Source organism: Nyctibius grandis, chromosome 7 (genome assembly GCF_013368605.1).
Source record: "Nyctibius grandis isolate bNycGra1 chromosome 7, bNycGra1.pri, whole genome shotgun sequence".
Taxonomy (NCBI): domain Eukaryota; kingdom Metazoa; phylum Chordata; class Aves; order Nyctibiiformes; family Nyctibiidae; genus Nyctibius; species Nyctibius grandis.
The window spans coordinates 2,518,669-2,584,703 of NC_090664.1; the positions used below are offsets into that span (position 1 = coordinate 2,518,669).

At 43.1% G+C, this 66,035-nt stretch overlaps 2 protein-coding genes across 2 annotated transcripts; one reads left to right on the forward strand and one right to left on the reverse strand.

Annotated features, from left to right (window-relative positions):
- Positions 1-15,882: 15,882 nt before the first annotated feature.
- EPDR1 (ependymin related 1) lies at positions 15,883-48,346 on the reverse strand. Its single transcript, XM_068405127.1, has 4 exons — positions 48,343-48,346; positions 47,330-47,714; positions 21,963-22,171; positions 15,883-18,542 (listed from the first exon to the last, which is right to left on the reverse strand). Exons 1-4 carry the CDS (start codon positions 48,344-48,346, stop codon positions 18,352-18,354), a joined length of 789 nt encoding a protein of 262 aa, XP_068261228.1. The 3' UTR covers positions 15,883-18,351.
- Positions 48,347-49,446: 1,100 nt separating this feature from the next.
- Positions 49,447-59,783, forward strand: SFRP4 (secreted frizzled related protein 4). Its single transcript, XM_068404381.1, has 6 exons — positions 49,447-50,046; positions 50,190-50,270; positions 50,365-50,430; positions 53,080-53,278; positions 55,880-55,943; positions 58,492-59,783. The coding sequence occupies exons 1-6, from the start codon at positions 49,605-49,607 to the stop codon at positions 58,678-58,680; spliced, it is 1,041 nt and encodes a 346-aa protein (XP_068260482.1). The 5' UTR covers positions 49,447-49,604; the 3' UTR covers positions 58,681-59,783.
- The last annotated feature ends 6,252 nt before the right edge of the window (positions 59,784-66,035 follow it).

The following is a 66,035-nucleotide window of genomic DNA, read 5'->3' on the forward strand; positions in this document are numbered from 1 at the left end:
GCGATAGGAGATAGACCTGCCCACGGCGTGGGGCCTCCTCATCTCGTCGTGCCAGTGGGGACCAGGGGGTGTCTTGCAGCATCTTCACCACCCCACCGCACCAGGCAAGCCAAGGGAAAACAAACTCCCTTAGGAAGACTTTGTCCCCATTGGCATGCAGGAGTGTTTGACTATGAGTTGCAAAGAAACAATTGCACATCCACTCCACGCTCACACACTTTAATTTTAGGGGGGTTAAGCCAATCTCATGATATCTGGGAGCATTTTTCTTGACGTTTGAATGCTTGGGGTCAGTGAATAGCCTCAGTGAATGGTATTTGGCGCTTCATATATTTTCCATGCAAGGTGAGCCAACAAGCCCGAGGAAGCTGGGGCGGGCCAAGTCCTCCTCCCTGTTGTGCAGACTCATGATGTGCCAAGGAAGCCCCATGAGTGGCTGCGTGAAGGTGACAAGGCAGCAGGGGGACAGGAAACTTTGTCTGCCCATTTCACCGCTCTTCAAATGGCTCCTAACATCCAGGAGGAGAAACTATAGAGGAAAGCTCTCCCTGCATCAGCAGCCTGGCTAACAAGAGACCTTTCTACTCCAGCCCAACAAGTGATGGCCCTTTATTTGGATGCAGCTTCTCTCCCACCCCCTCACTGCCAGTGATGAAAACCCCCAAATTTGTCCCAGAAGCAGTGTACCTGACTGTGTGGAAAAGGACAACTGTCTGCGGCAGAAAGAGCAGCAGATTGGGCTGTGGTTACTGACCCTGTCTGCGGCTGAGGGCTCTGCTGATGGAGTAGCCTATGTCCAGCCCTCGGTGATGCTCCCGCCTTCCAGAGGTGGCTGGCAGATGTTGCTGATGTCTTTGGCTGCCCCAAGTGTCCCTTGTTCAAGGCCTTGCACAGAATCCTCTCCTCTGCCAAGAGGTTTAAAAAAAAAAAAAAGAAAAAAAATAGAAAAAAATAAAAGAATTAGACTTGCATTTAAAAAAGTAGTTTGGAAAATATGTTGCTTAAAATCAACCCCCATTTAAAAAAATTAGTTCAAGATGTTGTCATTTCCTGAGCCAGGAGACATTGGGAGCACAATGCAGGAAGCCTGTCCAGCCCCTGCACTCCCCTCAGACAGGGACAAGTTATTGTAGTGTGGGTGAGATAAAAAAAGGTTTCAAGCACCCAGACAAAATTTTCCTTTGACTCTGTGCAGTGTATGTGTAACCCAGTCTGCGACCTGCACTGACCAGGGGGATGGGGAAAGAGATTCGTGGTCCTTTTTCAGTTATACCCCTACGAACTCACCTGTTTCAGACAAATGACAAACAGCAGCATATACCCATGCTGTGGTAAAGCCTATTTCTGCCGTGTTGCCAAGGGGATGTGGCTAAGGAGGGCTGCCACAGACCCCCTTCACACCCCGCGGGCCACCCTCAGCTCAGGACTGGGCAAGTTCCAGGCCAGTCCCTCGTGCACCAGCAGCGAGCAAAACCCTGCAGCAGCATCACACCTGCCTGGATGACAAAGCAAGTGCTGCAAAAGAGCTATCGGTGTTTGTGGCGCCATATTTGAGGCTCCTGTCGGTGCCTGAAAGCGTGACAAAGAATAGCTGAAAAAGTCGGCCGAGAAACACAGCAGCACAGTGCAAAGAGCAGATCAAACCGTAGGACTGTCAGGGAGAGACATGGCAGGATGCTGACGCCAAGTAATGCAAGGGGACAGTGAGCCAGCCACGAGAGACACAGGAGTAATTAAATCTTTTAAGTGAGCAAGGATACTGCTCCATGTGTGTGTGTGTGTTAGGTTGTGATACACACTAAGAGCACTAAGATGAGCGCTGAGACATAAAGATGTCTGTTACCTGTTACTCTGTTACCACAATATCTATCTTCCAGCATGACAGTGCAATCACATTCGTGATTTATTTTAGAAGGGGAAGAGGAGGAATAGCTTTTTTTCTTTACCACTTCAGGACCAGATCCAAATGTCTTTAAAGTCAACAGGCATCTTTCCAATGCTTTCATTAGGCTTCAGCAGATATTCTGATTGCAGTAGAACAAGCTGGCATTATTATATAGGCAGATAAATCTTTCATCACCTTTAATTATCAGTAAGTTTCAGTATGAGGGAGACACAACTAATATCTGGGAGTCGCTATATTGTTTAATAACTCTCTGGCAACACTGGGAGGTATGTGATATTGGATGACTCCGTAGAATTAAACATCCCAAAGACAGGAGAAATGTAAACTGGCATCTGCTGTGCATAAGGGGTTGCTTCCAAGAGCACCTTCTTTTTCTTCTCTTCTTTCTTTTCTTGTTCCTCATTTCCTTAGCCTACCCAACCTCTCCTTTTTTTCTTTTATTCTAAGTTTTTTTTATTTCAGTGAGCCAATGTTCAGTGTGTAGAATATGGACTCCAAGGTGAATTTTTTGGTAACACAGTTTTAAGGCAACTCAAATTTGGTCTTTCTCCATTTTTTAGCATTGCAGCTCTTTTCAGTGTCTTGTAAGTTAAAATATATAGTATTGTAGTGTGAAATAAAGGCTTATAAGACACAAGCAAAGAAGTGCAAGTTCCATTCTCAACACATATTTTAGTAGACAGAACCACCTATTCATTAACTTAAGGAACTGTATAATTTAATAAGAAATTGTAATTGTCTGTATCTGTAAGTAGAACTTACTTACAGAATTATTTTTCTCAATACAGTCTGTATACATTTCTGAAGAATAACAAAAATGTAGTTTAAAGGGTCTAAAACATATTCTAAAATAACTTTTAGATACAGAATATTATTGTACTGAAGCTGGATCTCTCAGGATCCTCTGTAGAAAGGACTGTATTTCCTACTTTTAATGTTATCAAAGTCTTGACTCTAATTTTTGAAAGCAAATATCAGAAGTCAGGTTTCAAGTGAATTTGCTGGCATTTGAAATATTAATGTTTTGGGGTTTTTTTCAGGGGTGAACATTTAAGAAACCACAGTCTTTGATATTATCTTATAAGTGCTTAAGTATGAACTTAAGAAACTGAATTTTGAAAGTCGGGTGATAACTCTTTGGCTTCATTTAACAATTTTTTAAAAGATTCTTGTCTGTAAACTAACCTTAAGATCCATACCTATACACTGACAAGGTTTAATTTCATGAAATGATTTGAATAAACAGAGGTATTTCCTCCTCTCATTTAAAGACAATAGACTGCAGACATTAGCAAATACATGATATTTGCCTCCTTAGGTTTTGGTAGAAGAGAAAACAGTTGTTTTCTCATTGAAGTAAAAAAAATCCGATTTTATCTTCAGTTGTAGGAATATTTGCTCCATATTTAAGTAAACGAAAAGCCTGGCTACAGACTAAAAAGTTTTAATTTCTTTTAAGATAACAATGATAATAATACCCTGAGAAATTAGTTATATGATAAAGGAGGATGAAAAAAAGACCTACGAAATTAATCACTTCACAGTGTATCACCACCCAAAGGGAAAAATCACAGCAACTCTTGTTAAAATATGCAATACGAGGCAATAATACTTGCACAAAAAAAAATATTCAACTTTGGGTGCCTAAATCTGGGAACTTTGGGCAATTTGCTTTAACAACAGTGGAAAACAGAGACAAGCTTCGCGAGATCCAAGGCAGGTGTCAACAAAGTTACCTGTGTTGCAGGTGTATTGAAGAGATTAATTTTTTAGTCAATGCAGGTTACAAATGAACATTTTGAGAGATTGATTTGTCTCCTCCTAAAGCAGACTTCTCACTCAGGTCGCATAGCTCACTATATAAAATACTTCTTTTTATTCATTGCCTCTAAGGGGAACCAAGATTGCTCAGCCACATGTAAAGGTTCCCATACTGGTATCTAAGGTTGGGTACAATGAATTCTATCAAAACTGTCTAGATTGCACATGTAGCTTTGAAAATATCAGAGTGATTTTTAGTTGAGAAACCTAACTCTATGATATCTTTTTTTTTTTTCAGACACTAAACTTAAAAATTCCTACTGAACTGAAAGATTTTATTTTCATTAGAGATATATGAAATCAGTCAGAAACTCTTTGACCTAAATGCCTACTTGCTTACACAGGTTTTCTCCAGAAGACAGAAATAAATATAATTGTGCTTTAGCTTATTTTTTGAAGTCTATGTTACTTTCCAAATTAAATGTAAAAAGAATTTCTAATTGGTTATGTATGTCTGCTACCTGTGGCTGCTTTGCACTCTCTTTCATAGGCACATCTACGCTGTGCATTTCTCTCATAGAAATAGAAATAACTCCAATCCAAAATTTTTTCCTAAATTGAAAATATAGGCAAAGAAGGTCAGAAAAGAGGAGGTTAAGCATAATTTCTAACACTACAAATCCATACAAACCATAAATAGCAAGGTGTCCTGGTTTGGCCTAGACCAGGCCAGTTTTCCTTTCAGTGATTTTTACTTTCAGCTCAGGCCCTTCTAAGTAACTGCACTTTCTGAAACTAACTGCATGGTTTGCAGACAGTGTCTGCTTCTAGCACTGACAACGCTCGAAGTTTGTAGTTATCGCTGAGGCACCGGTAGGGATGTTATGCAGAAAGGCTCTTGCTGTACTTACTCTTAGAGAAACCAAGGTCACTGCTAAATTCCTCACTGCTTACGAGTGAAGAGCCGCAGGGGGGTCACACCTGCAGGGAGGAGCGGACAGGGCAGGTGACCCAAAATGGACCAATGAAGGTATTCCATCCCATCCACGTCATTCTCGGTATAAAGCGGGGGGATCACGAGGGTCTCGGCCTGCTGTTTTGGAGGCCTCTGCTGTTTTTGGGGGCCTCTGCCTGCTTGTGCTGCTTCTGCTGCTTTGAGCTGCTTCTGTGGCTTGAGCCTTTGGCCAGTGTCCCAAGAGGACTCTGTCTGTTTTCCTGCTGCCCCCGATCCCGATCCGGGCATCCCTGAATCCAGCTCTCGACCGTCGCTGGGCCCAGCCTGGGCCTTCCCGGAGCCTGCCCTGCAGTGCCAGTGGTGACGTGGCCGACATCGGGGGAGCTCGATCTTGGTTTGTATATATTTGTATATATTTGATTATTCCAATATTATTATTATAATCTTTTTTCATTATTATAGTTGTTTAAAACTGTTTTAACTTTCCAACCCGTCAGTCTCTCTCCCTTTTCCCTTTCCCTTTTGGGGGGAAGCGGATGTAACAGAGAGCGTCTGCCACAGGTTTAATAGCCAGCCCAGCTTTAAACCGTGACACGAGGTGATTTGGTTTCTTAATGCTTACCACGACTTTAAAACTAATAGTTGAAAAGTTGAAGATTATTAAGGGTTATGAATATCAACCAGAACTTAGATGTTAGAAATGGGGGTATAAAATAGGCCAAAGCTGTGCTGGCTCTGAAGAAGTAAGGGTTAGGAGCAAGACTCGCTGAGTTTATGCCCAAGAAATTCTCGTTTGAACAAATCATTCCACGAAATCCACTGTACCTTGTCTGTGTGCCAGCAGCTTTCACAAATGCAAAGCATCGCAGTGGGACATTTCCTGCTCGCCCTGCACAGTCTGGTGCTGAGCACCAAGTAAAAGCAAACATGCTGTGTTTCAGACCTCCAGTTCAGACTGAGAAGTTGCATGCTGGGTGCCACAATGGCAGAAAAATGGACAGTCCTTGCCCAGGAAGGTAAAGCTTGCTCTGGAGTTACCTTGATAGCCTCAGGTTAACCTTTGGGCTTGACTTTGAAGGTGCCCATTCACAGTCCTCTGATTAGGGTTTGGGTCTTGTTTTGAGTTCACTCACCTTGAATAGATGCGTAGCTCAGTATCATGATGCCCTGGTGTTAGCATAGCGTTACACACAGTTTTTTTCAGTAGGTTATCTCAGTTTTGCTCTTCTGGTTCAGGTCTTCCCCTGGCAACCTTACAAACACCCCTGTGGCCTAAGCTTGGGTCCTCCCAAGGCATTTCATCCAAGTGGAACTGGTTATCCAGATTATTAACAGAGGATGCCACAAACTACATCGTATGGAAACCTCAAGTAACAGGGACCTCTTGGATTCGCACACATGCCTGTATGTGCACTACAACTTGGGAGGCCAAACATTACCTTTTCTGTTTATTGGGTCGGGACTACCTTTTGCGGTGTTTCAGGTGTACAGAGGTGAGACCCATGGGGTCTGTGCACCAAACAGAACACCCAGGCAACGTCATGGAGCCTGTGAGTGATGCTGATGAGCACTGAGCAGAGCACGAGTAAAGAAAATCCAATTTGTGCAGAGCACCAGCTTGAATGGCTCCTGAGCCTTCACCTTATGAAATGCATTTATTGGCAGAAGGCTGCTGTTTGCTTCCGCTTTCTTTTTTGCTAGAGCAGTGTCTTTAATCGCAGTGAGTGCCACCCCTGTGTGGTCTGGCATGTGCTTGTTAGGGGATGCTAAGCTCCCAGCAGCCTCCTGCCAGGAGTTTATTAATTACAAGAACAGAAGTGCCGCCCGTGCACTGTGTCAGCGTGTGACTTCCAGGTCTTTGATGGCGTGTGTTTATGCAACTGAGGACAGCACTGGCGTCTGCTGTGCCTTTCAGGGTGACAAGTAAGTGACAGTAAATTCAAGGGTGCACTCGTCCACTGCTTACGTGAAAACATCCTGCTTTCATCATGCCAGAGAGGGGCCAATGTCAGCACTCAACGTTATGAGGTCACTTCACTGGTGTCATGTCACATGTCCCCTGGGGTAGCTGCATGGACAGACCAGCAAAGTTGAGGGGATTCACATCTTGTTTCAGAGGCAGTTGACCAACATGCCACTTCTGAGGTCAGTGAAAACGGAGATAAAACTGAGCCAGGCTGTATAATGGGGAACTCTCTAATATGGCCCTTGGAGCTCCCCAGCATCCCCAGCCCTGAAAGGGTGGTTTGCCTGGATTTCATGGATAGCAAATGGTAGGTAAGAGCGGCTCGCTTGGCGCCAGCCAGCGTAGCTCCACTGGATGCTGTGGGCTGACACCGGTTTGCACCATGCGAGGATCTGGCGCATGGTCTTTGGGGCCTCCTGATTGCTGTGAGCCATCCACATTCCAGCTGAAAAATAAACCCATTTTAAGACAGCTTAAAAATGTAAAATTAGTGCTTGGTTTCTTGACAGCTAGCATCAAACCTGGCCAAGGCATCTATCTGTAATTTTAGAACGTCTTGAGAAGATTTATAGATCTCATGAAAACACTCTTTTTCATCTCCCTGGTGATTTAGCCTTCCACTTGCTTTTTAACTTCAGTCCATCTTTAGATTCTGTGGAAACAAGACGAAAGCTAAACACAGACTGAGAATGAGCTCACACCATCTGCACAGACTTCTCTCCTGGAGATGCCCTGTTTAACTTAGGAAGACCCCTACCAGGGCAGCAGGAGTTCAAATAAAAAGCTTTCTGTAATAAATGTATTTTAAGGGTGTATGCAGTGATACAGAGCATGACACTCGCTGATATCCTTGCCAGGATTTGCTACAAAGGAACATCAAAATAGAAACGAGTTTCATGAGTAGATGTCAACCTTTTTCAATGTTAGACTGAAACAAAGCTTTATAGGAAAAGGAAAACAGACCAATAAGATTGGAAAAACTTAATGCAATGACCATAGCAGTGGTGGAAACTTCCAAACATGGTGCTATAACCACTGCATGTAAGACGAACAGTTTTCTTAACAATAGTTCCTGTGTAAATAATCACAGGAATAACGATTAGTGCTTTCATACTTGGCAATTACATATGTTATCCTTGTATTGTACATATATGCATAACATGCGTCTGTAACATAATACGCTGTTAAGGACAATGACCTTAATACCATGTTTGATCTTTTGGTCAGCCCTGAAGTGATCAGGCAGTTGGACTAGATGATCGTTGTAGGTCCCATATAGCTGAACGATTCTATTTCTATTCTATTCTATTCTATTCTATTCTATTCTATTCTATTCTATTCTATTCTATTCTATTCCACTCTACTCTACTCTACTCTACTCTACTCTACTCTACTCTACTCTATTCTCCTGCACTCATGATGAGTCAACTAACGATGAGACTGTTATTTGCCTGAACTGCCAGGGGTTTTTCAGCTCCAAAACCACTTTCAAGGACACATAACACAAAGGGTACAAGTGGAAATAGGATTTTGTTTTATCTTTCTGACTCCACTGCAGGGCAGAAGTTCACAAGCATTAACACAATGCACAAGTGCAGCCAGGAGCGGGCTGATGCAATCCTCAGTTTAGCTTGAGAAAACATCACTTGAAGTCTGGCAAAGGCAAGTCCGAGAGCTACAGAAAGTCGCAGATCCCCTACGTCCTGTGGAGAGCCGTGTGCTGTTGAGACTGCACGGGGAATACCGATTTCTGGCTCACTCACGTGTCTCTTGTGACAAGGAGTTAAAGGCACACTTAGTATCCAGCACGGTGACTATGAACTCCACCTCTCCAGGCAAGTTTGCCCATAGAGTTTCTTGCAATATCATGAATTACAGGCTGTTTATCTTCCTGGTGAATGTCCTTCACCCAGGCACTGAAGAGAATGAACATGCTGGTCTGTAAACATCATTCCTTCATAGGACATGCTTTACTCTGACCACACATCCATCCTGAAGCCTGACGTATGGAGTAACCCAAACAATGGGACTGCCTGGAGCTGAAGAAGGGGAGCCAGCTGAACCCAGCCTCCTTCGAATCAGGGGCAGACACTGGGTCAACCCACAGATGATACAACAATCCTGAAAACATGTTAGTGATATTGAAAAAACAAAAATGAACTCTAAAATACTAACCTTTGCCAGAAACAGGAAAGCAGAAAACTGACTGATGCACAAAGAAGGCTCTTCCCAGAAAAAAACCATAAAGTCACATCACAGGATGACTACGAACATCCGTGGTTCGTAGTCATCCTGTGACCTACTCGTGCCCACTCTGATGTTTCCAAGCTGCAGCAGAAACTCACGGCGCTCCACCTGACGTTGTGTTACCTATTTCTACCCTTCAGTTCTTCACGCAGGGTTTATTGATGTAGGGGATGTCTCTTCTGTCAGAGCTTCAGCTGGTAGGGAGGACGGGGGCCATAGAACTATACCGTCAGATACAGCTTTTTCTGATTCATGGATGCCATGAAATCCAGAATATGATGTGCCAAAGAGTGTGTCTTTTGGAGAAGGCAGGAAGCCGACATATCTTGACTGAAGGTTTTCTGCAATCTAAATTCAAAAGACCTGACCATGAACCTCACTGTTTCATACATCTGATGACAGCAAAGCACGAAGGGTGGAGCCTGAGAGATGTGTTAAGGGGGCTTTCACCCATCGGTAGCCTGCTGGAGTCCAGCAGAGCCAGCCCTCCGTGGCCAGCTGGGCAACAAATGGGCTTTGTGGGTGGGCTCTGAATGCGAAGCTGGTGGTGTCAGTCCAGTCACTGTCAAAATGGATGTCTGCCTCCTAGGGAAGAAAATAACCACAGATGGCATTAACTGAGCTTCCGTTTTGGAAGTTTAAGAATGTGCCAAATCAGCCCAGAGACTGGAAAAGCTACAAGAGATGAAACATTGGTGGGTTGATGTGATGCAGTTAGTGGCACTGCTGTCTGTGGAGATATGCTTTACTCTCCAGGAGTGTGAGTAAATGTTGCTGATTATTTTTTAAATGAATTCTGAGGGCATTTAGTGAAGCAGAATGTTATTGCTGGTAATGCTGAGATGGGTAAGGAGCTGGCTGGCCAGGTGGCCACCTGACACTATAAGTCAACTGCCTCTCCTTAAGAGTCCCTACGTGCCTGTAAGATAGCTGCAAAGAAGAACTGAAGATTCTGCTTTTTATACGCCCGCCTGCAACCCCCTGAGAATGTTGGTGTGATGAAATTACTGATGATGTTACACAGATACAAAGGAACTTCCTTTATTTTTTTTTAATTAGTGAAAGAAATTGTGGAAAACAATCTTCTAGCACACACTTGGTCATTAATCAGTTTGCAAAACTGGTGCAATGAGTGCAGAAAGCCGCCAGACTATGTCTATGCAGTTAAAGAATCTCAAGATTTTGATGCAAGCTCAGTGTGACAAGACAGACCCTTGCGTATGTCCAAACATGGATCTGATGGATCAGCAGGCAGAGGGAGGCTAGGAGGAATTCCCTTGCCATGAGTGCCCCCCGTCCAGAGGGCTTTGAGGAAAAAGACAGTCTGTCAGTAGTAAGGATTTCAAACTATATGGAATTTTTAAGCTAAAAGCCTATGCTTTGAGTTATGCTTGAAAATGAACTGGTAGCCAGTGCAATTTAAGACCATGCTTTCCTCTTTGCAAAGGGCCCCACAAGGCAAATGAATGCTGAACTAGCACATCCTGAAACAATTAGCTCTTGCTGTACTAATTACATACCCGTAACTGTGCTGTCCCTAGCAACAATCCAGACTGGAAGGAACAATTTCCTAGATAATTGCACTGACTGCCACATCAAAAAAAAAAACCCGTCATGTCTCCTAGCCAATGTAGATGGAAATTGTTTTGGAAGTGCAGGTGTTACTTGGCTTTTTTCTTTCTTTAACAATTTCTTGGCTTTTCTTTTTTAACTATGGCCATTGACAGCCAGATCTTGGGTTTATATCTCATCCCAAATGTTTTCCCATGAATGCCTGTTACACAGCAGGGCACTTCAGCGTGAAGGTTTTCAGTACAAAGCAAGTGCTGTTTACAGCACTTGAGTGCAATGATTCTGCTCACACCCTTGGGTTCAGGTGGCCCAAAGTTCATTGTAGCACTTGAGACACCTGACCAAACACATGCCTCATATGTCTTCTTCCTCTAAAGCCCTTTCACGGCCATGTTTCAGGCAGCTGCTGTAGAAATAAAGGAGGAAGCTTTAAAGATGTATTGTGCTTGGCCATGCTTGCCTGGTGCTTTTGGCTGGCTGGGACATGACTCGCCGTGGAGGCAAAATCCAACATTTCCTTCTGCTCTTAGAAAAGATGCTCCAGAGAGTGAGATTTCATTAGCAAGCAACACGTCTGACGTCATGCGAACGCTGCTCTGATTTAGACAATATTAGCCCCAATCTCTGAGCGCGATAGGACTTCGCTTCCTGTGGTTTAGTTTTCGTGATTGCCTATTTCACAAGTCCATGTGATGGGAAAAGCAGCAGGTGCACGGGAACATGTCCTGCCTTGCTTCGTTCTGGACTTCTCCCTCTGATTGTTTCTCCTCGTGTTTCCCACGAGGACCATCTGTCCTTTTCATCCACATCTGTAAGAGTGAGACTGTTGGAACAAATAATCCTAAGGGCAATATCATTTTGGCAGTGTGAGCTAGCACAAGGTGGAGATTAAATGGAAGGGAGTTAGGCACTTTCAATGTCCAAATTCAGCAGCTCAGTTAAGAAAAACTTTTCTTGGAAAGGAAAGAACAGGGTCATAAGCGCTGACTGTTAATTTCCACTGGCTAGAGATGATTTTGTGCTCAATCTATCCACTTCAACAGGAGGTGCAAATGTTTGGTACTTCCTTGAAGTGAGCCTGAAAGATCAAATCCACCCAAAGCCTCCTTCCCAAGGAGGAGGTGGAGGCCCAACCAGAGCCTCCTTCCCTCCATGGGGCACCCAAAAGCCCTGCACTGGTCCCCACGAGGCCATCGGGCACTGAGTGAGCAGCGGCCGTGTGAGCAAACCCCACGGGTACTCTGTCAGGCTGGTCAGGACTTTTAGGGATTTATATTGTCTGAGAAGAAATGCTGATGTTTAGGTACTTTTAAATTTGGATTTAGTCCCTCGTGTCTTTTCTATAAACCCATAAAACAGGCTGATAAGGGACAGGCAAAGATGCTTCTCTGTCATCTTCCTTTTTTTTCCCCCTTCTTTTACTTGGGGCATGACTGACTGGTTTCTGGGCTACCACTCTGTTGGCATTAATTTTGCCTCATCTCACTTCTTTTTTCATCTTGCTCTTTCATAGCTGTTTTTCTCCCATTCTCACCTACATGGAGCAGGAACCTTATAGACTCCTTGGATGGGATTTCCAGTCTAGGATGTCCCAGCAGCCCAGAAACAGGGAAAAATATCATCGGTTTGGGTGAGCTTTCTGCCATGATAAGGGACACTGCCTGTTGCTCATAGCCTGCTCTGTGTTCAAACAAGCACATTTGACTAAAAAAAATCCGGGACAGATCCCGTGCTGGCATAAATCATCATCTTTCTTTAGAAATCTGCAGAGTACTTGTAGGAAGAGGCAGTATCTTTCATTAGCTCAGCTGGTATGGTTGGGAAAAGTAGCAAGCTTCAGGCAAGAGCCCCTCTTCAAGCCCACAACAGAAGCAGCTTCTTTCAAAGCTGAATGCCAGTTGAGAGCAGTTACTCAGAGTTCAGTGCTTCTGACAAGTTGCATTATTTATTTACTTTAAAGTAGAAGTTCTAAGGCTGAAAAACTTTAGCTTAAAGCTACAGATTGCGTTATAGTTACAGCTTTTGTTTCACTACAAGTCTTTGGAACTTTCTACATACCATTTTTTAAATTCAAACGTCAACATTTTTCTGCTGGTAACTAAGTTTTACACCATTTCTATAGCAGCATGCTGGGAGAAAACTTCTGTTTTTCTGTCCATCTATGAAGCAACAGCTCAAGAGTGAGCTATGGTCACACATACGGGATTTAGTACCAGATATTATTTTAATAAAGTAAATGCAACACGGGCTGCCCCTGCATAGCTCCTGATTTTCCTTTGGAGAGGTGTGAGGTATTTCTTGGGGTGAAGTGTCTACAGCCTCTCCAGAGCCCTCTCCCCAGAGGTTTAACACTGTTGTGGTACTTGGTAGTCACTTGGGCCACCAGTAGCAGGAACTCTGCTGTCACTTATCATTACTTTCAGTATTTCCACACCCTGTGCTCTCACCAGTGCAAGCTGCTGCCAGCATCAAGAGTGTCTACTGCTATACAAGTCACTGAGTATGAGATATCACAGCAATAAACAACAGGCACTACCCGGTACCAAGAGGATGGTAAAAAACCCAAGCCTAGCATCCCTGTGACAAGTCACCCCATCAAATTACCGAAGCAGCTCTCACATGAAGAAGAAAGGAACCAGCTGATGCAGCCACATCAAAAATGAATTTTGAAACAGCGCAGTGGTGGGAAGAGAGGAAGGGCTTTTCCCACGCCTTTGCAAGCCCCATAGGACAGTGGAGAAGACCTGCCAGGCCTGTGTGTGGGGACAGCGAGGTCCCTGCTAAACCCTTGCTTGTCTGAGGAGGGGGGGATGGAGAGGAGACAGTGGGGACAGGCTGAGAAGCACTGTCCAGCTGCCCAGGGGGCTTTCACAGGCTGCCGGACAGGGGCAGGTGGTAGGGGCACAAACCCCTGCCAGCCAGGCTGGGACGGCAGCAGTGGGGGCGATGGAAGCAGGCATGCTTTCTCCACCAAAACCAAAACTGAGACCCTGGCCTGGCCTGAAGGATAATTTTAGTGCAGAGGGTGAAACCCAACCCTCTCCTTCAACGTGACACTGACTGTAACACAGAGCTGGCAACTCAGCTGCTGTTTCAGGAATGTCAAAGCTGTTTATCAGCACTGGGCAAGCATGGGAAAAACCCTGGCAGGGAGCAGGGCAAGCCCAGCAGGCTTCCCTTTCCTTTCCTCTCCTTTTCTTCTACTCATGAGCCCTTTTGCCTGGTGTCAACGAAGTCCGAGCTGAGCCCAATTAATGGTGATGGCCAGGTGCTGAGCGCATGAGCAACAACCCCACGCACTGGGCAAGCACATGGGTGCAAAAGGTAAGCCCACATGTATAACACACACGCATAATTTCATTACACACTGTAAGGCAAAGGCTAGGAACCCTCTGTGACGTTCGTGTTACCGCAGCAATACCTCCAGGCCACTGCGGGCCCCACAGGCTGAGGTTGTGATGTTGGCCCAGAGCTATCACAGTCAGGAAGACAAGAGCAGGGGAAAAGCAGAATTATTGTTCCCACTTTGCAAAGTGGGCAAGTAAGGAGCCTGAAGTGGGTTCCCACGGATGGGGTGGTGAAAAGAGTAATTCTTCTGTCTTCCGACGTGCTGAGCCTCCACTCAGAGGCAGCAAGCAGTACCCCTCCTGAAAGGCACAGATATTTCTGTAGCTAAACAGGCAGGTCACCAGTCACTCACTCATGCCTGCAAAATGTGCACTGCTGGGCTATTTGTCCTTCCTTGTAACAAAATACCATCCTGTACCTATGTGCATCTTTTCATTCACTACAGTTTCAGGCTCTGCGCTGAAACAGCCGTATCAAACCACACGGATCTTCACCCTGGAGCACGTTAAACCAGTATGCACTGAAAGTAATGTTTGGAAATTTACCCTAGAAGCTTCAAGCAGCATCTCATCATTCTTATCCTGCATATCTGTCACTGTTTTCTGAGACTACTCGTTGGATCATAAGCTTTTCTCCCTCTCCCTGAGCAGTAAATGCTCAGAAGTGTTTAAAGAACCTTCCAAGCTTGCTCTGTTTGTTCCTACGCCTAAGTGCAGATGGGAAGATTAAATCTGTATGTGCCCAAGTCCATGCCATATATGCAGCCTCCTGGAAAGGTAGCTGAGGGAGACCTTGGGACCTTCACAGTCAGGGACCTCTGCCTTTTTGTGTGGGTGCTCTTTTGAAATCTTTATTCCTCACGGCTAGGGAGCAGGCAACTCGCTGATGATTTCCTGATGTGCCTTTCTGTCATGTGGGAATGTCCTGCAGCTTGCCTCTAGCACCAGTTTGTGGCCGAGGATGCAAGAGATGTAGAATGTGATGCAGGAGCCACTTCAGGGCACCGGTAATTGCACCTGAGCCAATGCTGCTCTCACTGTTTGTCACCTACATATAGTTCAGTGTATGTCGTTCACATTTGGTTATGGCTGGCACCACTCTTGCGCTTCAGACTGCTGGCAAAATTAAAGAGGTCAGGTCCAGATCAGATCCATCAGGTATTTAGGTCCTGAACTCCTACTGATATAAATGCAAGTGAGGGTTGTAAACACCGTTTTGGAAGTGGACTCCACTGACATTAGGAAGTAAAGGGTGGTGGGAAAAGACATGCAGGGTTGTAAGGAATAAGTGTGAGCACTAGAATGAAATGAACTTCAAGGTGGAAAACACACTAATTTCGTTAGAGCATCCCAAAATAAGAATATTGTATCGTTTAGAGATTTCTTGACTAAAATTTACTTTGACTATGGATTATTGTATTTCTTCCTACATTCTTCATGAAAGTTGGCATGCCCTGGTTAATGGCAGCACGTCCATGGTGTGCAGCATGGCTTGAGGCAGCAAAATCTGGCCCTAATACTAGAATTAAGCAAACTGTTAAAATAGGAACTGAACCAAATGCCCAGATCTCCTCCCCAAACTCAAACTAAACCTGTTTTGAGGTTCAGGAATGCTTGGTTAACTTCAAATAAAACAATGTTGTGTTTCTACACATCCTGCTTTCAGTGAAGCCTCCAAGCAGAAATACAAAAATATGGCAGGCAGATCCATGTTTGCACTATTTCTGGCCCAGCTGAAACCAGGAAGCACTGGAAATCTCACAAAACCAGCTTTGTCTCACAGGCTACCCAACTCCCAGATTCTATCACTATTACCCAATAGAATACAATATGTAACTCACGTACATACCAATTTATTATTAATTTTCCACCAGATAACTGTGATAAACAAATTCCCCAGGCTATCAGACATATGAAAACCCCATTTTTACTTTACTGTGGCAGCACACTATATGGGTACTTTAAAGTCCTTTTATGCTCATTCTTACTGAGTCATTGGCAGTCGCATAAAGGCAAAATGTCTGTTGTGGTACATGATAACAAATGATAACGAAGATAACAAACGAGGCATACGCATTTTGTGCTTTATAGTTGGTTCGTGGCTAATTTAAAACATGTAATCCAAAAATTTGTTGTTCAACATCTCTTTGACAACTCTCTTTATTGAATTTGTAGAGCATAACTACGAAGACAACAGCGTTGTTGTAGAGGGACATATTTAGCCATATAAAACATGTCACGGCAACTTTTTTAAAGCACTTCTGTGTACCAGACTTTTGCAAATTCATATTTAAAGGAACATTTAAAGTTATTGCTAGAAATGATATCACTGTCAGCAAAACATAACATAACCACCCTGATTACTCAGCTATCTGCTCTACCACAACAAAGCCAGCCCAAACGATACAGTACCACAGCTTCATGTTTGCTAGCCAGATTTATTATATTTTCCAGATTCTAACAAGACACAGATATTAAGAAATGCATGTTAATCATTGCTCTAATGAGAACAATATGCAGTTAGCATTTAGGTTGTCACAAAAAATACAGAAGGCGAGTACAGATTAAATGCACTCTAAATTCAAGGAAACCCAATCCTTTCCACTAGCATGTTTCAGTGAAATGGTCATGTCCAAGAGAAAATTTTTAATGAACTACCTAAATTTTAGCAGGTATGTGTATATGCTTTCATTAGGCACAAGGCAAAGTAAAAATGCCGTTCTGACCACAACTGTGAAAGCAAAATAACCACTGTACTGCTTGCTTATGTACAAATAGCTATGGGCACACAAAGCAATAAAAGCCTGCCCAGCATCTCTCCTCCAGAAATGGTGCAAGCTTTCAGTTTTCTGTCAGATATGGTACTACTGGCCAGTAAATTATGTATCCTATTTATGCAGGACTTCCTATCGCTGTCAAATTGGATCATTTCTCTTCACTAAAAGTTGTCCTGAAAAAGAAATCTGTTTGTGGGGGAAGAGTCCAGCAGCCACTGAGGAAGCGACAGAACTTGATAACTCTGCCCAAAACCACACCAAACTTCCTTGCATTACACTGTTTTCAGCCAGGCAACTTCTGGAGCAAGCTACTACCCGACACGTGTAAGAGGACAAGAATCTGGCTTTAAACATATTTGCAAATAATAAATAAAATGCATGCCTAGACTCACAGAATAAACCAGTTAATTTCATTTGGTAAAGTGCAAAACTCGTCACCATTCCACACTTGTGAGGGCCTGAAGGTGCATGAAGATTTGGTTTGAATTTTCTAAAGCAAAATACGTGCACTTCCCGTGCTTGTTTTGGTTAGTTATGTGTTTCCCTTAAGGAAACTTTCACTCTGCCCAACAGAAAAATATGTGGAGATGGTAAGGTTTGAAATGCTGGCTGGACAGCAAATAGGGCAGGCATCAACGGAGTGGGTGCAAAAGAAAGCAAGATTGTCATTTCTGCTTAGATTGCAGTGCCTTGCAGTCTCACCAGACAGAAGACATCTCAAACCTCTCCCTCTCCCTCCCATCCCTCCTTCCACCTCCCCACACTGGTCACACAGCTCTGCCTTTCACTCCGTCCAGATTGCCAGGCACTGTGTAAACGCTGATTTAGCCTTTACTAATTATATACTAAGAACAGCTTTTTTTTTTTTTTTCACTTCTACCTGGAATTATAAAGGTGTTTTCATACTCTTTGAGTAAGGAAAGACTTTTGAAAATACTTACAAAATATTAAAGCCGTTTAGAGTGCAGGATCTCTTAATCTCTTTGCATAGGTTAAAACTAGTATTGCCTCGAAAAGTGGGTGCTAAAGTAAAATATGACTGAAAAATGCCTCATTGCACCCTGCTGGAACACTTCACCAAAAGTGTAGTGAATGCAAGAAAACTTTGGCTTACTTTTTTGGGGGTGTACCTCTCCCTCCTTCCCTTCCTTTCATGCCATTCTTCCAAGAAACAGAAAAGCATTGTTTGCATGTCAGCTAGCATTACATGAATACAGCTACTCCAGTTTCTTTTCAGAAAGAAAAAAAATCAGCTCAAACATCAGACTACCAGCTTCCTGAAGGGCAGAAAGAAAAAAACAACACAAAGTGAAACAAAGCCAAGAGAATGAATTTCCCTACTTTTCATGTACACTTAAAAATGGGGTATTGTTCGGTTAGAGATGAGGTCTTACCCAGGACATATTTCCCCTTCCCTCAAGTCCCCAGAAGTAACAACAACAACAAAACCTAGCTTTTCCTTCTAGAGGTTACCATTATTGCAGTCTGCTTATGCTTTGTCTTCTTGAAAAAATAAATAATGAAACCTTTGCAAAAGGCAAATCAGCCACAGCTTAAATAAATAGTATCTATAAATATTACCTTAGCGGTGACTATATAATACTGCAAGTGCATCACTGGACAGATTAATGTGATGAAAGAGCTCTTTTGTGTTACATATTTTACTCAGTTAAATGTTTATGTTCTCTTTCAAGTGAAAACTTACAATTCCCAAAAGAGCAACAATAAGCTTGAAAAATCAGGTTAGATGTCAGCAGCTGACTGTTAATAACCATCCTCTTGGCTAGTATTTGTTTGCCCGGGTCAGCCAGTGTCCATCATCAGCATTCATCTTTCATCCTCCTCAGCTGGGCGGTCTGGCAGGTGCTGGGTGGGGTGAACACGGAGGGGTCGGCAATGCCCAGCTGTAGATCAAAAAAGCGAGTGGAGGTTGTCACGCTGTAGTTCTTGGTGTAAGTTTCCTGCACTGGGTAACAGTCTTTGACTGTGTAAACGCCGACCCAGGATTCCACTGTAAGCAAGCAGAAATGTGACTACTTTAGATGACATGAATGAATAAATGTGTCATGATGACGTCAGTCAAAAAAATGGGCGTTCCTCAAGCAAGGCCTATAGAACTGCCCATAGTTCTGTCCATAAGCATGGCAACACCAAGAAAGGACACAAAACTGGTATCATTTGGACACCACAATGATCTTAAACCTGAACGTGTTGCTGTCAAGCACATTTCAAATCATGATACCGTCATGGCATTGGTATGTCACCTTTCAAGTATACCTCTACTGAAGGACCACCACTTCTGCTTAGTCCCAAGTCTGATTTCTCTCATCTCTCATGCCACTTTCATGTCAGCACGCACTTACTCACTTCACCAGTAAAGCAACGAAATGCTCTGTTTTCCCAGAAGGCAAATTTTGGTGCCACCAGCTTGGGTAGCACGAGGACATTCCGCCTTACACTCTGTTCTTGACAAGTTGAAAGGTGTGATTACTGAAAACCTGTGGTCCATTTCACAATGTTGTCCCTCAACACAGCCTTTGACCCTCTAAAACACTTAGTCCCCCTGCTATGTGGGACATTTGATTCCTTCCCATGGACAGGCAGTTCTGCACTCACCTACTCAAGGAAGCACTTGTCCCCTGATATGCTGGGGACTCCTCTGCACCAGAACTGACAGCAGAGCATCTTGCTTCCACAGCTTTTGGACCTCTATAATCTTAACTGTCATTCTTACACTGATCACACTCACCACATCTTTAATTCAAATAAAGACGGCCTTGCTTCATCTTTTTCCATCTTACTGTCTCAAGCACAGAGTGCTTGTGTCATTAGAAGAGCATTCCCAAATACAACTCCAGTGCCTCCACCTCTTAACTCATTCCTTCTGTTTACCATCGTCTATTCATATCATCATTATCATGTTAATTTTTAAAATTCTTATTCCTCTCAAACATTTCTACCAGTTCATTGATTATTTGAAGACTACGCTCAATGCTGATCTCCTCCACATGTGATGTAGCAAGTCTGCCTCTTTTTTTAACTTCAGTTTAATTCCACGACGTGCTTATCTCAGAGGTGTTCCATCCTTCTCTTTCCCCCCATCCTCTGCCATCACCTCTACTTTCACTGCTATGCTATTTCTGTAGTCAATACCATTGAGGTGGTTTCCTTTGAATATCCTTCACTTTTAAATGTCTTTTATTAACCCCATGCACCTCTTCTGTGATCCTTCTTTACCTCTGCCATCGTACACCACTTCATCCAGTTGTTTTATGTATCTCAGATCTCCTGACAGCAGAAACACATGACGTTAAAATACAAAATTACCTGCTGGGATCACAGAATCACAGAATCAACCAGGTTGGAAGGGACCTCTGGGATCATCGAGTCCAACCATTGCCCTGACACCACCATGTCAACTAGACCATGACACTAAGTGTCATGTCCAGTCTTTTCTTAAACACCTCCAGAGATGGTGACTCCACCACCTCCCTGGGCAGCCCATTCCAATGTCTAATGACCCTTTCTGAAAAGAAATTCTTCCTAATGTCCAACCTGAACCTCCCCTGGTGAAGCTTGAGGCTGTGTCCTCTTGTCCTATCACTAGTTGCCCGGGAGAAGAGGCCGACTCCCACTCCACTACAACCTCCCTTCAGGTAGTTGTAGACTGCACTAAGGTCACCTCTGAGCCTCCTCTTCTCCAGGCTAAACACCCCCAGCTCCCTCAGCCGTTCCTCGCAGGTCAGACCCTCCAGACCCTTCACCAGCTTGGTCGCCCTCCTCTGCACTCGCTCCAACACCTCAACATCTCTCTTGAAGTGCAGGGCCCAGAACTGGACACAGTATTCAAGGTGCGGCCTCATCAGTGCCAAGTACAGAGGGACGATCACTTCCCTAGACTGGCTGGCTGAATCATAAAATCAGTTCCTCTGAGGGATGCCTGTAACAAATTTTTCCAGTCCCAAGGAGAATATTTTCTCTCACTCAGCACGAATCAAACATACTTATTTTCTGTCCTTCCAGTACTGGGTCATACGCTGTACCACAATCACATTATCAGAAATACATAAGCAGTGGCATGAAACACACAGAATCTACAGAAAGGGTGGCAAGCTGAGCAGTATTTGAACATGCCTCTCCAGGGCATCCTAATATACCAACAACATTCTGACCTCAATGAGTTTGGGTTTGAGTATACAGAAATGGAGGCTTCTTTTTCTCAACAAGTCTTCTATCAGAATTTTGAATAAAAAATTAAGGTGAAATATGATGCTGTCAAGGTAGCCTATATCTCCACTGAAACCTTTATAATTGTAACAGAATATAATATAATGTAATTTCTAGAATCTAAGCCAGTATTAGCTGAAAGGTGGATGGGTAGACAACTTTAAGATATTATTTTTACGAATGATCATACAGAAAGCACTGGAGATACAAAATACTACAGGATAAAAATCACACATCATTAACAGAATGTATCTGGATATTAAGTTCCACAAAAGTTCCAAAAATACTGGATCTGAAAAACAAAATTCTTGGAGTAAGTGATAATTTGCCTCATGTAGAATAACAGAGGATGTATCAACCTAGTTGCAGAGGTCTAATGATATTATCCTTCATTTTCTACTTCGTTCTTTCGACTTTTATTCAAGAAATATTTTCCCCTGGCTCAGGGTCAAAACCATACTATATATTAGATGTCTATAACCATAAGTATTGCATTAGCTGAGCAGCGCCATAAATTACATGGGGGTTTTAAAATTATTTTTATAGCTGCCTGGGTCATCAGTGAACCATGGACAAAACTGAAGCCAATGTGCTAACAAATTGCTGTGCATCCAAAACCTAACGTACTGTACCTTGGAAAATTCAGCCTACTTTCTTTTACGATGCAGATGTTCAGCTGCCAAGTGCAGAACTAAGCCTTGCGAGCAGATATTTCTTGCTAGTGTAGCAGATAACAAAACTTAGGTGCATATTAAAGATGCCCATTGCTGCAGGACCATGTATTGGATGTATTCTGTGATAACATTTGATAACAGTGTGTAGACACACACTGACACCTGCTTTGTTTCTATTATGCACACTCTAGTTTGAGTGTGCCCCTAATTATATTACCAATTCTTCTCTAGATAAATTTTGGACACAAGTTGCTGGATTCAGACACAGAATGATGCTGTTCCATGCCAAAATCTGTATCATACGAACTAAAATACAATCAAGTCCCTTGGACATATTTGATCTTGCTGAGATATGAAACATTTTCTTAATAAAATCCATTGATAATAAAATGATATGCTGTGTTCGGGGTATATTTATTATTTTTTCCAGCATAGAAATATGGAAAGCTGGGGTGAAACATGAATAATTTTATTTTTCCTTGGGTAGCAGAGACGATTATTATTAAGATGAAACAAAAGCATGCACATACATTTCCTGGCTGGTTTTCTGTCGGACCATTCCTGAACCATAATCTGGTCTCCAGGTCCCCCAATGTAGTACTGATCTTCATAAGTTGAATTGGCAGGAATATCATACGGATCCCATGGCTCTGTCAGAGCAATCTTCGAGCAAAGCTTTGTAACTTGTTCGATCTGAAACATCACTGCATCTTTGTAGAGCAATATATACTCAAAGAATCTGAAACATAAAAAAAAAAAGCAGTTAATATATATAGTCTTTTTCTATATTAAGCAAGGAGCACTGCTGATAAGTAAGCTTGCCTTTGACTTCTCAGTGTAAGACCATTTTCACTTGCATTAAACTTTGCCAAATTTTGAGAAAGGCTAACCAGTTGGGCTGAAATTTCCCATGCTGAAAGTTTGTCTCAGCTGACTCTTTCCAAAATAAATACATCAGGCTGAACCGGTTCAGCCATTTCTGAGAACAACAGAACAACTTTTCTGAGAACAACTGAGAGAAAAACATGTTATTATTCCTAGTTTCATTTTGTTTTTTAATAACTGTTTCATTAAAAAGCTCTAGTGCCTCCATGTTTTGGAGAAGGGACTTGAAATTTGGCAGGGGAAAAGATTTTATTAAAAGTTGCCCAGATTTGGCTAAGTTAAGGCCTTCAAAAAAAACCTGCTTGCATAGGCTGGATAGATTCAGTTCCCCATGAACGTGGTTCCCCATGTGCTGGTTAGATGTGGTATCATCTGCCATCCTCACAGATGCTCCTCCATGGCAACCTATGTAGCTTAGTAGGACATGCTGGTGAAGAGGGAAGTACATGGTCCCAAGTGCAGAACTGAGAGGCTCTCCCTCCTAATGGCAAAGTTTATCTCTGGAAGCCACCAGACTCAAGAAATAGTGAAAGGGGAAAGCAGAGGAGCTAAATGGTAAGGCAGAGACAAGGAGAGGTGTGGGGATCAATGAGCTTGAGAGGCCAGAAAGTGAGGTCAACAAAATGGATAGTCAATAACGATTTAAAAACAATCTGCTGTAGAGTATGAAGTGACCAAGCCCCGCTCTGAGGAGAGATGATAAACCTCTTTGTGGACATTTTAATCTAGTTACTAGTTATAGTAGTTGGGTCTACTACAAACACTTTGACTTTGCTTTCAGATCCATAAAAAGGAGGCGGTATGATCCTCACCTTATAACTGGGGACAGAAACAGAGAGAAATTGAAATCAAATTTATCAGCAGTATCAGCTGATTTTGAACACGCAACCAGAAACACCAGAAGCCTAACTTCTCCAGGGTACTTATCATTATCAACCAGATGAAGAGTTGTTCAAAGCACAACTCAAAGCATTCCCATGTGTGCTCCTCACTTTTTGCAAAGGAAAGCCAGGAGTCACTCTCTAAACCCCCCCAAAACTTTGCACTCATTGTTGGAGGCTTCCTGTGAATATCTCAGCTCAAGTATTTGGCTACAGTCTACTGTTATGCAGTGACCCTAGAGAAAAGGAAGGGATGGTATTAATTCCCTCAAACAGCTTCCTCTTGCCTATCTGCAATAGTGTCTCTTTCCATCTGTAATTCCTTGCTTCATTCATGATGCTGCCTCCATTTCCTGAAAAAAAAGGCTTGGTGGCCTTTGGACAATGGCGTCTTCCACTTCACAAACCTGAGCTAGCCCCTAACAGTATTCATCCTGCGCCATCAGTAAGACAGGAGGCTGGTGGAAAATAGTGATAATCCGTGTAATTGAAGAGATGATGCACAAAAGCAAGAGGGGACCTTCTCTGTGGTACTTCCCAGCTCCTGCATGTTCCTCTTTGCAGTCTTCACATTCTTTTGGGGAGGATGTAAAGTTTACATAAAATAGGTCTGACAACAAAACAATTTACGGTTTTAATTGTTGCACTATACAATTGCCTCAGACAGGAATCACTTCACCCACCACTGACACAGAGGCATTTAAAGGTTGCACTATGAGAAATGTCTAATCACGGTTAAAAGCATCTGAGCAACATTCCCATCCCTTCTTGAGAGAATCATTTATCCAGTATGTGTGGAAACATAGGCAGGCTCAATGGCATTAAGCCAAACCGAACGGTGACGAAGAATGTAAAAGGGGACAAGGAGGCTGACACGGAATCACAGAATCACGGAATGTCAGGGATTGGAAGGGACCTCGAAAGATCATCTAGTCCAATCCCCTGCCAGAGCAGGATTACCTAGACCATATCACACAGGAACGCGTCCAGGCGGGTTTTGAATGTCTCCAGAGAAGGAGACTCCACGACCTCTCAGTGTTCAGTTACCCTCACTGTAAAGAAGTTTTTCCTCATATTTCTGTGGAACCTCCTGTGTTCCAGCTTGCACCCATTGCCCCTTGTCCTGTCAATGGATGTCACTGAGAAGAGCCTGGCTCCATCCTCATGACACTTGCCCTTTACATATTTATAAACATTAATGAGGTCACCCCTCAGTCTCCTCTTCTCCAAGCTAAAGAGACCCAGCTCCCTCAGCCTCTCCTCATAAGGGAGATGTTCCACCCCCTTAACCATCTTCTTCCTGCTTCTGTCACAACTTGTACCAACCTAAACTCGCCTGCCATTTTCTTAGTCAAAGGCAATGTCTCCACAGTCATCACATGCTACTGAAGAACTCAGTAGCAACATAAACTGGTTCCTTATGTAAACCCAAGCCTGTAACCACGTAAGGACATACGTAACTTTGATATCACATTCAGTCCAGAGAACATATTCACAGCAACACTAAAATACACTTATTTATGTGTTTGCAACCAGGCTCTAATGACTCAACTACTGCTCAGCTGGCTGCCCGGTAGCTCCCATAAAAGTGGGATGGGGAATGCCTTACAGATGAGTCTATCAGTGTGTTTGAGATATTTGAGTGATAATACAGTCATTTTGTGAAAGAACAAAAAAGCAATATATTCGCGAAACATTACAAACTACCGGGAATAAAATGTAAATAATTACATTTCTTTTTTATTTTAAATCCTTACTTAAAACTTACGTTGCACAGAAATTTTATTCCCATTTTTAACAATAATTTTTTCATATGTCCTTTTACCTTCTCCTTTCCTTTATAAATTAATTCATGGAATAAATATCATTTGTTTAAAACATCCAAGTTTTAAAGAGAATCACTCCTGTGTGTCTCCTGGAAATAGCAAGCACAGAAACCTAAGATTACACAGGATCTGAGTTTAATTGCATATGAAAGGTGAATGGTTAAGTTGTTTTCTAAAGAGAACTATTTACCAGCCAAAATTAATAACTAAATGTGCATGAATATAAAAATTACAATCTAGTGTATTTTAAAGCAAAATATTTAAAAAATAATTTCCTCTATTTTTTTTTTAAACTGGCCAAGTCCTAAGTGTGCTGCCTCTATTTGTTTCAGATGCCTGAGATTTCACTGGCTGCTTGGGTGGAAGCATAGACTCCTGAAAACAGGTCTTGGCAAAGGAACAGAAGAGGAAATGATTTTTAATTAGTTTGTTTTTTTCAGAAAAAGTAACATATTTGCAGCCTGTGCCCACCCCTAGTATTATTTTTATAATAATATCTTTCCTTAAACTGTAACTTCAAGAAAGCCCCACCCTGTTCACTGGGCACCTTCAAACAGATTTGGAGAAGTTACTTGGACAAGTTACCCTATTTGCCTGAGAATACTTCCCTTCCTTTCCTATCCCACTTCATCCCACCCTGTCCTATGCCTCACACCCTTTGTACACTACACCCTTGATGGGACTCTCTCGTGGTCCTTAATAGTCCCTTTGTCTGTGCCTGAAAATGGATAAATTCCAGCATATAGAGACACACACACTAGTTTTGCTCCTATGCTTTAAAGAATTTAACACTGGACCACATCCTGCACAAATAATTCCATTGACTTTGCTGGAAGTGACCATGGCAGGTGGGATACACACTGCGGTCAGTACTCTCTTCTCCCGAGCTAACGAGAGTATTATTCTGAATAAGGGACCAACTGAATTCAGTGCAAGGGCAGAATACCATGCCCACACAATCACTTGCGTCGAGGACATACTGTGAGGAGTGAGTGTGCATCCAAATACTGTCCCACCTCTGAGATTCCTCCTGAAATTTAGGGAGATAGTTAAGAGGAGCCTCCCAGGAGACAGCCCAGACAGCACAGAGACACACACTTGGACCCTCATAAGTGACTGAAGCCAATAAACTTGTCTAATGACTTGTCTTTTGAATCGATTATTGTTCTGCACGAATGCAGTTCAAAACAATGAATTATTTTTTAATATTTGTCAGAAAAAAAAGTCATTACACTTGAGACTATGCTACCAGCTCTGTTTCAGGTACTCAGCCTGCACCGAGTCCTGCTGAAAAGTGCCCTGTGCTGCGGTCCTTCCCGGCTGTCAGTCCTGAAGCGTGCTAGCCTGCCCGTCAGGGTTTACTTCTGCATGTCTAAAGGCTTCCTCGTGAGCGTCAAACCTAGAAGGAAGGAGCTGCTTGCTGTCCAATTGCCTTTGTAGTGACTCAGAGGAGCAGAGGAGCTGGCAGTGGCATGCCAAGGCCCGCATGATGTATCGAAGCACATCAGACAAGGTCATTTGCTAGAGAGAAGCCAAATAATGGCCCGAAGCTGAGACTGGGTAAAGGAAATTCCTTGTGTGCTAAATCTGGCTCTGCATCACTTTGCTCTGTGGCTTTGGACAAGTAACTTACTGGAGCCTTAAAATGCCATTCGTGTCATTTATTTTTTGATTGCTGTAGCACTGGAGAGACGCTAATCAGGGATCAAGAACCAGTTGTGCGAGGCATTGTATTAACAAAGACCAAAACCACCATCCCTGCCCCAAAAAACAATGGAACAACGGTTCTTGTAAAACAGACTTTCCTTCCTGCAAAGACATATGAGGTTTCATGCATCCAGGGCTTTAACCTGTTGATTCAGTTCTCCCAGCTGCAGCTATTGTAACCTTAAAACTCCCACTGGCGTCAGCCAGAACTTACACTACCTAGTAAATATTATAAAGCGATTAAAAAATGAAAGCAACATTTTATGTATGATTTATATCAGAGATATTGTATCACTCAGCAGGGAATGGTATTTGCTATTTAAGATACCAAGTTGAGGTCGCTGCAATTATTCCCAAGCTAACTTTGCTTTCTCTTTTAACTGAAAGCTTGAAGCATCTGTCTGCCTTTGTGGTATTACTTAATTTTTTGCCGGTGTGTAAAAAGGCATTTTTAAACACTGTGAAAGAAGTTAGAAACAATTATAACTAGAAGAAATTTCACTAAAAATATCCTGAACAAATTCTCTGTTCTAACGTGCACGGACAGGTACATCCAAATATGTAATCCTTGAGTTATCTTGTATCCTCTTGATAATATACCCCACAACAATATCACTCTTTTTTACACATTCCTTATTGAAGAAAGATGTACTGGGAGAATGGGAACCTTTACTAGAAGGATAACTCCAAATTCTTGTCTTCTCAGCTCTTCCGATTAAGAACATCTTCAAGGGAGCAAAGCTGCCAAGCAGACGCGCAGACAGTTGATAAACACTCATCAGGTCAAGAACATTCATCTGCTTTTGGAAAGCTCTGGTGAGCTCATTTCAAAACTGAGAAGCATTCGTTTTTCAGTATATTTCTGGGAACTCCTTTCCTCTTTCCCATGAAGCTTTCGGTAATTTCAGACTTGTGTTTTTCTTCTGGTGTATCAGACCTCAACAACAACAGTAATTTACCATATTTGATCTCACATGTTTGGCAGCGGTGCTGGACTATGGTATATTGTACAAACACAGTATTGTGCAAATACATGTGACAGCAAATGTAATCTGATATCATGTAAAAGCAGTATTTTTGAGTCTGACTTAAATCACTCACAGATTGTAAAGGCCTTTTTTTTTATTATTTTTAAGGTGACCAAGCACCCTGTATCAGGTATCTAATTAGCAAGGTATATGAGGAACCTTGACAGCACTAGCAGCTTTCGAAGCAGAGAGAATTAGGCAGTTTAAGTCCTGTTAATTATGAAGTTCGTGTAGAAAGAAAACTTTAAATATAGGAATCGAAAGCTGGAAAGTCAAAGCTACACCAGCTAAAGGATGACATATTTTTACGACTTTAATTACAAAACTCAATAAAAAAATTATGCAATGTCGTATTCTTTTAATTGTTTTCCCATAAATTAGATTAGCTACTTTGGCAAATACTAAGGGAAATTAAGTTCTTCAGCAAGAACGCTGTTTCCCTGGCTGTCCCTTTTAGGCTATTTGACGCTCCATAACAATCTGTCTAACCCACCAAGTTGCACCCCTGAGAAGAAGGCATGCTAATTGAAGTTGAAATTCAGGAAAACAATAAAGCATTGTGTTTAAGGGAGTCGTGTTTTGCAAGGGGCTAAAAGATGCGCTGTCCTTAATAGGGAGCATCTGTGTGTTTCCATGAGTAATGGTATATTTGTGAACTGGAGCCCTCGGCAGACAACAGCATGGCTCAAAAGGAAAGGAATGGAAGACATGGCCAGAATATCATAAAGCTTTCCAATGAATCAATGGAATCACCTCCTAGGGAATAGGGTATATACTAGTAGAACCACATGATATCGAAATACACTTGAGAGGTTATTTTCCTGTTCTGGGCTTGTAAAAAAGTCTAGTACAGTGAGGCCTTGCTGCCCTGAGTAGGTTAATAATAATAAAGGTTACTGGAAAATCACAGCAGGGCTTAGAGGAGACCAAATAGAATGAGGAAGGCCAGGACTCGCCTCTCAATATATACCAAAGACCTCAGGAAGGACAGAAAAATGAGGAGGGAAATGACAGAGGTACATTATCATTTATTTATCATACTTCTCACCCTCTTTGTGCTACATACAGAAGGGAAGTAAATAACTCAATTGAAAGAGTAGATGCTCAAAACCGAGATCTGGAGATACTCTTTTGAGTGTGCAATTGTATTAAGGCACTCTATGAGCTTGGAAAAAGGTAAGAAAAAAGGAAGCAGATATTTAAGATGTAGAGGGAGCCAGAAAAATCATGGTTACAACAACTGAGAATTCTCCAACAAGAAAAAAAAAAAACCAACACAGAAAACATACCTGTGTTCCTGTTTTTAATTTTACTTCTAATTGTCAGATTGATCTGGAGTTTTCACGCCTTCCTCTGTATTAGGCTCAGAGACAGGATATTAAACTGGATCTTAGGTCTGTCCCAATATGATAATAATCTATTTTACATATCAGAAAGGCATAGCAGAATGAGGTCCCTAAACACAAATAACTAAACTTAAAACAATCTCCCTTTTCCAGACACTTACTCCGGAATAAAAGAATAATGAAAAGCAAACACCAATTTTTCAGCTAGGACTGGCCTCTGCAGCTTCTTCCACATCTTAACTTCTGTGTATAAACAGAGAAGGATCTTCAGATACCATGAACAGGGACTACATGAAATGCAGGAGACCTATATTGCTCTTCATTGAGATTGTAAATCTCATCACGCGTATACTTGGCCAATTAGTTGCTTTTCAGTAGGCATTCATGTATAAAAAGTAATCACTAAGAAGTCTGAGGCACAGATTGCCCTCTGGAACAGATGGGGAGTAGGTACCTATTCTGATAAAGCAAACTTTTCTTTCATGCTGGAATATTCCTTGGAAAAATTTGTGAGGATATGCGCTTGTATCAGACTACCGTAATGATTTCCACCTTCCATCTGCAATGATTTCCTTAAGAGGGATGATTCAGGTCTTTCAGATATCTGTCCAATGTAAAAAATAAAAAACACTAGGTCTGTTTTCAAGGGAGTTTGGAAGTCAGGCCAGCTAGGATAATCAGACAACACAGTTTGAAAGCTAAGTACACTTTAACTTTCTAACATCTTTATCCAAAGATCTGAGTATAGCTTATTTTTAAATAAACTTTGTGAAAGATGGAGATTCACTTCACTGGAAATAAACGTAACCTGAAGTCCTGGCACTGCACTTCATTTTCCCTCCCCACCTCCAATGTAAAAATAACTTCTTTATTTCATCCAGAAGTCTTTGTGCAGGTCTTCTTCCTTCAGCAGCTATCAGTCAAAAGCAATATTATTTGCTGAGTCCATAAATTAGTGACTGGATTCAAATACAAAGCATTGGTGTGTTAGAAGTCCAGGTAGGTCTGACTGAAAGTGTGTAAAATAAAAGAATTACGGGAAAGAAGGGAATGTCTGTGTGAGAGAAAACATATCATTAGGGGCAGATGTTAATTGCTCCATGGTTATAAAGCAAATGGCATTTTGAACGCATATCCATTGAGATGGGGTACAGTACACAGTAATGACTTAGAAAGGCAAGTTTACTGTTCCGAGTCAATTAGGGAGTTCATTTATTCTGTTCTGCTTAGCCCTGATGAGGTCAGAGTGGTAATGCTCTTCCTGGTTTTGGATGCCACGCTTAAGGGAACAGATAAACAGATGGGATATAGTCCAGAGAATAGCAAGAACGGTGTGATGCTTAAGAAACAGGACCTATGGATAAACTGAGCATGTTTAGTCTAGAAAAGGAAGACTGAGGTAGGACACATGATAAGCTGTCCAGTATATAAAAAGCTAAAAAAGAATACCAATTGTTCCCTGTGTCACCTGAAGGTAGCATTGGAAGAAAACAGCATCACTTTCAGTAAGGAGGGTTTACTTATGAGATGCTCTGAAAACATTTGTCTATGTGTCTTCTTACATTCCAGCTTTTACAAGAACTGGTAAGAAAACGAGGGATCAGAGACATCCCAAATAAAGCTTTGCTTCTCTGGGATGGAGGAACACGTTATATGGCAACTTGGAGACCTTCCCAGCCTTACACGTAGGTGATTAGAGAATATCGACGGCTGCTCATCTCTTCTGGCAACAGACAAGCTTAATCAATTAGTCCTGACATTATCAGTTCTATGACTTGGATCCTTGACACTGCCACCTGCCCAAAGGTGCTGAACAACCTTCGGGGTTCACTTTCTGAGACCTTGAGAGGTGGCAACTGTGCACCCTCTCTGAGGAGTCTCGGCAGAGGGCTGAGCCTCCATCCTATCTCATATGGGGAGCCCAGAGATTTGAGGGATGGTGCCATCTCCTGCACACTGATGATCCTCAGTTCTGTTCGCTTTTACAGTTAACCCCAATCACACCACCACATTGTTTTCAGTGCCTGAATGAGTTAAAGACAAATACTGTCTAAAATCAGGACTGGGGAGATAGGATTCAAATGACACATGCTCAGCATTCAAAGGGAATAATTAAAAGTTCTAACTATCTGTTAAAACTGCTCTTCACAAAACTGGTTTTTTTTGGTCCTCTATTGAATTTTTATGCTTTTTGTTATTACAACTGTCCAGTAACCTGTAACTTCTCTGCCTTTTGTGGGGGACTTTCAGCAGTCACCACACGTATACTGGTTGTAGGACTCCTCCATAAGCAACATCCGTGATGCATCACAAGAAACCGGCAGACCTCAGGGTGTTCTTAAAAATCAGTCAGACTGCAAATACATAAATAATGAATAGATGAATATGAATTTCAAAACCTTTCTCTTCAAATCACTGAGAACTTGCTCTAGAGTACACATGGGTGTATTTGATGCAGAACCATCTCACAGATTATCTGTTAGTCCATCCCAGAAACAACAGTTGCTGAAGACGTAGCAATCAGCTAAAGTAAGCATGGCTAAGAATACATTTCTATTTTTAAGAATGTTTATAGCCATTTTAATTGTATTAAAAACCTGACAAATTTATTTTTCATTCAAGGACAGTTAAGAAGCAGAAGCAAGGAGGGCAAGACCTGTAAATAATATTGGTATAAATATACTGCACTGGCACAGCTCAAAGTTTTCCATTACTCAGGAAAAGGTCACTAGACCTATTGAACATGTTTAGACTACCCATGCTGCTTAAAACATGACAGAAATAGCTTTACCATTTAGCATCTGACACAAATACAAACTGAAGTCTTTAGCAAACAGGTATTGCCTCCCTAATTTTGGGGTGTTTTCCTGACACAGAGCCCAGTGTCATACACACATTGCCAGGGAGCCACAGTTTTCTTCGAGCTTTTCTTAATTAATATGAATTCAGAACTGTTGTACATACCAGAATTATTTTACTTTACCATTCTTGTAACCATAACAAAAATGAAAATAACTCATTTTTAAAGTACAAACGACTTGATAATTATTTAAGATTTACACAGTGTATCATATTTGCGTATTGTAGTTTTTTGCTGTTTCTAATTGCATTCTTTTATACCTTTAATGGGGCAAGGTCTTCAAAACTGACCAGTGATTCTGAACAGCTTCCTATTTTGGACATTCAACATGAAGATACTTGAAAAGGGCAAATTTTCAGAGGGACAGTATTCAGTATTTTCTAAAATTCAGTGTGTCAGTGTAACCATTGCAAAATTGAGGTGCCCAACATTACTAGACACTTTTTTTTCTATTCAAAGACTGCATAAGAAACTCCTGAATTCTCTCCCCAGAGACGTGCATCAGCAGCAATCACTTTTCTGCCCATCAGATTTTCCCTCCCATCTCTCATGTTTCCCCTGGCTGTCGAGACACAAGTGTTCTTTCCACATCGTAACAGCAGATCCTCATGTAACTGCTGCTGTTTACAATCTCCATCTACCAGCTATGTAATTAGAGATAAATCTGGCTGTATAACTCCTTCTCCAAAATTGTACATTAACCTGACCCAAAGCCCTGTGAAAGCAGCCAGAAATTTTCACTGATTTTTACGATGTTAGATAAGGTGTTTATTAGCCGTTCCATTTAGAAGAAAAAAGAAGCTGAAAAATGTTTAAAACCTAGCACAAATATCAACTTATTTCAAATGGGCAATCTGAGGAGACGCTGTAAGGCAAACATAATGTCTTTTGTGCACCCTCAACTCCCCAAAATGTATTTCCACAAGTTTAAGCTGTCTTTGAATATTCTGGCTTTTGTGATATTTCTTGTTCACTTCTTTATATTGTTCTGGGCTTTGCTTTTATGCAAAGTAATTAATATCTTTATATCCTTAACTACAAACACTTAAATTATTTGAAACATCTTTCTGTCATAAAAACATCTCTTTGGAGCCTTTTTTATGTAGTCGTTCGCTTCAGCTAACTCGACAAAAACCCTACAGCTCTGAGAGGATGGAAGCTTAGAAAAATGAATTCGCTTATGAGAAATCTTTGCAGCATTTCCATTTATCCATTAGTTTTCTTGTCTGCTGTATCTCTTGGGGTACTCGCTCTCCCAGGTTCTCTGCATTGCGTTAACACTGTAGTTGGACTCGTTCAGGGAATAGGGAAGAGATTTCTGAGGGAGGGAGCTGGTAAGGAGCAAAAATCGTAGGGGAAACTCACTCTGGCCAAGCCTGTGATTCACTTGCTGCTCACCTCTTCCTACAAAACCATCTGGGTGGAGGTGTGTCCAAAGCCTTGAGCAAGTCCTAAAAGGAGACCTGTGTGATCACTTTTCTCATCCTGGAAATCCTCCCTATCCTTAAAGCTTTACAGGGCAGCAAGCAAAGGCTAGTTTATAATGCTCTGGTTGCGACAATATGATCCATCTCCTTCAGCAAACTGCTTATTAGCACTGCCACGCTTTGGGCAGGAGGCTCTCTGGCCAGAGACGTGCTGCTGTGCTCCTGGAGGTCCCCTTCCCAACAGTGTCCCCAGCAGCATGGGTCAGCCCTTCACAGCAGAGCCAGCCACCCTCCGTCAGCATCAGCGGGCTTGCTGCTGAAGCAACCAGAGGAAAAGGGATGGAAAAGGCTTTCTGTGACAACAAATACGCGCCATATTGTCACCGCCTGCCCCAACTCTCTACACAGCAGGCACATCTCAAAGGCATAGTAGCTGGAGGCTGCTATGATCAGCTCTCACAAAGCCTAACTTCTACGTGTGCTGCTTCAGTACAGTCTGGGCTAACAATTTAAGCAGATTTTTGTCTTTATACTTGATGCTTGTTCATACACTATACTAATTTCCTAGCAAACATCATAAGTGTGTTGTAACAATGAGATGCTCTCCCTCTTTTAATAACATTTTAAGTGACATTTTCAAAAATACAGAAATGATCTATGGATTTTTACAGCCTGAAACTGCATTCAATTATTTAGGGGGTGACGAATTATGAAGACCAAACTGATTATAAATGGGCATGTAGCAATTGCAAACAGCAGATAATTCATGAGGCTAATACAGAGGAGAATACTGGATATTTAAAGAACACTTCCATGGTTAAAAAAAACAATCCAAAGGACACTGAAGACATTGAACAATGTTTATAGTTACTATTGCTACAGTAGATAAGCATCTCAGTTACCATACATACCCTGCAGAGACAGAACACAAGCTTTGTAAGGGAATTTTTCCATTCTTTCAGAGGAAGGAAATTCAGAGAACCAAACTGTGTTTCAGACATGTACTAGACTTCCAAAGCACAGTAAGAGAGGCGATCCCACTTGATCCACCATAGATCCCTTTACCAGGCTCCAACTAAGCAGTTGTGTTGCCTTCATTTGGCAGTGCCTCAAACAGCAGCTCGTGCCTCCATGCCAGCCTGGACATCACTTTGACCTGGCTTGACTATATTAGCATATGGGACAGACTGGGTACTCTGGACGTATCTGAATTACACTCAGTTCTGCCTCCATCTCTGAGGGCCAACTGTTTTCTACTTCAGACAACTAGAATACTTAAATTAAGGATTTAGGAACTTAAAATAACCTGCCTATGAGGTGTGTATGTTGTGAGATCAGCTACTCTTAAAGGCAATGTAACTAACCAAAAATTAAGACAAATATGTCAATAAACAAAGAATACATATATACGTACTGAGAATCAATATTTACATGCTTACATTTGGCTTTGGAGACATGCAGGCCAGAAGATCAGTTAAAAAAATAGCAAGTCTCTCATCTTCAGCTACGTTGAGGCAGTTAGATGGTCCGTTACGTTTTCACTCTTCAATAACAAGAGGGATAAACAAAACGCAAGGGGTGTCCCCACTCTCACAGCCTTATCTCCTTTTACTCTCCCTAATTCTTTTTCCCCTCTATAGAAACATAGAGAAGATGCCACATCTTCACACTTTATCAAGCACATTATCCAAATTTGTCCCTTTCGTTCTTTTCTGGGACAGGCAAGGTAACAATCCTGACTTTGCAAATCCACGTGTGCTTTTGGGCACAGGTACTTGAAGTGATACAAGGAGGCATCCAAGTCCCCAGATGCCACCACAGATAAGAAATAAGAAATGTTTCATACACAGAAGATGCAGGCCAACAAATCTGGATCTAATTAAATAGTGATACATTAATTTGGGAACTAATTGTAGTAAGAATTCCTCATCTTGTATGGAACTCTGCTTTCTAAATAATAAACATCCTCTGAGAATTACCATAACTGCATAGCATGAGTAAACTTTCCAGTGCTGGCTGCCTAAAAGTATGGTAGAATCATAAGTTTCCTGGCAAGAAAAGTACCTGAATATGATAAAACCACAGTTGCAAATGGTACTAGGAGATACTGAAAGAATGAAAAATGAGATCTTTCTTTGCTGCGTTCACTGCATCGACTCCGTGCCCCACATAAGTGTTTAAAAGCTGTTAGCACTGCCATGCACAAAACTGCCCTTGGACAATTTTGGGGGAAATGTGGCCATCCTCCCTCAGAAACATTAATTTCTGAAACAGCAGGTATCCATACAAACAGCAGATTTCCATGCAAACAGACTACTTAAGGAGAAATTCCCAGCTGTTCAGCAGCTAAACACTATACGGGTCTCCCACCAGCTTTCCTGTGTAGGGGCTCACCAAAACAAATGTCAGATGCCAAGCACACCACATTTTTAGGAACCCTCTTATCTACTGAGCCATCTGATTTTCAGATGAAGCAGCAACCTCACCACGAATTCCCACAAAGAGCTGACAGGAGGACAGCAGATACAGCTTGCTAAGTGAGGGAGTACCAGAACTGACAGAGAAATAGATGGGCAACATCAGAGACCGAAACCTCGGTGGGAAGTCTTGTAAGCTGTTGTTGTCATTGCTATCTTACATCATTTCTTCTCTGTAACTGGTCCCAAGCTCAGAATACGAACAGAGCAGAAGAAAGGCAGAGGGTTTTGTTACTTATCCTGTCAATAAGTGATACCATTCTGTGGAGGTGTTTTAGGGGGCTTTTCTTCTCACCCTATTAAAACCTTAAGAAAAAGTAAGTTAGTTCTTAAAAAAAAATCTATTAGAAAACAGTTCCAAATAGATGACCTGGGATATTAGTTACAGATGTCATAAAAGTTTTCCTGCTTTACTGCTCACTCGAGTAAAGCAATTGACAGTGTGTTTTGAACACTCAAAAATATGAAATAATATTTGGCAAGAGCTATAAAGGAGCAGATTCTGAAGAGCATGTTACTGCACAAGAAGTCAATCAACAAGGGTCAGTGAAGCCATTTTTGGCATGATTTACTTGTGAACTATTCAACCGACCAAAAGGTAAATATGCAGGGCGTTATTACAATGTTATTTTTTAAACAGAGTAAAGACACAAGGTTCATCATAAGTAACCTTAACACGGGATGTTGCAATACATGTGGTAATTTTGGTCTTCTGCATTGTTTTGCTATCAGTCACAATATCACATTTCATTATCAACTGTCCTCAGGATAAATAATACACGTAGAAAATAAGATCTCCAGTAAGTATGCGATATTACCTTCCATTTGAGACGGGCAAATGAGTTTAATGAACTTAAGGATAAGCCACTTCTTGGATATTTCATATTAAAAGACAATTTCAACTGCAATGAAGTGATTGCTTCTGTTTATAGTTTAGGGACGAGCTAGAGCAAACCAGTTTCAGCCTTCTAAGATCCAAAAGAAGGCAGCAATTGAGATTTTTACTACTCTCTCAGAATTCTAGAAACCGTCTGTGCTTTTATACCTGGAGCTTTTCGATGGTTCTTTGGGGACATTTGGGCTGAACCAGACAGTTATGCAGTTCTCCATGTAATCCTGTTAAGTTTTGAAACATGTTCTTTTTCTATTTACAAAAAAAAAAGCAGACAGAGCTCCAGATTTAGAATAAGTTGGTATCTATCAATGATATCTGACAATCCAAAACTTCTTAACTGCCAAAATCTTACAGCTTTTTTTTGTCAGACAAGAAATGAATAATGTCCCAACATGACTCAACCCTGAGTTGTTTTATATGCAAAAGAAATAAGCTATACAGATGCAGTGTGGCACCTACACATATTCCCAGTGACTTCTCCATCACTCTTCCAATATAGCAGTGCATCACTGACCCTCATCCACAGGGGTGATTGATCGGCGTCATTTCCAACCTATGCATCCAGTCCCTTCTGCTCCTCCGACACAGACACAGGGGCAGCAGGACAGGGGGATCCAAGTGCCAGACAATTATTAAAGCAACAAGGAGCTATTCAGCGGGGAAAAGCAGAAGGCTGGATGGAAGTTCCTTCTGGGCTGGATTTGGCCCACAAAACATAGTCTGGGTGATGCCAGAATGAAAGGGTAAATGTCATAAGGAATGAAAGGGATAAAATAGGCTTTCATGGAATGAATAGCTAAGTAGCTCCTGAGACATATGAAATCTTAGTAGCCAAAGACTGAAAAATTGTAATAACTACAGTGTGAGCACTGTACAAGAAGAAAGGGCCTGCCAAATTCATGTTCTGATGCCAGAAGTTATGAAAATCATGAAAATCCAAAAACGAAATCTGAAAAAGCAAAAATACGGTCATTGCTAAGTTATGGTAACAGCCCTGCTGACTGTAGGAATGCTGCTAATAAAATTCCCAGAGCAAAAGCAAGAATTGCAAAAATTACTCCTACCTTATTCACTTTTTGTGGTATAAGGGAAGCATCTTTTAATAATCAAGTGAGACATAAAGCCAAATGTATGCACACAACCTTCAAAAGAATGATAAAACTGGTTCTCAAATAAATGTTTGTCAAGGCTCTATATTTACAAAAGAGGAAAAAAAGTACAAGTTGAGATGAAAACAAGTGATTCTTTCTTACTACCACCTGTCATAAATTAAGCTGTGGACAAGGACAGTTCTGCTGCTGTTGGAAACCCCTAATTTACTCCTGGGTATGAAAGTATAAAGGTACCAGCTCCGGAAATTAATGCACTACTGAAAAGAAGGACTGTCTCACACGTTGAGCCTCCTGTACTTTCACACATGGGAACAAACTCTTGGCAGAAAATCCCGTCCTTGACCTGTGACTCTCAGGTATCGGAGAGTGACCATGATACAGGCAAAAAGCTGTCCTCCAGACTTGTGAGGACACACCAGTTCCCTGTGGAATCTAAGATCTCTTGTCAACATACATGCATCTCCCCCAGGGCCATAGAAGTGAGGTGGTAAGCAAAAGCAGCTGAAATAAACAGGTCTGCTTGGCAGAGATGGGAGAAGTTTCAGTGACCAGTGCTACTTTCAGATTATGCAATGCCATGACGGGCATAATGCTCCTTATTCTAGGAGAGCCAAAATATTGCACAAGGTGGCCCTTTTCCACCCAGACATCATCACCCCCCTCCCCAGCACGCCAGACACTATATTATGCCTTAAAAACACTTTGCAGGAGAAAATAATTTCCCCATTGAGTTAAGAGCAACAGGTAAAAATACTTTGAGAGAGAGAACTTGGCAAGTTGCTGAGCATGCAATTCCTTGCAAATCTACAAGGAAGGCCAAGCTGAAGGTCCTCTGAAGATAGGGATGAAGTCGGCCAACGTGAGGGTCAGGAGTCGGATTGCTGCTACTGCTGCAGCTACACAGATCCACAGCCCAAAAGTCACTGGCCAGATGGCCACAAGTCCATTTCTCCAGAAAGCAGCCCTAGTGTGACAGGCATAGGAATACTCTTTTCTCCAGTCTTTGCACAGATCTGATGCCTAAATCCTGGCTTGAGAAGAAAACCCTGTCCTATTTTCTATTAAGTTCATCCCTGAATTGTCAACAATCCATTTCGAAGACTGCGACAGTTTCTAATCTTACACATTTATTTACATGCCTCTTATTCCTCCTGCTCTTACCTCTTCATGACACCTGGTCACTGTGGCAAGCACTCTTCTTTCCCAAAGCTCCTTTAAATGTAACCTTCTCCCATGTTATGTGACAGAGAAGTGTATTTGTGCTTTTTCTGAATAACTCAGCATTATTTGTTATGCCACTGTCCTTTCCTGGTTTGAAACATCTAATCATGTCAAGTTTAGCCATCAGTTCATAGCAAAATGGAGAGGATGGAAGGATATTTGAACCCTGCCTTTCAATTCTGCATCAGCTAATGACCTGGCACACAGATAAAGGCATAAATTAGTACCACTTCACCGACTTCACTTGTCTATGAAAATGTCACCCGGTTGAAAACCTGTCCCACATAGTTAATAAAAGGATGAGCCTGCTGATGTGCCAAACAAATCAGTTCTCTAGCTGGAGAAGAAAACTTACCGGGCAGGAAGATCTCTGACAGGAAAAAGCACAAGAAGAGCATCCTCTGAACTACAAAAGAATAAACTTATACATAAATTCCCTTGTCACATTAAGAAATCAATAGTGATACTAACCAATGAACAGCACTAGCACAAAAATTAAGCATATTAGTGAACAAATGGACTGCAAAATGAAATGCAGGGAAGGTTAAAAAAAAAGTCTTCTGTTTTTATAATTAAAGCATCCTGCCTCCTTCCCTGAACACTTCCTCTCTTCTAACTGGCAATCGCCTACCAAAATTCATCCTTGGAAGTGCTGGCAGAGGCAGGGTGTGGACCGGATTCAGAGGCATAGGTTTTACCACTACATCTTCCGGTTCCACTCGGATGACACAATATTGAAAGCCATCCACCACAGTTATACCATTGCTGTCATCAATACGGCTAGAGATTAAATGATGGTTTCAGTTTTGGCAGCGTGGACCAACCTCAGGAATTGAGACCGAGTTTGAACTGGAAACAGAGAAATGTATTTCTTGTATGTAACTCCGACATATGTTACAAATGTGCATCTAGCATAAAGTCCTGGGGTGCAATCCTTGTGCCATAGGCAAAATTCTCATTGCCTTCACTAAGTTTGCAGCCCTGAGTTACAAAAGTAAGCAAAAAGTAAGGGAAAAATCATTTTGCTTGTTAACTCAAACTCTTCAGCTTTTCAGTGTGCTCTCAACTGTAACATATCACAGAATCACAGAATCAACCAGGTTGGAAGAGACCTCAGGGATCATCGAGTCCAACTGTTGCCCTGACACCACCCTGTTAACTAGACCAGGGCACTAAGTGCCATGTCCAGTCTTTTCTTAAACCCCTCCAGAGCTGGTGACTCCAAATATGCAGCTGTCATATTCAAAACCCTTCTCTTTCTGGCATATCAAGGAAAATACAGTTCAACTGCATACAGAAGACAAACAGTGGGACTGAAAAATTCAGTGTGTTCCCTGGTCTTATAGCTCTTTCCAAATTCCAGGATGCAGCAGTACCTCCTAAATCCCGCTCCTGGGAACATGCCCCAGCTGCTGGGACACCACTAGAGCACATTCCCTCCTCCTGCAATGAAGGGAGCCCCGGCACACACCCACTGCTCAGCCCAGGGACGGCTACAGCCACAACAGGAAAGTGATGGACACGCACCACTGGGAAGAGGCTGTGCCCTAAACCACGCTATCGTGTCATGCACTGTAATTGCCATGAACCAAACTGGTATGGGAAGACATCAAGAGCCTACAGATAGGAAAGATTATAGAGAGTTATAGTGCGTGTACTAACCGCAGGAACGGACAAATTTCTGGAGGCATCTCTGGAGGCAGTTCAGTAAACGCTCCCTTGAATACCTAAAACTCTTTTAAATGACTGGCCCTTTTACATTAAGGAGACCTAGATCCTTAACTTAAACAGATTACAGTTGAAGGACTAAAGCATCAACAGGTAAAGTGTCCTTTGGATGCTTTTATCCCTCGGATTTCTCTGAAAGCAGTGCACAGTCAGTTTTTTTCAGCCCTAAATTAGAAGAATATGGTTTATCCTTCAGAGGAGATGATGCTTTTTCAGACAAATGGCATTTGGTCCTGTGAGAATAGGTGTGATGTTGCCAGTCGTGCCATCTGAATTACATCAGGCCTCAAACTGAATGGAGCCCAAATTAAGATCATGAATATAAAGATTTCTTTCATCATGTTTGTTTAGCTGTTCTGTCACATCACCATCGACTGTCTGCGGGCCGTCTGTGAGCACAGAACAAATTATGAACTCAAATCCCTCCCTCTGTTCATCTCCCCTCTAAGTCTCTATGAAAAAAAAAAAAAAAAGAGTAAAAAAATCCCTGAATAAAAATGACAGTAATTTACCTTGTGAAAACACTGGTCCTCTGGTCTGAGTTACAGAAATGTAGGCGTATTGTATCTTCAGTGCAGTCCTGGTGTGGCTTTAAGTTTTACTGCAATGTCCAATAGTGCAAAATGAGCCATAAGTTTCAATGCAAACACGTTATCCCAACGAGTTCAAACAGACAAGGGAAAGATGGTAAAAGGGAGGAAGTATTCCCCTGACTTTAAAGGGTTCAGACACATAAAAGGCTTAAGCCAATATCCACTAGTATCAACAACAATATGATGCCAGGGGCTATCATTTAACAATGTTTTTTAGAAAAACAAAACTTCTTGATGAGAACCTCTATTTTTAAAAGAACATCTACTCAACAATATCTGTAACTGATGTGATAATAATGACCCCATCAAGTATCTGCCAGTGGCTTCTAAGCACACCAGCAGCATTCCAGCAAATTATCAATTTGGGGTCACTGGACACTGCTTATCTACATTTCCTCTCCAGCTTTAAACGGGTTTGTGGATCCTGCTCTTTCAAACTTAAGAGCCAGTTTGTTTTTTGCAGTTTGGGTGGGTGCTGTGTTCCAATAGCGTATGGAAGAGCTCCAGAGTACTCAGCATAAACAAGGGTTTTAAGAGCACTACACTAAACAGAATATGGAATCTCAAAGCAATGGATCTTCTTTCTTCATACTCAGTTATCTTTTTTTCTTTTTTTTTCCCCCACAACTCTAACAAAGATGCTGCTGTCCAAGGAAGTGATCAACAGCATTAACCGCAAGACAGCAAAAGCATTGCTAAGCCAACAGTTCCCAGCTTCTTCTGACAAGAGTCCACTTGCTTGTTAGTGCTGCAGCTCGACGGCTGAAGACTTTCAGCCTCCTCCCCTGAACGGTGTTTTCATCTCTTCCCACCCAGTCCACCTGTAACAACAAAGGCAATTAGCTGCACTGCCTCCCTGAACTGTATAGCCTGGCTGACCTCCAACAAGATCAAGAACTTGGAAGAGAAAATGGCTGATGCCTCCTCTCATAAGCAGGAACAAACAGAACGAAGGGTCTGGGCAAGACGAGATGCTCCTCCACGCAGCCCTCGCAGACCACAGCTCCCTCCTTGCACAGTGCTCTTCTCCTGGCAGGGAGCATCACTGAGGGACTCAGTAAACCGACTCATAAATCAGTTTACGATGGGAATGCAAAAGTTGAGGCTTGTACAGCCAGCCCTCCGTACCCTGACATCACACAACTCTCCCTAGAACAGCTACTGCATGCTTCAGGCTATTGCCTAGCACCTGACTGCCAGCCTGCACCCATCGCAGCAGCTCTCCAGTGCTGCCTTCTCCAAACTCAGAGTCGTTACCAGCAGGAAGCCCCTGAAAGAACTTGGCACCCATGGGAGGAAAGTAAATGCAGGAGGTTTGAGTACCTTCCCTTAGATCTTGTTCTCAGAAGTGACTTACGTACACAGCAGCTTATGAAGCATTTTAAATCCCAAGAACTTGCATTAGATTTAGAGAAACTGCTGCAAATTCAATTCTATGTTTCACTGCAAATTAAGGGTCTCGGAAGTCTACACACTCTACATAACCTTAAAAAATGGGGCTTGGGTTCCCAAGTAACTTGGCCAATTCTGAAAATTTTACCCATGACCATCGTTCATTCCCCTAAACGTTAAGCTGCAGAAACCACTCCCAAAACCAAGTCTGGGAAACAAATTTGCAGTTGCTCAGGGTAGTTCAATACTTAGCCTGTTGAGTCACCATAATGACCGCAGAACGGATGGATTATATGATTTTAATAGGTCAGACACCGCTGTTTTTTCCTTTACAATCACACATCCTAAAACAACTAAGAAGTAGTTGAGATAAGTCAGACACGCGTGCCCACATTCTATTTATTTTGAAAAGTCATCACCTCTTCTCCAGATGAACGCTGTTATATTTGCACCTGACCGTACGCTGCTTCTCTTCAGTCAAGGACAGGGATTGACACATGCAGGCAAACAGCCTGCTGGAAAAACAGACGTATTTCTCTAAGCACAGCTTTGCTGCCCCTCCATTGTACTAGCCCTTTTTGTTGCCAGGTGAAGGAGTTAATCCTGCCTGTAACTGTGCCTGTCTTTTGCAAATACAATTGAAACTAAAGAAATTACCAACATGCAGTTCTGTTTTTAAATAAACACTGCTATAATATCCCCAGGTTGTTTTCCTGCTCTGCAGTTATGGTTGTTAAGACAACAGCAGTCTCAGATCCACAGGCATCCCAGTGTGCTGCACACTGTACAACGCCCCACAGAGGTTACTGTTAAAATACACCCATAGAAGAGAGAAATGAATTTTCTTCCTCCTACTGACTTTCCTGACCACATGGAAATATTTTTCTTCCCATCACCACATTTCTCATAGGACAAACTGGGCCTCTCCTGAAAATCACTCTGCGAAAAACAGTACAGAAGTTAAGGGTGAAACTCTGAATATGGCATGTGACAAGGATTAATACACAGAGAGTACAAGAGGAAGTAACTCCATGTAGTAGGCAATAAAGGATTAAAAAACACATCCTGTGTTTACTAGATAACGTGACACAGCTCTGCCTCAAGAGCTCTAGGGAAACGTTTCAAGTGCTCTCCTTTCACATCATAGAATAACCCTCCTGGCATGACCTCTTGCAAACGGGACATGGCACAAACTACTCAAAAAAAACTCTGTTTTCTTTTCTCTTCTGCTGGCATCAGCTGAGTGCTACATGAAACCAAAAAAGACTGTCCCTGCCCTCTTCGTCTATCCCCAAAATTTTGATATTGAAGGGGAAAGAAGCAGCAGGGCAAGGCACACTGGAGAAAACATAAGGTGAATAGAGAGACACAAGTTCAGTAACAGATCCACCTGGAACAGGTTCTCCCCTAAAAAGCTGAGCCTAAGATCACCATCGGTAGTTTTTACGCTCTAAGCTGGAGTGCAGGCAGTGAACAGTATGACCCAGAGAAACACACACCCAGCAAGCTGGTGGAAACAACCACCAACGACTGCTTTAGCGAACTGGCTTCATTTGGTTGCGCAGTGAGCGAGGTGAGTGCTCAGGTGGCAGGTGACAATGCTGCAGTCATTGGGGAGAGGGCAGCATCTACCAACACAGTCACTGCATCTCGGGTGCTCTTAATGACTGGTGAGCAAAGAAGTGATGTTAATGAAGCAGCGATGGGATATTTACCTTATGGTTACTTTTCAGGAGTTTACTTAAAACACGGGGTTGATGTAGGTATGAAAATGCCACATAGCAAATTACATGAATTTGAAACATAGATCTGCAATAACAACTGAAAGTTTCAGGTTTTCCTGCGGTTATGAGCCTGCAAGCCATTCCACACAGGCAGGTCTTTGTGTCCCTGATTAACCTCAGTCAACTAACTTAAACAGGGCTGTGTCTGATTAAGGTCCACATTCGCAAGCTTCAGAAAATGCTTTGTATAAAAATTTGGTTGTTGGCCAACGCTGATTGCTGCATGTAAGTTACATCTGATAGGAGCAAAATGTGTCCGTTTGTGAGAATTTAGACTCAAATTTCCTTAGAGACCAGAGCAGCATGATTTTTCTCCTTGCTTTTGTAGCGACTGCCTCGGCGTAATTACCCTTTTCTTGCCAACATCAAAGCGGGGTGGGGGAGAGGTTATTTTTCAAAAGGCGGGATAAATCCCCTCGCCTCTAACTGCTGAAGGCTTTGGTTTATGACTCACTGTGTCCACAGCGAAATGAAGTTGTGATCACAACTCCAGATCCAATCCAACACATCGAAACCAATGGGAGTTTTTCCGTTGACTTCGATGGAAGCTGGGTCCCACCCTTAGCAGACGCTAGCTGCGCACGTAACACAACCGCCCTCCAGTTTGGGAGGGCAGAAAACGTGGTCAGCCTGGAAACAGCAGGGATCCCTGAGGTCAGAGATTGTCTACAACAAAAAAAACTAATACAGGAAAAACCAATAAAGAGATGCTTCAAGTGCACCTGTCTCCACTCTGCCACTTTCTAGCACTATCAGCCCAGACGAAGCTGCGTCCAGAGCAAATATTTATCAAAAATGTAAAAAGAGCAGATCTCGGCAAAAGCCAAAATCTGGCCCAGAGTGCAAGATGTAAAATAATTATTCAATCTTAAAATAAAGTTTTCAAATAAAATTTCAAAGAAATGAGCTCAGGACAACTTAGAAGCTAGCAAAAGCTTGCATCAGAGTTTGTAGCGCAGTTTTGTGCTTGTCAACCATGAAGGTCAAGCTAGGACTTCCAAAACAAGGTGAGTATGAGCACAGCCAGCGTCAGACTCTATGTTCTAAGTTAGCAGGCCACCAACAAACAGCTGTATGTTGCCTTTAACATTCTTCATATGGCTCCTATATGAAAACAGTAATAAAGAAAAAAGCTCACAATGAGGGAAAGATAAGCTTTAAAATGAGACACATAAATTGGTTTTAAGAGTGTTTTGGGACTGTCAGAGAAAGGACCAAGAAAGAGCATGCACTTTGGAAAGATTAAAACAATGACTATGTGATGTTGGTAAGAAATTGATCATTGTCAGGAAAAAAAGCCAGGAGCAAAAAGGAATATTGATCTTTCAATAGCAGGGACCGTTTAGTTTGGATGATACAGCATTTGCAGGCCGGTCTTCACCTTGGCTTACACATCCTCAGGCCTGACGCACTATTATTTGAACAATTTTTAGGTGGGAGAGGCAGACTAGCTACCCTCACCCTGGCAGGTATGTCTTGACATGGTGTCTGAGAGTTATTGACGCTTGGTACCCAGAAACATCTCCCTCAGGAAGGCCTCTCTGGGCTGATCATTTCTTCCACCCAGCCTGTCGGGGCCTGGGCTTGGCAGGTTGAGGAGAAAAAAAACAGGCCCTTCTTCAGTCAGCTTTTTTCTACACTTAATTTTCAGCAAATCAAGAAATGCACAATGACACAGGGATCTTGTTGGGTTAGTTACGGGCTCAACAGACAAGTACTGTACAAATTAAGAACAGGGAGGTCCTCCAGGACTGGGCAGCCTGGGCAATGTTAGTACACTGTACCACAGGTAATAGATGCACCCTGACACCCTTCACTGACTTAGGAACCGAGAACGACCAGAGAATCACAGAATCAACCAGGTTGGAAGAGACCTCTGGGATCATCGAGTCCAACCGCTGCCCTGACACCACCATGTCAACTAGACCAGGGCACTAAGTGCCATGTCCAGTCTTTTCTTAAACACATCCAGAGATGGTGACTCCACCACCTCCCTGGGCAGCCCCTTCCAATGGCTAATGACCCTTTCTGAGAAGAAATGCTTCCTGATGTCCAACGTGAACCTCCCCTGGCGAAGCTTGAGGCTGTGTCCTCTTGTCCTATCGCTAGTTGCCTGGGAGAAGAGGCCGACTCCCACTTCACTACAACCTCCCTTCAGGTAGTTGCAGACTGCAATAAGGTCACCTCTGAGCCTCCTCTTCTCCAGGCTAAACACCCCCAGCTCCCTCAGCTGTTCCTTGTAAAACGTGACTCAAACTTGCTAAAAAATTACTGGGCTGTAACACACCCCCCCACACACAACATTATTCCTACATTTGAGTGTAATCTCTTCATTATGCCCATTATACCTCACATTTTGGGGTGTATTTTTGGACGCGGTTCCCATTTAATTTAAAAAAAAAATAGCTGGGAGAAAGGAATTACCTTCAAGAGTAAAAAGCTGACACTGTTGATCACAAACCTCTCAAGATATATATATACACACACACGGAGCATGGATATAAGTCATGTCGGTGACAGGTTTCCTACCGCCGACTGCTCCCCGGCCTCACGCAGGGGAGGTGCCGCTCCGCAACGCGGGGGGCCGAGACACCCCCCACCCGCCTCCGCATCGCCCCACAGCCCCCCGCCTCCCCCGGGAGGTGCCTCCGGGCCCTGCGCCGGCCATCACCGCCCCTCCCGGCCCGGCCTGGCCCTGCCCAGCCCCGCCGCGGGGTCCCGCCGCGGACACCTACTTCTTGCAGGGGATGAGCGCCTTCCTCTCCTCCAGGATGCGGAGGCGCTGGCTGGGGCCGTCGTAGGAGAGGGCGGCCCGCGTGTTGCGGCCCGTGCCGTGCTCGTAGAACACGGCGCGCCCTTCCCACTGCCGCGGCGCCTGGCACGGCTCGGCCCCCGCCGCCGCCGCCCCGCCGCCCCGCAGCAGGAGGCCGCCCAGCAGCACCAGCCGCAGCACCAGCCCGCCCGCCGCCCGCGCCATGCTCCGCGGCCCGCTCCGCGCACGGCCGCCCCGCACGCCGCGCAGGCGGGCGGGCGGGCAGGCCTGCGCCGTGGGGGGGCGGGGGCGGCCCGCCTCCAAACCCGCATCACCGCAGCGGGGCGAGGCGTTTTCTGCTGGAGCTGCTGTGTACAAGGGGGATGGGGGAGCGGGAGGCAGTGGGGACTCTCGCCCCCCGCCGTGTCCCCCCCTCTGTGCACCCGGGGTGCCCGGGCGGGTTTGCTGGCCCTGGCTGTGCCCGCGAGGGGTGATGCCGGAGGGGCCCCTGCAAGGCCCGAGCCGTGGGGTTACTTCTGCGCTGTGTGGGCTTTGGGAGAGGGGGGATACACGAACAGGAGGGACCTGCTGGGTGAAACTGCTCTAGTGTTGTTCTCCAGGGAGGAATTTCAGTGGCTCCCCACGGACAAACGGTGTCACCAAGCACATATGTCCCTTCATCTCCCACTGCCCTCTCAGGTTTCTCAGCTCTGCCCGCTGTGGACGAGCTTTCCTCGCACACAATCACAGAATCACAGAATCACAGAATGTTAGGGATTGGAAGGGACCTCGAAAGATCATCTAGTCCAATCCCCCTGCCGGAGCAGGATTACCTAGACCATATCACACAGGAACGCGTCCAGGCGGGTTTTGAATGTCTCCAGAGAAGGAGACTCCACAACCTCTCTGGGCAGCCTGTTCCAGTGTTCAGTCACCCTCACCGTAAAGAAGTTTTTCCTCAAATTTATGTGGAACCTCCTGTGCTCCAGCTTGCACCCATTGCCCCTTGTCCTGTCAAGGGATGTCACTGAGAAGAGCCTGGCTCCACAAGGGAGGGGGAAGCCTGTGCCCCACTGATACCCCGGCTCTGCAGCACCCAGGACTGAGCTCTGTCAGGTCTGCAAGGGGAAACACCGGTGGCACCACGGTACCCGGCCAGGGCAGGCCTGGCAGCTGCCAACTGAGCCACGCTGGAGCTTTCCCAGGCCACTGCAATAACCTGGCACTGAGTTAATCATGTTTTCTCAGCGAGTCCCTCAAAGACTGGGGTGCAGCGTTTGCCCACAGTGGAGGAAGGGCCCATAGGTCTTTTCCGTGCCCAGGGACTGCACGGGGGAGCAGAGGTGGGGTGGGAGGGTGCCCCTTGCTGCCCCGTGGGCATGCCACTGCCGCGTCAGGGGCGTGTGGCAGTGGAGCGCCAAGGAAAGAGAAATAGAAAACAGCTTGGGAAAAGCCTGAAATGCCTTCTCCCACCCATCTGCAGATGCGGCTGATGGGGGGACGACGGAGGGGGAGGGCAGCGAGGGGCTGACGGCCCGCAGAGCAGCCCCGCACAAGCCCCGCGCCGCCCCGACCCCGCCGCGTCCCCCGACCCGAGCAAACCGGGCAAAGAGAAACTTCCCCACGCGTTTCCCCGTCCGTGCCGAGCTCACGGAGGTAACTCTGCGACTCCTCGGAGGCGACGGGAACAGCCGCCGGAGATCCCCCAAGCCCGCAAAAAGTTTCTGCTCCGTGTCGCTTGGGCAAACGCAGCGTTCAGCCCCGCAGGAGGGGGGGGGGCTCCGGCCGCAGCTCCCGCGTCCCTCCCGCCCCCTCCTTCCCCCTCCCCGCGTCGGAGCGCTCAGCCCCGCGGCAGCTGCGTGTTTGGGTTTGCTTTTCTCTCCCCCCCCACCACCCCGCTCCTTCCACCTGAAGGAATTTATGACACAGATGAAAACTGAAATGGAGCTGGAGCCGCGGACGAGAGACGCAGTGATGTCGCCGGAGGATTAAACGGGGTGGAGGTGATGTCACCGTGCCTGCACAGCAAAACACACACACACGCACACCCCACCACCACCACCACACCCCCCCGGAGGAGCTGTGCTGCCAAGGCAGCGCGATCGGCCCCACGTCACTCGTGCCACCGGTATAAATGGGGTCCCGCGATGTCCATGGCTGTCGGCGCGGCGGCTCCCGCGACTTGACTTGCAGCCGGGCGCCGGGAGGCAGCAAGGAGAAGGAGAAGGAGGAGGAGGAGGAGGAGGGGGAGGAGGAGGATGCTGCGCGCCTTGGTGGCGGTGTCCCTGTGGCTGCGGGTGAGCCCGCGGGCGCAGGGCGCGCCGTGCGAGGCGGTGCGCATCCCCATGTGCCGCCCCATGCCCTGGAACATCACCCGCATGCCCAACCACCTCCACCACAGCACACAGGAAAACGCCGTCCTCGCCATCGAGCAGTACGAGGAGCTGGTGGGCACCGGCTGCAGCCCGGTCCTCTCCTTCTTCCTCTGCGCCATGTACGCTCCCATCTGCACCCTGGAGTTCCTCTACGACCCCATCAAGCCGTGCCGCTCCGTCTGCCAGCGCGCCCGCGACGGCTGCGAGCCCATCATGCGCCGCTACAACCACAGCTGGCCCGAGAGCCTCGCCTGCGACGACCTCCCCGTCTACGACCGCGGCGTCTGCATCTCCCCCGAAGCCATCGTCACCGACCTGCCGGAGGGTGAGCGCCCCGGGGGCGGCGGTGGGGCGGACCCCGTGTACTCCCGCGGGGCGTCCCGGGCGGGGGGCGGCGGGTCCCCCCTGCCCTTGCCATGGGAGCCTCTCCCCGACAGCTTTCCTTCCCCGCCGCGCCTCTGTTTGCAGATGTGAAGTGGACGGACTTCACGCAGGGCGTGCTGGTGCCGGACAGAGCCCCGGAGCCCGACTGCAAGAGCCGCGGCCAGGGTGAGCCTCGGGCGCCCCCCCCCCCCGTCCCCCTCCCCGGAGCCAGGCCCCCCTCTGACACCCCTCAACCGTTTCCCCTTCTCTTCCTTTGAAGAGCGATGCAGGTGCAAAAAGACAAAGCCTACGCTGTCGACCTACCTGGCCAAGAACTACAGCTACAGTAAGTGCATGGGGGAAAACGCTTCACTTTGCCTGTCCTGCCCCACTCTGTGCCCCCTATGAGTTGGGCAGCTCTGTGTGGGTGCTGCACCCACACCAGATCCCATCCAGCAAGTGCGGCGTGAGGACACCGCTCCACTGCAGCCTTTCCAAGTGGGGTTTTGCCCCAGGACACCTGCCCTTCCTCTGAAACCCACCGCTTGTGCGCAGCTCGTGCAGGCTGTAGTAGTCATCGTGCAGGTGATGGTGTGTTTCTGATAAAAGCAGTGAAATGTCTGTAACGTGCACTGGGATCAACAGGTCGCTCTGCAGAAGTGGTGCTGGCTTCTGTAAAGGTCACTCTGGTGAGATTGCAACTAACATGAGCATGACCACGCGCTGCTTGGCCACCTCCTGTTCTCCTCCAGCATGTGGAATGAACAGAGGTTTATCACCTAAATAAACCTTGTAAATGTGAAGGAAGCTGAAGCAAGGTAAAAAGTTATTACTTACAAATGTGTATATGCTTTTACTTACTTGCCAGAGTTTCATCTGGTGCGGAATTGTCAGAGATTAATTGAACTCAGGGACAATTTGCACCAGCCAGACGAGGCGTTGGCTGATAGTTTTATGACATGTTGCATGGCATACTGACAATTACCAGTAAATATTCACCTCTTTCCCCCCTGGCTTCCCTCTCCTCTGGTTTTCTGATGCTGGGAGTCAGGAAGAAATCTAATAAATATTAGATAAATACCAGATTAAATATCTCTAATGTCAGTAGAAAACCCCTATTAACTATGAATTTAACATGCAGTGTCATGGTCTTTTGTACTTTATGGGCTTTTTCTCAGATAAAAGTTGTTTCTTCAAGGGATGTATTCAGTTCTTATGCAATAGGCTTATTTTATCCAGTCAATTCCTATTTGTCTGATATCAATGAAAATATGTTTGTAGTTACTTGCTTCTTTGTCAGTATAGGGAAAAAAATCCAAACCCCAATTTAGTGGGAACAGTTAAGCTGAACATCTAACTTAGGTAATTGTACACTTTTTTTTTGCCATGGCATTTTGGTGCATTTATGTCGTATATTCTTTTTATATAGATCCTTAATCCATCTCAGTACAACATAGTGATATGTTCAGGTGGGACAATGAACTTCCACAGTTGTCCGAAATATGTGAAAAAGCAGTGATATAAAAGGGCTGTTCCAAAATGAAATACGGGTGTTAGCCATACAAATTCTGATTCCAGTGACTTCAGTTGGACTGTTGCTTGAATAAAAACTGTAGGCTGGGTCCGAAATTTAATTCCATTGAATTTGTGAAATCAAGATTTTGTTTTTGAGAGGTAGATTTTTATTCAGTCTCCTCTGAAATAGTCATGTTCATATGGAAAATGAATTGAGAGACGAGGCAGAACAAGTTGCAAATAGAATAAAAATTTGTCTTAAATCCTTTAAAATAATATTTACAGCCAAATTGTATTTCTAGCTAGTCAAAACTTGGTTTCAATCAGACTTGAAAATGGATTGTGAGTCTCTGAAACTGAAATCCCTCATGTGTTTTGTGGCTGTTACACATGTCCTGATAAAGTTAGCACATAAACCTCAGATTGCATTAAAATTGCTGGTCTTCTGTTTTCTACAGGAGTTTATTTCAAACATTTGTAGGTCCATTTGAAGGCTTTTGACCTGGTGGCTGCCAGGGGCAGCGCTGCTGCAGGCTGATCAGCCACCCTGTGGCACATACCTACACTGCTCATGCTTCCTTCACTGAAGAAGTTTGTTGCAGTTGGATAATTGGACCCTTCCTATTTTGACACTTCCTAGAGACAAAGTCCTTTGTGTAAAAATTGTGCTTCCTTTCTCTGATTTGGTACTTCTCACATGAGAGAGCAGGTGAGACGCTGCAGTGGGAGGTACTGCCAGGGTTTGCAGGTGCAAAGTTAGCCAGGGATCATCCTCAGAGCAATCTACACAGTTTCACCTTCTTGCATCCATGCAGTTTGCCTCAATAAAAGGTAAAAATATGAATGTTTGTCTATTCATAGTCAGAAGGACCCGTTTCAGGGTCTGTTTTATATGAGGATCTTGCTATTGAAGGATAATCCAAGGGCAGAAGATGAAAAAAGTATAAACCAAGTAAATCACGACAGTCCTAAGCCTCTTAGTTGTTGACTAGTTGTTTCAAATCTTCCCTTCTTCCTTATATTTAAGAAAAGACTTTAGTTCCTGGATGCAACCTACAGGAAAATGATTTTATTATTGAAAAGACTAGATCCATGCTAACTGTGAGGTAAATTATTCATTACTTAATTGGAAATAGCTGGATGTGGCTGTAGAATGGGTCCGATTTATGTGAGGGGTTGTTCTACTCTGAGTCAAAGGAGCTGTTTGTGTGTGCGATGCCAGGCGAGATCGCTTGGCCTGATCTGGCAGAGATTTAAGCACATGTTTAATTTCACAGTTGTCAACAGTTCTACTGGAAACCAAATCGGGATCAGGCCTCTGTTATTCTAAGCCACTGTGTGTGCCCACACATGAAGAAGCAGTTCTAGTTTCACAGCCGAAACAACAGCTTTCAATTTAATAAGTTTCGTTTAATTTTGAGATGTGTTTAATTTTCTAAGACCTTTTGCTGTTCTCATGCCTCTACTTTTCTAATTGCAGTCATTCACGCTAAAGTAAAAAGCGTGGAAAGAGGGAACTGCAATGAGATAACGACTGTGGTTGAAGTCAAAGACATACTCAAGTCTTCGATGCCAATTCCTCTGTCTCAAGTGCCTCTTCTTACAAATTCCTCCTGCCAGTGTCCACCTCTTCAACCAAAGCAGGATGTTCTCATCATGTGCTATGAATGGCGCTCAAGGTGAGCCCTGGCGATGCGGTGCGGAGAAGTATTATAGAAGCTGTGGTAGATGGAAAGGAGGACCAGCAAAGCTCCCTTCCTCATCACGAGCATGTTTTGCTGATAGTTTTTCTTAGGATAACTCACACATACACCTACATGTTTCAATTACCTTCGCAATTAACTTTTTCCATTTAATCAGCCTCAGCTCTGCGCCGTGATGCAGTGTTTACAAAACCTGGCTCACACATGGAGCATAAACTCGGGTGACATTATGTGCTGACAGCATATTGCTTAATGCATCGTGCAGCAGTTCAGCATCTCCAGCTGTTTGGAAGTGTTGTTCCAGGACTGCTTTCCATAGGTATGAGCTGCTTCATGTGCTACAGGCCCAATGGTGGCTGTAGATGGTGGTCCATGTTGGCAGGACCACATGGAAAGCATAGTTGTGCCTCACCAGTCCCAGGAGAGGGGACAGGAGATGATACACATCTGTTCGTAGAGCTGCTGGAGACACAGCAAGGCCTTTTCTGCTGGCCTATCCATACTTCGGACCAGTGCCATCAGCGAGATGTTTCTGATCCCACAGCTGTACTGGGACCAGCCAATGCTGCAGCCGTTGGAGCTCCAGCTCCCGGATGGTAGATGAAAAGTAAATATGCACAGAGCAGCTTGCCAGTCCTGCTGTATGATTAAAAGACAAAACAAAACTAACTTTACCAGACCTTTCATCTGGCAGTCAGCCTAGCCCCAGGCATGGAAGGAAATCCAGCATGCTGGTCTGGAGGGGAGGGAGTGATGAATCACTTTTCTCTCTGGGTTCTTGAGGCAGAAGGGAACATCCCATCCCTGTTAGCACCCCGAGTGTACCAGTGGCAACAGACGCCAACAGGACAAGCTGTGACGTGGTAGGTGCGTGTGGCTCTGTGCTGTGGGTCAGAGGCAAGGCTGTTTGTAAAATGTGCAGGCTGGTTTTGCACGCAGTGGTATTACTGTTGATTGAACATGCACACTTGTGAGGACCATAGAACACCTATGTGCAGAACTTGATGGGCCATATCTCTATTTTCGATGAGTTTTATGTTGATATTTTAAAAGCATTTTATAAGTGTTTCTAAAGGTTGCTATCTGATACCTTATTACCTTTTTTTGTGAGCTAACAGGCACAGTATTTTATTATTACACAGCACCTTGCCCCTCCAGATCTGGAAGTATTTCACAAAGATTAATTTAGAGCCCTCTACTTGGGTTAGCCATTTTAGTGATACATGCTCTGAGTCATGCAGAAGAACCACGACCAAGATTGCGATCGAGGAGCCCTGAGCTGCAGAGCTTTGTTGGAGAGGACCCTCAGGAGGCTGTCAGGGTGTGGAGATTTCAAAAGTGAAAGACTGCAGTCTGCTTCTCCATTGCCATGGAGAAACACACCATTCGCTAAATATTTTGTGATGTTTTTTAAAGGTCACTGAGGTTTTTAATTTAATGTAGCTTACTAAAATCGATTTGAAAAAGAAACATAAGCTATTGTATGTGTTTTCTGTTGAACTCAGTGGCATGCAAACAGGAGGTTTTGAGTTACAGCAGCTTTTTAAAATGTCAGAGGCAAAACGGATAGAAACTGTAGCTCCACTGAAGTCAACAGCAAAACACCCATTGCCCGTCAGCAGGGTTAGGGTCTCACTCAATAGTTTGACCTGAACAGAAGCTGCATCAGATGTATACTGTGTTGTGGTTTCATTCATCATCGTGTGGGTTTAACTTCAATCCTATATGTTAATCCTCTAATCACTTCTCAGAAAGAAAAGGAGATGTGTATCATATTGATCTCGATTCTCCAGGGCTTGCACTCACTGTAGTCTTACGTTTGGGCAAAGTGGATGTGTAGTGGCTAACGGCTAAGGGTGGCAGCATTTTGTACTCGTTTTGAACTGGTGTGAGCAGCAACATTGTTCATTGAAACTGGAGAGTCAGGTCCTTTTACGCTGTGTAAACCTCACCCATGGGCAAAGTGCTGTGGTCAGATAATGTGTTACCATTCGTCAGCCCAGCTGTATTAACTTGTGCATGTGAAACAGCTTTTTTTTAAATTCAGAAGTAAAATACATTAATTTAAATTACTTTTCTGCACACACACACAAACATATGGTGGGCATACGTAAAAATATATGTACATATGTAAAAAATATGTGTACATACACATTTAAACAGTTTCATGGGATGTTACCCAACCCATCACTTTTTGTTAACAGTGATCGAGACGGGAGAATTTCCCCCTGCAGAATAGCTGCAGGTGAGGACAAAGGGCTCTAAATGTTTTCTCAGTATTAGTCATGTGCTGCACTTTTGGCTGTAAAATGTGCTTTCTTTTGAAAACTATTTTCTGTTTTTACAGAGTTCAGAATAGAATTTCAGAAGGAGCAGTATAAGCATTTAGAAATCCATTAGAAAGCATTTAGGGATGGAGAAAAATATTTTTGTGCCTATCATCCCATACACAGAAACTGTCAGCACTGGTACCTGCTGGTGCGTTTCAGCCTCAGTCTGTGTTAAATCATCTGGAATGACATCTCAGGAATCATACCCAGCAATACCTGTAACTTGTATTTATTTCTTAATTTTCAGGTTGATGCTTCTTGATGGATGTCTAGTTGAAAAATGGAAGGATCAACTAAACAAAAGATTTAAGGTAAATGCAACCGGAGAAAAGAATGCTGATACTCTTGATGAAAAGTTAAACACCTTTGTTCTACGTCAGCATTGAATAACGTTCTTGACTTTCAGATACCCATAACACCTCTGGGTATTATTATTTTCACTTCAACATTTTTATACCCCATAACTGCATATAAGTGTAAGTGAAAATTTGAAGATTTTAGTCTTGCATTTTAGGGTCTCTAAAATATTATTTCTATTTTATCTGCAAACTGTCCCTAAATAGAACGGTTGGATGATCTTTGTGTGCACTCTGGCTTATTACGATAATGGGTCTGGAAATTCCTTTCCTATCACTGCTAAGGCAAGTAACTGTCAGATAGGTGATATGCAGATGAGGATATGGTCCACTTCAGGTGAGAAACGAAGTGAACATCCAATTCCCTGGATAAACGGGCTTTGCTGCATTAAAGTTTGCAGGCCTGAGACACAGATTCTCACCAGCTACTTGCCACTAAAGATCCACTGAAAGTACTGGGCGTCCCCTCACTGCTTTCAGGGAACATGAGAAGGAAAAGTCTGTAGTATAGAGACCTGGGAGGCAGGAGCAGCAGATGCCCCTGCTTCTTGGGGCTTCAGGATAGCACTTGCTGTCCCTCCCTGCTTGTAGACTCCTCTTTACAATGGAAAGAAAGGGTGGATCAAGACAACGTCTGACCCTTCCTCACACTTTTAGAGAGGGAAGAAAATTATTTCTGCAGTTCAAGAACTATTTCAGAGCATTAAGGACATGCATGTATATTTATTTTAGTCATGGACAGGCTGGCAATTGATAGAGAGGAGGAAAAAAGATGCAAGTTTCCATCAGTAGAAGCTTTTAGATTACAGACCAGCTTCTTGCAGGAAATTGTATTTGATGCTTTCATCATTCCCTTTTCTCCTGACTTACTCATGTAAAACCCATATGTGAAAAAGAAAACATGCTTTAAATCTTTAAAAAACAAACATATGGCAATTGCAGATGATACCATGTGGGGTTTAGGAGAATACTGACGTATGATCGACTCTTGAAGTCCCTTAGCTGTCAACTTAATGGCCTGTTACTGGCACACAATGTGTTTTAGTGGCCTCCTCACACTGTTTTGTCATTTCTAATTGTGTCTTGAAACATGTTTGGACATTCATTTCCAGAATGTCAAATAGATGCATGACTGCCAAACAAAATACTTCTCAAAGCATTTGTCATTCCCTCTGATACCAACAGTTTCATAAATTAAATCCTCATTTAAACATGTTTGAATGGGACACACCTAAATGCCTACTGATAGTTTTTGTTTCATAAAGATGCGTATAATGACCCTGACCACACAAATACGGCCAGTATGGAGCTAGGTTTCACATTGGCTTCATTTTAATGCTTGTCATTCATCTCTGAAGACTTGCATCCAACTTTTATCTTGAGTTACCACTGAAAATGAATGTTTTGAGCTGTCTGTGGACCGCAGAAGACATCTGTTAACGTAACCACAACATGGCTGGCCTCTTCTCTAGCCAGGACAAGAGTCTGAGTAGCAACAGGGTCAGTGCAGAGATTCTAAAGAGTAAAGCTGGAGAGCACTTCTCTTGCTCTGATCAGTGGGCAAAGTCCCTGCCTTTGGGAGTTTCAGAAGAGAAAGTTCATTAATAGAGGGGAAAGGTGAGACCCCTTCCAAGTTCTGTTATCTACCTTGCTTTCCTTAAAGTAAATCTTTCTGTTCCTAGAGGTGAAAGACTGCAGCCTCTGCTGCAGTGTTGTGGATCTCTCTATACTTTGGACCACTTAACCACTTAACCTCACTGTAAAAACGTGTTTTCTAACCGCTGCACTTTGGGTTTGGAAATCTGACAGCTATTCTCTTTGATGGGCTCGTTGATCTAATTGCAAAATTTCTGAAATTCAAAATTTCTCAGGGATGCTGCTGAATAAAGCTGCAGGTGCATTAATCACAACCGTCCCATCGCAACTCTGAACACTCTGTGATTTCAAGTGGTCACCTCTGTTGTCTGTCCGTAACATAAGCTCTTCTATGCCCAGTCCTCTCCACCCCAGGGAAAAGCAGAACCATGAAGTAAATACCACCTTCCCTTGTAGCGGTGTGTTTAAATATGTATTGTGAAAGGACTGCCTGCTTTCTGCATGCTTTTCAGAGGAAAAGTCAAGCAGCACATTCAGTAAGACAGCAATGAACGGGTTTGCAAAGCCATCCCGGTGTGCAGACCCTGTCTTTTTGATGGCATGGTGACAGGTCCCCTGGATTTCTGAAAAGGTGTGAGATGTGCACTCACAGGCAGCACGCACACGAGATATGCAGTTGTCATTTTCATCTGCTGGTGTTGTAGGAATTCCCCCGCCCAAGAATCTGTGGCAGGTTCCCCCTGCAAACAGCCGTAACGTGCTGAGACTAATGGCCCTGCAGGACAGAGCACAAAGCCGTTAAGAGCAGCGCTGGTGTCAAAGGTTCAGGATAGCTTTGATTAAGATGTAATTATTTATGGCAATGTCTTTCTGTGACTCAGGCTCTTTGTCTTCTGCATTTCCACAGAGGTGGGAACAGAGACTGCAAGAACAAAAGCTGCGAACGGCCCGCAGTAAGAGCCAGAATGCGGGACGCAGTGGTCGGAGTGGAGCCCCAAAACCATCAACCAAGAACACCAGCCCACTGGTCGGTGGCCCTAAAAAGGCCACTAAAATAAGAAATGGCCAGAAAGAAACCAACCCTAAAAAAGTATGAGTGTGAAAGAAATCATCGCTAAAAAAGCGTGAGTGTGAAATCTCCAAAAGGAGAGACTTTTCCTGCACGATGAGGGTCGCAATCTGGTTTGGTCAGCATGTTTTATTAATCCAGAACTCATCGACTGAAAAACTTATGGCAGTTTCTACATAGACATTTCTGCTGCACTTTACTTCTAAAAGGTTTGCTTTTCCTTTCAAGCCACTGCAAGCCATAGAGCGTAGGTTTGCACTAATACGTGGGAGGCATATTCGAGCTGACTGAACTTTATCTTAGGGCTCTGATTTGTGATTTTAGATAGATCTAACCTTGGCTTCCAGAGGTTTTAACTCCTTATGCCAGTTGCCTGCCCTGCTTCCCTGCCAGAAATTGGAGAGCTGCATGGGGCATCTCTTCTCTACTGGGTGTAGTAGTTGGCAAGTTAGTCTGTGTTTTAGTCTGGTGAGCTGAGAACCATGGCAGCTGAGGAGCAGCAGAGGGATGGTAACCTCTGGCAGACATCTGGGGCTGCAACCACTGCAGCCGCTGGAGCTGAAGCTGGCTGCTGTATGGAATCACAGCCCTTGTTCAGAGCACTCAGAAGCATAGGTTACCAATAAGCATCTGGGTATGCGTTATGTGATTATTTTTTATGTGTGCCAGAAATACGCTTACAGTGTTAGTATTTGATCTTGTGGGTTTGTGTAGCACAAATGCATTGAAAGCAGACATCTAATTTTTTTATTGTACTTCAGGCTGGCTTCTGTTGTTAAAATTTCAAATATATTTAAGCATCTAATCGAAAAAATCAGTATTTTTTAAAAGGACAGATTAAAGTGAAGCAGATCTGTGGAATTCTTAAAAGTAGCACTTATGTTTGCTGTAATATAGCTTTGTTATGGAAACTGGAATAGATGCATTATTCTAAACATAACTGACAGCTACTGTACAGTATTAAAGAGAAGGTAGGGCTTCACGTGTCTCATTGTTCATTTGGATAATTTTTTATTATTTGTCACCATATTTCTAAATCTTTCTCTGATACCAAATAAATAAATCAATAAATGAGGCTTGTCCCTATTCCTGAACTTCTCAAAACAACTGGCTAGCTGCAGTTTTGCTGATCAGAAGGTAACATTTACCCTGCAAAGGATCACAGACAAAGCAGAGGCTTTTATTTATGTGCTAAGTTTTACTGACGTGAGGTAATTAAAATAGCAAAGGTGATATAAATCTAATTGGCGTAACTCCAAGATGGCATTTATGCTATTCCTGCCTAAGCTCTGCCTGGATAAGGCAGTGTGGCTAGCACAGTGGGATTTCTGTTAGCACATAAGATCACCTGCATTAACATTGTAATAGCTCATGATAGACATCTTAAAGAGCTTCAAGAATTCCTGCACCAAAACTAACGACTAGACTTGGCAATTCTGGTGTCTATAAAACAAAATGAACATTTTTAAAATCGAGAGGGTCTATGTCAGGGGAAAAAAAAAGAGTTCTGTGTAGGATAACATAAAGAGTTACAACTGGTCGTGTCAGTACGTTGATCTATGTTATTACAAGAATTCCAATGAAATTTGCACGCATGAAATTTAAGGCAGAATATGCTGGAGTGATTTTAGTAACAGCAGTAATATACTTGGTAATGTGCTAACACAAGCTGAAGACATAGATGCCAAGTTAGAATGCTTAAAAGAAAGGGACAGAGGTGTCAAAGAAAAATGGAAGAATAGAGTGTAGGGTAGTTCGGGGGGAAACCAGCCCTACATGATCGTTGGTTGAGCTTTGAGCAGTTGGTTAAAATATGCAAAGGTCAGCATTTGAATGTAGCCCTTCCTGCTAATTCTGGGCAGATGCAGAACTTTGTCTCCATGGAACATCTGCAGAATTAGATCCAAAATTCAATCCAGGTGCCAGGAATGCTGAGCATATATTGCATCTGTTGACTTTAGTGGGAATTACGTGTGCTCGACACGTCTGAAAAAACAGACCACAAACTTAGGTGCCTAAATATAGCCTATAGGTGAAATCTTAATCCTGTACAATTAAATGGAAAAACTGAAATCGAAATCAAAGGAGGCAGAGCTTCACTGCAGGTGACTAAATTAGGTGAATTCGAAAATGCTGACTTAAGTAAGCACGATCTAAAAGATCAGTATGATTGGAAAGCTTCTAAAACAGTTTTATCCACTGTGTAGCAGGAGTTCTGAAGCTTTGATTACCTATTGATCCCCATTTTAAAGTAGCCCAATAAATATGTATAAGGTTAACTATTAAAAATAAACAACAGTCCTATCAATGTGATGTTAAAATAACAAATACCAAAGTTGTGATATTTCATGTGAACATAGTCAAGGGTGGTGTTTGTTGAATGAAACTTTTGGAACAGCTAGCTAGACTTCATAGCAACATTACATATTATTTTACAACTGGTAAAATCAAACTTTTTTTCATTTTTGGATATTGGAAAAAAAAAGTAAAAATTATTTTCTCTAGAGGATTGTCACCATTCCTTCTGTAAGTTACTGTCATTAGTCTGACCGTTCCAGCATGTTGGAAGAAACTTTGATGCGCTGAGCTCGGTGTTTTCAAACTCCTTGACATTTTTATGCGTGCTTTATGCTGACTAACTTTCGTTCTGATATGGTAAAAATACGGAAGAAGGAAAGGCAATACAACAAAAAGCACGGGTTGTCATAATCCAAAGAGAAAATGTACAGACAGGGGTATGAATTAGTAAGGTAGTGTGTTTTCCCAAATTAATTTTTTCCTACTTTTTAAGAAGCCATGGGTCAACCCAATTCAACACTAATATAAGTCACTCCATTTTGCAAATCCCTTACAATTATTAACTCACTGCAACATCAAACGCTGGCTGAATCCAGACCCAGAACATCCCTGCCCTCCAGCCCGCTCCCTTCCCTTGCAAAGGCGTGAAAGAGAGGTTGGAGCAGCAAGGGCTGTTGGAGCAGTCAGATGCATCCTCCTGCGTCCCCACATGGCCCTCTCACCACTTCTGCTCCCTGGCACGTGGCAAAAAGTCAGACTCACCTCTCCTTGTGCATACCCATGGCCAGGTGGAGTCATTGCCATGCTAGGGCACCCCAGCAGCGGAGTCATGAAACCTCGGTTGAGTAGAGCGGGCAAACAGTCTGCTGATGGATGAAAGTAGTTACTGTACGTATTTACAGCTGAAAAAATTAACAGGCCCAGACTTGAAGTGTCAAGTGTTTTTTTCTCAGTGTTACAGCTGCCTTCCTAGTGAGGGGCTTGGCATTTTTTTCATATAAAATAAAAATTGCCTGGAACACTGAACAGATGTTTCTAGTGCATTTCTTACTACCTCCCACACACATGTACCCGGTTTGGTAAGAAGTGCCATTGAATATTTTCACTGAATGTTCTAACCTCAGCTCCAAAAGAATGAAACCTGAAAAAATATTTACTCTAATTGTGAATAATTGGCACCATTTTAGAAGCTCACTGTAAGTGAAAAATCACAACTCTTTTATGAACCACATTTTAAAAAAACCTCATAAAACCCCTTCCAACAGGACCTGAATGACCCGGTCACTTTAATTCAACTCAGTGTTGCAGTTTTGTTTCTTTTGTCCAGTCATAGCATATAACTGAGAAATACTTCCTGTACAAATAAAAAGAAGACTTTCCAGTCCAAAATACTCAAACAGCTCTTAAATTATTTTATCCAGCATTGTAACCTAGATTCCAAATGAATGAAACCTGAAAAAATATTTACTCCAGTTATGCACAACCAACACTCGCTTTTTGGTTGTGCTTAGCAGTTGAATGTAAATGCACATCTGAAAACGTTTCCTCAACCAGATTTTTCTGGTAAACCACATCAGCTCCAATTAATTTTGTAAATAAATACAAATCCATCAATATGGGTCAACAAAGATTCAAAACTATGTTTCCATTTATGGTAAAAAACAATAACTTGCAAGGACCCAAAATTAAGTATTTAATTTCTATAGAGGTACATTACTGCCAATTACATGTATTCAAGGCTCTACATTTAATTTCAACTGCTGACACTATATTTCTTGTAACATCTTCAAAATTGAACACCAGCCTTATTGGAAGGTGAAACAGGATTTCAAACAATTAGAGATGCAGTAAATTCAGGGGGTTATAGGTAATCTATAAATATCAGACTGGCTCCTGTTGTTGCTGCCAAAAGGCTTGTGGATAAACTAGTATGGCAATAAGCATAAAGGAAAGCATCTAGAAAGGAGGACACGCTCCTTTTCTCTAGATGAGAATACTAAGATTGAACCCAAAAGTACCTTAAATATGTCAGACGGTCTGTGTTACAGATAGAAGGTTGATGGATGCATCAGAGCGATTGAGAGATGCCCCAAACCGACCAATGCCCTGAGTATTTTGATCCCTTCGGTTTACAGTGTGATGAAAACTTCAGTTTGTAGACACTCAGAGCACGTCAGTATTTATCCTCTGAGCAAGGTAATCAGAAAGCTAATCATTTGCTCACAAAAAACTGGATAAATTGAATAGATACTTGCAAGGTCTGACCTGCCAGTGTAGCTCATTCAGCAGCCAGAGCAAAGGAAAGCAGTGCAGCAGTACACAACCATGAGCTGACTGACTCCATCTTCTTGGCGGGGAAAAAGGCTTTTTCCCCTCTTTTCTTATTTTATTATGCAGGAATTCAGTACAAATACTCACTACAATCAGAGATACTAATTCTTCTTGAACAGTATTTTGAGATTTAGAATCAGCTTGTTTATCTTTCTAAACTGAAACAGATCTTTAATATAGTCTTAGTGTCAGATTATGATTTCATTAAAGTTCCTAAACAAGGAAATATGTGGTCTGTTGTACAAATAAACATGCCCTGTGGTTCCATTTCTCTCCTGCTGGGACAAAAATCAGAAGAATAATTATGTTATCTTTTGTGAGTTTTGGAAGAATTTTCATCACATCTCTGCACCACCTAATTCTACACAGAACCACGAGATATTTCCTAAATAAACGGTCCTGAAGGTCACATTCTCTTTTGGTCTGGCATTTAGATATGAGATAAAAGGACAGAGTCAGACTTTCTGTAAGATTTGTAGGCAGAGGAGTTGTGTAAATTTAATTGCAAGAAGATTTTCATCTGTGAGACTCAATGGAATTTGTGTTGGAACACATTCCTCCTGACTCTATAAGTGCAAATGCTTGCTGGTAACATCACAAGTGCTCAAATTCTTAAAAAATCCATGTCTATGTCACAGTAAAGAAGAGTGGATGGCAGTCTAAATTATGTGTACAGTACCTAAGTGTTGAGTTAAACTTTTAAAGAGACAAAGTAATCTCTTAAAATATTGACAATCTTTCAATTACCATGCTTTTGAATGCATGATATTTTGGTAATTCTACAAAAGTCTGTATCTCAAAGATATAAAAACTTTGTGAATCTGAATCTCTTCATCAGCTGACTGAAACAGTTATTTTTTATTGTTTTGAAATGTATCAAATTCCTTCTTTCCAAAGCTGCTAAAAGACATTAAGATCAAGAACATATTTAGAAGCAGCAAATAGCATTAATAAATCAAAAGTTCCCACATTTCAATTTGGATTTGGATACTTATGCAAAGTAAAGAAAAACTGTCACAGATCCATGCATAATGTTTCAATGTAATCGACTGGATCATTTTAACGAAGCACAAAACAAGGGTCATAATTGGCACACATGAATATGTGAACCCAAATAAATGGAATCGTTCAACATCTAACAGTTAAACCAAACAGAAAAAAAAGTGCTATAGTGCTTAAGAGTGATGTAATGGAGGATGAATAATGATGGTTAAACAAGCAATAACTCAGTGTATAAAATTACATCACATGTAAACAGGCAGAGCTTGTGTATCCCTACAGTTAACTGAAATTTCTAAGACCAGTGCAATAAATGATGCACAGTGTTCAAAACCTGTGTATGATACCTAAGCTATTTGATTGTGAACTTCCATCAGAAGTTTCATGAGCTCTTAATAAGACATAAACACATTCTGCTGTTTTCATCATTTCTGCTCCTGTTACATAATAATCCCATCTAAACTTTCAACAATGTGTTTGTCCCGTTGGTAGAGGAGCCGTTAACTCTAGTAAAGATCTTGAGAAATGAGCTGAATTGATGTTTCTGAAATCGCCCCACTCAGGCCTTTTCTGAGATGACTACTTGGTTTAAAGCACAACGTGCCAGCACCCAAAAGACTCAGAGTATTTAAAACAAAAACTGTTTGTTTTATTTAAAACAAAAAAACAGTTTTAATGGATTTTTGAAGTAAAAAACAAGCCAAAGAACATACAGCAATTCTGAAATATGCGTCTCAGAACTCACCTCACTGAGGTGACATATAAATTCTGCACTAATCACAACTTCCTACAGGCCAGCTAGCCTCAAGTCGAGTTTATGGCAGTAAAGCAGCTGTAGGTGAAAATGGGCCACCAGGAGAACATTCAGTCCAACTTCTGCTGGAGGAATGTCTATAATAACAAATGCCCCATCACAACAGAAATATTTGTCAGGAAGCTCTTTAAAACAGCTGGTTGCATTGAATACAATAGGAACAGTAAAGAAAGTGTGAGAAACTTCATTCTTTCTGGACTTCACACTTATAATCAATGCCGTAAGTAAATTGCTTTAATTGAATGCCATTCTTTAGTATCTCAACCTTCAACAGAATTGGACAGCAAAAGTGAGAATACATCAGCTACAGAAGAATATTTGTGTTCTTCATGAAGGCCAGCCAAGTTAGACTGAGACAGGTTACAAATTCCCTAGCTTGGCAAGGAGGTATTTGTCAAGAATAGCTGTTAGGTAAGACCTGACTTTATATTTTATTTCATCTGATAGATTTGAATTGAGTAAATGGATTGGAAAGGACCTTCTAGTTGATTATCTTACCTGTGACAGTAATCCTAAGAAGATGTTTAGGGAAAGGATAAATAAACAATGCAAAAGTTTTTCAGAGCCCTGAGGGAACCAATAGGTCTTAATAGCTCTGAGCAGTCTCACCTGGGAGGTGCACACGTATTGCTGGCCAAAGGGCCCAGAAGCCCCATTTAAGCTCACACTTGGGCTTAACCCTTGCCTGAGCTGTGTTGCAGGAGTACCTGTCTCTGGCCTGTTGTTCCTGACTGGACCCTTGAATGGGTCCTGGACCTGGTTCATTACTTGCTTTATCTGGGATTGTTGATGGACGTGGCTACCCAGTTCTGCTTGGATGTTGTGGGGCTGCACCCCACCAGTAAGGGCACAGCCTATGCTGTGGTCATGCTTGGGTCCTGGCTCCTTCTCCCTTGTGGAGCATTCCCACGCTTGCTGCTGCTCCCTGCCTCCATGTTGC

Coding starts and splice junctions, on each gene's coding strand:
- EPDR1 (XM_068405127.1), bottom strand. Junction 22,172..47,329: donor GCGCTCATCCCCTGCAAGAA/GTAGGTGTCCGC, acceptor TTTATGTTTCAG/ATTCTTTGAGTATATATTGC. Junction 18,543..21,962: donor CAGAAAACCAGCCAGGAAAT/GTATGTGCATGC, acceptor GCTTGCTTACAG/TGGAATCCTGGGTCGGCGTT.
- SFRP4 (XM_068404381.1), top strand. CDS start 49,605: ATGCTGCGCGCCTTGGTGGCGGTGTCCCTGTGGCTGCGGGTGAGCCCG. Junction 50,047..50,189: donor CGTCACCGACCTGCCGGAGG/GTGAGCGCCCCG, acceptor CTCTGTTTGCAG/ATGTGAAGTGGACGGACTTC. Junction 50,271..50,364: donor CTGCAAGAGCCGCGGCCAGG/GTGAGCCTCGGG, acceptor CTTCCTTTGAAG/AGCGATGCAGGTGCAAAAAG.